Source organism: Sarcophilus harrisii, chromosome 1 (assembly GCF_902635505.1).
Source record: "Sarcophilus harrisii chromosome 1, mSarHar1.11, whole genome shotgun sequence".
Lineage (NCBI taxonomy): Eukaryota > Metazoa > Chordata > Mammalia > Dasyuromorphia > Dasyuridae > Sarcophilus > Sarcophilus harrisii.
Genome location: NC_045426.1, coordinates 338,914,528 through 338,968,214, shown reverse-complemented (window position 1 = coordinate 338,968,214; position 53,687 = coordinate 338,914,528). Strand labels below are relative to the sequence as shown.

The 53,687-nt window shown below is 35.2% G+C and overlaps 1 protein-coding gene across 6 annotated transcripts; it reads left to right on the top strand.

Moving 5' to 3' along the window:
* The first annotated feature begins 7,293 nt into the window (after positions 1-7,293).
* LUC7L (LUC7 like) lies at positions 7,294-53,170 on the top strand. 6 transcript variants are annotated; one of them, XM_031945687.1, is made up of 11 exons: positions 7,477-7,683; positions 9,153-9,223; positions 10,228-10,322; positions 21,854-21,952; positions 35,435-35,545; positions 39,803-39,946; positions 45,904-46,080; positions 47,499-47,587; positions 49,166-49,195; positions 50,432-50,596; positions 51,167-53,170. In XM_031945687.1, exons 4-11 carry the CDS (start codon positions 21,857-21,859, stop codon positions 51,303-51,305), a joined length of 951 nt encoding a protein of 316 aa, XP_031801547.1. In that variant the 5' UTR covers positions 7,477-7,683; positions 9,153-9,223; positions 10,228-10,322; positions 21,854-21,856; the 3' UTR covers positions 51,306-53,170. The 6 variants fall into 6 exon arrangements, with proteins under 6 accessions (XP_031801543.1, XP_031801544.1, XP_031801547.1 ...); XM_031945688.1 differs by having other exon boundaries at positions 50,432-50,634; positions 51,167-51,411; XM_031945683.1 differs by lacking the exon at positions 9,153-9,223 and having other exon boundaries at positions 7,294-7,683.
* The last annotated feature ends 517 nt before the right edge of the window (positions 53,171-53,687 follow it).

The window sequence follows — 53,687 nt, the reverse complement described above, 5'->3', positions numbered from 1 at the left end:
TATATTTAACTTATTAAAATAAATTAAGCACTTATTTTATACCAGGTACTGAACTATGTAAATATTGGAGATACAAAGAAAGGCAAACATTCCCAGCTTTTAAGGAACCTAATGGGGAGACAACATGCAAATGAATGATGTGTTTAAGATAGTTTTCCTAGTTCTAAATGATGTATTTGGGGTTCACCAAATGATGAGATTGATGTAAGCACCAAATGTTGGAGATTGGTTATGTGAAGAATTCACAATGGCCATTTTCTTTGGCAAAAGGTAGGTTTATTTAGAAGAGATTACAAAAAAAAAAAATAATAATAATAAAGTACAATAGACACCAGGAGTGATAAATATGGAACAAAGTGGGAGAGCATCATTAGCAAAGAAAAGGGTTTTAACAATTAACAATGGAAAGAATAAGTTTCCTAGTGAAATTCACAATTAACCAGGAGAAAGGGAATACTCTGTGGGGTGGGAACATGCTTTTAACTGGCAGACTAAATTCATAGAAGGATTTAGCACCCTAAAAAAGTAAGTTAGGTATAAGAAGAGGACACCATGAAGCATGGGGGATAGGTGAGGATGGTTGAGGAGAAACCATGAGTTGGAGTACCCTGGTGGGCTATAACCCCAAAAGGGATTCAGTAAAGATAGTATGGCCATGGACAGATTTATAGGGGAAATTTAACCCTAAGGGTTTGAGATAACTTGAACTTTTGATTGGACATAGCAAGATGGTGTTACCCATGACCTTCACAGAGGGTGAGACCATAAGGCTGAGCTGATCCCCATCAGTGCCCTTCCCTACTTGCCTCAGGAAACAATTCCATCCATACTTTAATCTTTCTCTGCTAACCCCACCTTTTACTTGGACCTCCTCAATAATTACATACAAACAAGATAGAGGCCAGATAAATTAGAGATAATCTTGGAGAGAAAACACTAAGATTGAACACCATCATCAAATAATATTTTTGTTTGGTTTTGCTGAGGCAATTGGGATTAAGTCACTTGCCCAAGGTCACCCAACTAGGAAGTGTTAAAGCTATACTTGTCTGATTTTAGATTTGAACTCAGGACCTCCTGACTAGTAATTTATCCACTATGCCATCTAGCTGCCCCCATCAAAGATTTTTAGAAGAGAGGTTGATTTTAGCTGAGACTTGAACGAAGCCAGGGAAACCTGGTGAGAGAGATTATGAGGAGGGTCATTTTAGGCATGAGGGGACATAATGAAAGGGTACAAAGTAGGGCATATCTTGTGGGAGGGGAGCAAAACTCCAATGTCATTGGATCTCAGAGTAAGTGGAGGGGGAATGTGTAAAAAGGCTGGAGAGAAATAGAATAGGGAGGTTAGGAAGGGCTTTAAAAACCAAACAGAAGATTTTATATTTAATTCTGGTGGTAATAAGAAGTCATTGGTTTCCTTCAGGATCAGCTCAAATACTATCTTTTATAGGAGGCTATCCTCTTGAATATTGTTTTGTTTTTGTGTACTTGAGGTCTATTTGCATACTCTTTCTTAAAATGTAAGCTCCATGAGAGAGATTTTGTTTTTTCTTTTATCCAGCACCTGACACAAAGTCTAGAACCTGGTAAGAACTTAAAAAAAATTGTTGATCAACTGATTGACCTTTGGCAAATCAATTAATCCTCCTTAATTTTCAATAATCTGAGTTTCTTACTTGATCTTTGTTTAAACTGTTGATCACCAAAGTTACTAGGGATCTCTTAATTAACAAACCTTGGATCTTTCTCAATCTTCATTCTTCTAAACTTCCCTTGAGAGCATCCAGGTGGTACAGTGACTAGAATGAAGGATTTGGATTTAGGAGTTCCTGAGACCAAAATACTTGCTAACTGCATAAACCAAGGCAATTCTTTTCGTCTTTATGTGCCTCAGTGTCATTGTTTGTAAAATGAAAATAATATCAGCTACTTTCCAGGTTGGTGTGAGGACCAAGAAAGGAAGGAAAAAACAAGCATTTATTAAGTGCCTACTTACTGTCTGCCAGGTACTATGCTAATCGCATTACAATTTCAATCTCATTTGATCCTCACAATAGCCCTGTGAGGTAGTGCTATTATCCTTCCTTTTACAACTTGGGAAACAGCCTCCATCAGTGCTCACACAAAGCTAGAATGTGAAGCTGGATTTGAACTTCCTACCTCTAGTAGACCCAGCACTCTTGCACCGTGGTGCCGCCTGGTGGGCATATCTGTAAAGTGCTCTGCAAATCTTAAAGCAATCTAAAGAAATGCTGGCTATTTTCATGGCCTCTGCAGCTTCCATGGAGGAAGCCTTCTCTAGTGGCTGTCTCACTGCTCCCTTTTAGGCTCTCTTGCTTAATCCTTCTACAGACTGAGCCTGATAACCATGGGTGTCCTCAAAGTTGAAAGTTGGATCCTCTTCTCTTCTTCCTTGTGAATATTGATCTCATCAGAACTTAAGGATTAAATGATTTTTTCTTTCTTTCTTTTTTTTTTTTTTTTAAATAATTATAGCTTTTTATTGACAGAACCCATTCCTGGGTAATTTTTTACATTATCCCTTGCACTCACTTCTGTTCCGACTTTTTCCCTCCCTCCCTCCACCCTCTCCCCCAGATGGCAAGCAGTCCTATACATGTTAAAGAGGTTACAGTAGATCTTAGATACAATATATGTGTGCGGAACCAAACAGTTCTCTTGTTGCTCAGGGAGAATTGGATTCAGAAGGTAGAAATAACCCGGGAAGAAAAACAAAAATGCAAGCAGTTTACATTCATTTCCCAGCATTCTTTCTTTGGGTGTAGCTGCTTCTGTCCATAATTGATCAATTGAAACTGAGTTAGATCTTCTCTTTGTCAAAGAAATCCACTTCCATCAGAATATATCCTCATACAGTGTCGTTGTTGAGGTATATAATGATTTCCTGGTTCTGCTCTAAATGAATATTTCTATTAAGATGATTCTTCCATCTATTCAGCCAGCTCCAGCCCCTTTCTGAACCTTTAGCTTTACTCTGTCCAACTGCCTATTAGGCGCCTCAAACTGGATAACTCCATAAACATCTTAAACTCAACATTATAGAAAACAACTTTGTATTGTCCTCCAAACTCTTCCCCTTCCAAACTTCTCTGTTGCTGTTGGGGTACCACCATCCTCCCACTTACTTAGGCTGCCTAGGTGCCATCCATGACTCTTCATTCCATTCAGTTGCCAAGAACTATAATTCTGCCTTCATAACATCTTTCATATATGTCAATCAGTCTATAAACATTTAAGTGCCTACTACGTCCTAAGTGCTGGGGATACAAAAAGAGGTAAAAAAAACCCTGTTCCTTTCTTCAAGGAGTTCAATGGAGGAGACAGCAAGCAAATATGTTTAGATATGCTATTATACAGGCATGAGAGATTTTTTGCTTTTTCTTTCTATATACCACCTAGCTCAAAACCTAGAACCTAGTAAGAAATTAAAAACCATTTATTAATTTATTGAGCCTTCGAAACTTCAGATCAAGATAGTTATAATAGCATTCTAGTTGATTTCTCTAACTCTGGTTTATACATAGCAGTCAAAATGATCTTCTTAAACCCCAGGTCTTACCATGTCTTCCCTGTACTCAATAGGGGATGGACATTGCTATGGGCTCATAGAGACCAGGTTTAAGGTCTTTTTCTGTGGGAACAATAGGATGTGACTTGTCTGTTGAAACTCCTCCCTCCCACACAAATGCCTTGTAGATCAAAACACTGAATATAAGACAAGTTTCATTAACCCTGACCAAAAATGCAAAGCATTCTTAAAGTCCATAAATGATCAAAGACTATTGGGAGCCAGTGATATGGAGCGGTCAGTATGTTATGCTTGAGAGTTATGAAAACCTGAATTCAAACCTTCTCTCCATTATTTACCATCTTCATGACTTTGCCCCAGGCACTTAACCTTAGTCTCTCATCTGTAGAAGAGAGAGGAAGTTCTCTTCTAGTTCTATGATGTCATGAGTCTCCTCTGTTGGTCTCCACCTTCCTGAGAAACTGGATTTATAGTCCTACTCTTGAGGAAGTAGTCCTACAAAAGTAAACACTTGCCCACTTATATATCAGAAAGTTCTGACAGGCAAAGAAAGCCCTGTTTGTTCCTCTAAGTCATGGTTTCCTGCTAGGTTGATCTTTGATCAACAACCATTCTCTTAATTGTGACCTTCATTAAGTTGGCTCATTTATGCCTGAAATTTATCAGAAAAAAATTTGTTTCTTATACTTTGGTTTTGTTTTCTTTACTACCTTATAATCTTTTCAGGTCAGGGACTGGTATTCCATTCAAAATGCCTAGTAGTGTTGGCCATATAGGAAAACCCTCAATAAATCTTTGCTTATGATTCCCATGTTTCTAGCCTTCATCTATTTACCTAGTTGCAGGCAGTTAGAAGATACAGTGGATAAAGCACTGGGCTTGGTAGAAAGACATGAGCCCAATTCTGGCCTGAGACACTTGCCAATTATCTGACTCTGGGCAAGTCATCTTGTCTCTGTCTGCCTCAATTTTCTCATCTGCAAATGGAGATCATAATAGCATAATATTTTCCAGAGTTGTTGTGAAGATCAATTAACATACCAATTGCAAAGCACTTTTTTTCTCTTTTATTTTTATTTAATAGCCTTTTATTTACAGGATATATGCATGGGTAACTTTACAGCATTAACAATTGCCAAACCTCTTGTTCCAATTTTTCACCTCTTAACCCCCCACCCCCTCCCCTAGATGGCAGGATGACCAGTAGATGTTAAATATATTAAAATATAAATTAGATACACAATAAGTATACATGACCAAAACGTTATTTTGCTGTACAAAAAGAATCAGACTCTGAAATATTGTATAATTAGCTTGTGAAGGAAATCAAAAATGCAGGTAGCACTTTTTTTCTCAACTGGACTAATACAGTAGCTTCCTAATTCTTTCATTTATTCTCTATATTTTCCATTTTAACCTCCATATGTTATGCCACAGTTCTCTTTAACTGTCTTGGCTCAGTTTCCCTGAACTAGTTTCCCTTGTCTCAGTTTTTTAAACTGTCCTGTCTCGATCCCTTAAGCTGTAAAAACCCACTCTGGTCCATTAAGACTGAGGACTATTTGCTCTAAGGTTGTAAATTGTTAATGCAAGATAAACAAGAGAGTAGACCTCTTTCTGTCCTCAAGAATTTACAATATCCCTCTAAAATATTCCAAGATAACTCACTGATATCTTTACCTTTGTGTATTCAGACATCCTGTCTCTGGGTTTTTAGGATTTATGGTCTCCCCCATCCTGACAGAAATTTTCCTTCTTACCCCTTCTTTGTTTCTAAAAGGTATTTAAGAAGTTGGGTTTCTCCCATTCATTGCTGGAGGCTGGCTACTGGCTACTGAACGCTGGATTCCTTGAGATGACAGTCTCTTCCAGTCCTGGGACCAACATGGTTTCCTTGGTCATCTTTATCTCTGTCTGACTGGATAATTTGAGACGAGAGTCCTGTCCAGTCAATTATACTCTCCAATTAATAAAATATTAAAAAGTTCTCTAATCTCTCTCCTGCCTCAGTTTTTCTAGCATTACACATACTGCTGCTAAACTGATATTCCTAAATTGTTGGTCTAACTATGTCAGTCTTCTGTTGACTCACCTTCTATAGGAAGAATTTTTCCATTTAACCTCAATTTCAGTGCCTTTCCCTATGATCATCTCCAACTTATCCCCTCAATATCTTTGTTGTAGGTTGTATCTTCTATTAGCCTATAAACTCCATGAGAATAAGGACTGGTTTTTTGTTTTCTCTTTATTATCTCAGAGCACAGTGCTGGGCACAGATTGGCATTTAATAAATGCTGGTTGACTGACTGCTAAGGAAACTCAGAGGCACCTCTAAAATAAAATACTAATGTCTCTTATCACGATCTCTCTTTTTAGACTTCCTATTTTCCAGAGTTAAGGTCCAGCAAGAAAGCTGTGTTCTGAGCTTGGCAAAACAACAGTCCAGTCCTTATCCTGAATGAACTTCGCTGCAACTAAGGCACAGAACTGATGGTCCCTTAGCTTGGGGCAAGCATCATCAGGTCCAGAAATAAAAGCCCTGCTACAAATGGGACTTTTTGCCACTAGACAAATTTGTTTCACTGTTGCTGTTGTGTCTCACCACTGTTGCTACTGCTTGATTCTTTATCTAGCCACAAATATATAAAACAAGGTAAAGCCTTACTTCCTCTGGTCTAGAAGAGGAGGCTCCCAATATGTGTCTAATTTCTCTCCCCCAAATGGAATAAAGAAAATTTTTTGCTTTTAACCCATGTGGCCTCTTTGGTATTTTTGGAGTAAACAGTAGTTGCAAAACCTCTAAGACTCTTTGCTCATTTGTTACCAGAGCTGACTCTCTATTTGATATTGAGAGAAATGATTATTAAATAACCAATTGTTAATATTGCAGAGATACAGGATTTTTTTCCCTTCCCACTTCCTCATTCTTACTAGATCAAATCAACCTCTAAAGAATAGGGCTGATACTGAGACAGAGACTGAGATTAGACTTGCTCCTCCACCCAATTCAGACCTCACCTAACTGGGGAAATTCATTGTGTTCTACTCAGACTTTGCAGATGAGTGGGTATAGATCCTTAGTCTAGATGGTGACAAAATTGGTATGAAAATAGCACCTACTTCACAGGGTTGTTATAGGGCTGAAATAAAGTAACAGCTGTAAAAGCACCAAGCAGAGTACCTGGCACACAAAGTAGGTGCTAAATAAATGCTATTTTCTATTTTGCCCCTGGCAAACTTCTGTTGGTCTTTTTTTTTTTTTTTTTTTTTTTTTTCTTTTTTCATTTTTTATTTCTTTTTTTTTTTTTTTTTTTTTAATTAAAACAATCTCCTTCATGCACTCTCTCTACAGCAGCCAAAGTACCCTACTTGTAAGGAAGTTTCCCTAACAACACATCTCTTCTACTAGGCTATTTGTCCTCGCTGTCTGCAGCACTCATTCTCCTTAGCCCCCAGCAAGATTAAGCTCAAGAGCTCTTTTCTTTCCTGATTACTTCCAGTTGTTACTTATCAGTTTGTGCAGTTTTGGAAAAGTGTTAACTCCTCTAGGACTAGTAGTAACTAGTTACAAATTTGTTACTAGTAGTAACTAGTTACAAATTTGTCTTTATAACCACAATATGCAGTGGAACTGATGGGCACATAGTAGGCCCTCAAAATTGAACTGATTCTTTTATTTTTTTTTTTAATCCTTTTAGGTAGCGTGCAATACCATGACAGGTAAACTGGCCCCCACAAGATATCAGAGTTTGAATTTGCGTCAAAGAAATTGAATATTCTCTCCTAACCATCATTAGGTGAAAACTAGAGCGTGAATCTATTAATCCCATCTCAACCGGACTACAACACCCAGAAGCCTTTGTTTCTCACGGCACACGCACTTCCTCCCAACATCCTTCGCGGCAGGGAAGGAGAGAGTAGGAGAGAAGGAGAGCTCTCGAGGCCGACACGACCCGTCTAGAACTCGCAGGAGCCGAAGGCCGCCACTCCCGCTGGCGCCGTGAGAGGAACCTCCGGCTAGGTCTCCAGCGGCTCTTTCTCTCCCTCTCCCCACCCGCCTCAGCCAGCTATGTCGGCCCAGGCGCAGATGCGGGCCCTGCTGGATCAGCTTATGGGCACGGCCCGGGACGGTGAGTAGGGAGCGGCCGAGAAGCCTGCGGCTGGGAATGGCGGGCGGTGATGGCGGGGAGCGGAGGTGGGGGTGGGGGGGGGGGAGGAGGTGGTGAGGCCTGGCCGGCTCGGTCGGCCCGAAGCTGGGGGGGGGGGAGGGGAGAGGGCGGGGGGAGAGGGGGTAAGGAGGAGGAGGGGGAAGTTGGCCTGCTCGGCCCTGCGCGTGCGCCCCAGGTGACCCGGGCTCCCTCTCTTGTCTCCCCCGCCCGCCCCGGCGAGGCGCCCGGGCCTTTTGTGCCGCAGCCTCTGGCCTCCCTGCGTCGGCCGGCCTTTCCCGGAGGCCCAGACCTCGGGCCCCTTTGTCTCCGCCCGGATCCTGCCTCCTGGAGGCCGATGCCTCGGGTGTTCGGGCAGGTTCCTGACCGCATTCTCTCCCCATCTCCCGGCACGCATGCATCCGCACTCCCTCCTCAGCCTGTGAGGCCCAGCTTGGGTCTTTTTGTGGCTCCTTCCCTTTCTTTCCACTCAGACCGAGAGGCCGCGGGGCGCTGGCTCCCTCCACGCACATCCTTCCACTGGAGGCTCTGGCGGTTCTTTTTGCCCTCCTGAAATTTGAATCTTTCTTCGTGGCTTCTGGCCCCTCCTTCCCCCCTAAGCGAAACTTAGAGGGTGTCAGTTGCCGGCTCTGATTTGTAACTGATTTGTATCTATATTTGGTGGTTTACAAACCCCCTCACCCCCCACCCCCAATGCTAACTAGCAGATATAGTCCGCTTTTGATCGTCTTTTCTTTGCCCCAGGGCCGACTTTTACTTCCTCCTCTCCTGCACCCATACCCTTGCTTGTTGGCTTAGAAACAGCCACCCTAGGAAAAAATTAAGGAATTAGCGAAGTGCCTGAGTTTCTTGATCACAGACAGTATGATTTCCAGGCCATGTGGCAGTGTTTTCCTGGGCTTCCTCTGGAAAGAAGTTCTATCAGAGAGGGAACCTAATATACTTATAATATATCTAAGTGCCATTTTTATTTTATTTCATTACGAGGAATTGTAAGGTCGGCTTTTCTAATATGGGGGTTTGTGCAAAGTGACTTTATCACCACCTTAAGCCTTCACATGAGAAACCCAGTGTTTAGTCTAAACTCCTTACAGACATAGGTAGGTTTGTACTATAGCTAGGAAAGAGAAATTTTAATTGTCTCAGAAGAAAAGCTGTTGCATCCTTTGCAAAACAGACAAACAAACAAACAAAAAAAAAAACAACAAAATTATATTCCAGTTGTGGTTTGTGTTTTCTTTTCTACGGAAATAATGAAGTTGTAAATTCACACTGGCACATTTTCAGGGCTGTGCAGATTCTTTGCACTTTATTTCATAGATGAATAAGTGCTTTTTAGCTTTCTTTGTATATTGAGTTGCTTTTGAATTGCTTCCCATATTTTTATTTCATACAAACTGAACAATTGTGGCCCCTCTATTTTATTTATAAAGGTTCAGTGTATCTTTGCCTGCCTACATCAATCTGCAAGGGAGTTGCAGAAAAGCCTCATGTTCATCGAGCCGTGAGTCACAACCAATTTTTAAAGCTGTTATAACAAAAAAGTGTTTGCTTTTTTCACAAGTAACTTTAAAAGTGTAGTTTAGAAAGAAAACATTTTCAATAAAAAAAGACACTACATTAATCCTGGATGCTTGCAAATCCTAAAATATAGTCCTACTTTAGTATTACACAGATCTGTGTCATATACACAGATTAGCTTTAAAATTGTCACATTCCATTGCCACTTTGCCTTTACTTTTATGTATCATTCCCCTGACTTCCTTACTGCAGGTGTGGGCAAGAAAACTTTTCCTTTAAAACTTTTCAACAGCGGGCATAAAATTCTGCAGCTGAGGTCTTGAAGAATGCAGATGGGTACAGTATGTGTTGGAGCTCGCAGTGTGTATTGACTAACCTAGTTTCTTTCTGCCTTTCTCATATTGTCTTGTTAAAAGTGACTCCCAAATGCCAAAATATTTGTAAGGGTGGGAAAAAGGGAATTAGGGAGATACCCAGATTAAAGGGTTCTACAATGAAGTTTGGATACTTTTCCTGGACTCTGGACAAAAAACACTGCCTACTCAGTTGTCCACATCAAGAAAATAGATGAATAAGTACCTGTTGCTGGTGGAAATTAGGAGGTGTAAGTGTCATATTTTTGATTCATGGCCCACTGAGAAACATGGGTTTTGGTATCACCATCCCTAGCTGCTCTCCTTGAGGAGGGTCCAGGTAAACTTGATATTTGTTAAACTATTTAATTGTGGTCATTTGACTATTTTACATAATGGGCAGGTCAGACCTCTTTTGGTAAGATCCCATATTCTGTTGTGATGTACTTAAGAAGCCCATAAATACATCAGGAGTCCAATTTCCAATTATGTTTCTAGACCCTGTTTTTCAGTGAATTTGATGGGGAGTACACAAAATTGATAGTCCGAAAATCCAGGTGAATTGTTGCAGCAGATACCCATGCATGGTTAATATGATAATACTGTCTTATTTAAAAACAAACATGAATTTCAGGAGACGAAACCAGACAGAGGGTGAAGTTTACAGATGATCGTGTCTGCAAGAGTCATCTCCTGGATTGCTGTCCTCATGACATTCTGGCTGGAACGGTACGTGATATATCATAGTATGTTAAAGTCTTAAAGAATTGCTTTCTTAGGAGAAGCTGTGCAGCTGAGGCTTAATTTTAATTAGCCTAGTAGAAATTTTTTGGTGCCTTTGAAATTATATATATAAAAACCTTAAGAAAGATGTCTTTTGAGTATAATAGGACTATTTGTATATCTTACTATTACAAATTTAATAGATTTCAGAAAGCTAGTCATATTGAGTACTAAGACAATATTGTTATTTCCTGAAATAATCATATGATTTGTATATTAACTGCAACTATTTTAGGCAAGCAGATTGATCTGTTTTGTATACACTCTGTGACCCTTAGCACTCATCAATGTTGAATAATTTAGGTTGATGACTTTTTTTTCTTTTTCTTTTTTCTTTCTTTTCCTTTTTGAGCCAATAGGTGTTACAGCTTACCTTTTTTTTTTTTTATCATGTAACTATTTTAGAAAAGTATTCTGTTAAAGTCAAAATGGATTTTTCTTCAATTTTACACTTTATTTTTGTTTCATTTATTTATTTTTGGAGACAGTCCAGGTTAAGTAACTTGCCCAGGGTCACACAACTAATAAGTGTCTGAGATGGGATTTGAAGTTAGGTTCTCCTGACACCAGTCTTTGTACCACCAAGCTGCTTCCCATTTTATTTTGCTTTTAATTTTTCCCATTAAAGTCTGACTCTTGTGTCTCCTGTGAAGTTGACTCAAGTTTCTTGAAGTTTGTTAATGAGGGGCATCTGGTAGGCCATAACAATAAATCTAGGATTTGGAGAGGTCTGTAAGCTGAGGACTAACCAGCCTACTTGGCTAATGGAAGAGATTTCTTGTCATTAGCTTAATTAGCAAGTTATTTAATTTTTTTCAGCCACAGAAACTCATGAAAACTTTTAGAGGGGTATATTATAAGCCATGTATTTGATAAATAGTATCAGAGCAGAAGTATTTTGGGAGTCGGTTCATACTGGCTCTTGAGAGCTAATTGTTAACTTTTCTGTATGAGTATAAATTGGCAACTTTGGCAAATCAGAGCTTGATTGATTGGTTTGTTATTGTCTAGAGTTGAAAGTGATGGTGAAAATGTTATATAGATTAATGTATTCTGCTTACATTGTTTTTTGAAAGCTGGTTGTAAACATTAACATAATCCCAGGAAATATGTTTGAGATACTGAAAAACGATTTAAAATGGAAATAAAAACGATTTAAAATGGAAATAAAAACGGCATAACTGTCACTTTTGTTTAATAATTTCTAAGGATTAAAAAGACTAAGATTAAAAAGGCACAATTTTGCTGGTAGGAATGAAGGTCTTGCCATGACATGCAAGTGAATTGTATTTATATGAGGGAGGGCTGGGCAAGAGCCCTTGGGTCCAATGGCCAGATATAGATCAAGATAACGAGATAGCCCTGGATGCAATGGGTCACCTTGGCCTTTTTAAGCTAAAATCTTCAACAAGTCTGTTTGATTAGGGAAGGGTCAGAGAGGAAGACTAAAGAACAACAAAGCACTTAAATAATTGCTTGCTGGACCCTGACAGTGAGGAAGCCCAGATGATGATCTTTGAGTACTTCTCCTGGGGAGGTGAGGAGAGGTGGGTTTCAAAAGGTGGGCTAATCTATCAATCAGGGTAAGATCTTCTAGTGAACTTCTTCCTAGGTGCCTACTTCCTCTTCTAGGGGGAGGGGTTATCAGTCATCAAAAGAAACTAACCACAAAGTATTTTGCCCCTCTTGACTTCCTCAAACAAAAAGAAATGAATGTTTGTTGATTGATTAAATTAAAAAACAAATAGGCATGAAAGGACAATGGAAATGGGACAATTGCTTAAATGCAGAGAACATAAAAGGGCATACTTATACTAATAAGTCTGCAAAAGAAAATTGAAGCCAAAATGTATTAGCCTCAAAAGATAGTTTATACTTTATTTTGTTTGGCCATGAGAATCCATTGAAGGATCTGAGTAATAGTACATTGGGACAGTCAAGACTTTGATATAAAGACTAAATTGCATGCATGTAGAGAGCAAACTATGGAGACTATCAATCAAAGGCATAACATTTTACTTTTTTATTTTCTTACTCATTTTTTCCCTTTTAGTTGTTTTTTCTTGCACATGATGGCATATATGAAAATTAAAGGATTGCACATATTTAACCTATATTACCTATATCAGATTGCATGTCTTGGGGAGGGGAAAAGTGTAGGTGTGGGAACAGGGGGGATGGGGGATGGAGAATGGGAATGCTGGAATTTAGAACACAAAGTTTTACAAAATTTAATGTTGAAAACTTTTTACATGTGTTTAAAAATATACTAATTAAAAAAACTGGATTGGAGAAGACAAAAACAGAAAAATCTCTTTGGATGTTATTGAATTAAAGTGAGGGGTAATAAGCAACTAAATTTTAGGGAGAGAGAGAGAGAGATATTGGGGAAAGAAGGTAAGTGACATGATCAGGAACATAGAAGGCAGTAAGTAGGCAGTCCTGGAACTCTAGGTTTTCCTAACCTCAGTCCACCCTTATGTTAATTCTCTATGGAACTGATCATTAAACTGTAGCCCAAGAATTTAATCTAGGGAGGGATGCCGCCTCCTATTAACTAGAGGATTGATTGGGTTTATTTCACATATACATTATTGTAGGGATAGACAAGAAAGTGTAAATTTCTTGAGGGCTGGAGGTTTTTAAATTTTTTAATATCCCTATTAACACAAGGCCTTGCATAGAGTTCTGCAAGTACTAGTGAATTACAGAAATTTCATGGTTTCCTTAGATTTGGTGTTTCTTCTACTAATAGTTTTGAAGACTGGATAGCATACATTCACTAAAGGGCTTATTTTGGCATTGAGCATGAACCTAGATTTATGAAGGCTTTGCAGTATAGTTGAAATGTTTGCAAATCTGATATAGCTAGAAATGCTTCTGACTCATACAATACCAACTATTATTTTATTATAAACTATCTCTTTTATTTTCTCATGGGTCCAATACTTCACCACTAGAAGAGAAAAGGTTTAATTCTACATAGTACTTAACATAGCATCATTAGAAATGGGTACTGTTAATGGATGAATTATATGTCTTTCATCTGAGGACCATCTCATTGGGTTATTATTCCCTGCTATCAAAGTAGAAAATACTTAGCTAAATTCAGAAACATTTATAACCAGGTTAGCTGCAGGGTGATGAATTTTTAAGCCAGAGTTAATTCCTGAAGACCATCTACTAAATTATAGAATAGTTGCAATTCTGAATTGATGGAGAATAACAAAGCTATAAAGGTGCTTAAAAGTATTAAAGGATGATGTGCATGTTCTCAGAGAGGATTTTTTCTGATGAATTATTACTTCGTCTTTCATTACTTGGAGAGCCGGGAGAAAAGCACTGTTAGTTTCATCTTTGGTATTACAAAAGTTGGTAATTTGATTAACATAGCTTGTAGCTACAGTTTGAAATAGGGTATTTGATAATGCTACAGCTCTTTATATATCAGTCTTTTTTTTACTCAGTAATGATCATAATTTTCACCATTCATAAATATTCTGATAGGAAAGCAGTAGTGGGAACGATCCAGGATTCTATCCTAGAATTGTGCATGGAAGAAGCTGAAAAGGAACCATTTTAATCTTTTTTTTTTTTTTTTAGTAATTTTTGAAATCTCATTCTTTCTGAGCACTGTGACATTTTTCAGATTTAGAATACATGTTTATTGTGAGGTTAATTTTAAGTTCCCATTTGTAGTAATACTTTATTAAGTACTACATAGTAATTATATTAAGTACTACATAGTAATTAAACATCTTTTGGTTATCTTCAAATAGTTTTGGTGTTGAGGTAAGTATAGGCCACTTAGAAAAATATAAGAAAAAGTTCATAGTAAGGTAATAAGCTAAAATCATTTAGGAAAAAGTGCACTACTTTTTGGGTCCTAGCCCTCCAAGTATAGTTTAAGATAAGGTGTTCTAAACTTTTATCTTTATTTTTAATGTTTTGATAACCATTTTAACATGTCTAATACTAAGTAATTTGTACATTTAAAAACATTATTCTGAGAAGTGGTTCATAGGCTTTATCAGACTACCAGAGAAGTCTATGACATAAAAATGTTAATATAAGTTCCTTTTTATAATAATTTAAGTCTTTTTTATAGTTCTAGCGTTCTTCAATGCTTAGGGTGTCTACTATAGGTTTCTAGTTTTTCCTGACTTCTTTAATACTCTTTACTTTTGTTAGTGTGTCTCTAACTAGGGAATAAAACCTTGGAAAGAATTTCCTAATGCACAGTGATTATGGGGTGGAATAGTGGAGAGTTCTCTTCTTAGGGTTTATATTTTAAGGAAATGAAATTGGCTATGAAGTTGAGAAGTGAAGAACCAAGTTTTGAATGGAATTTAATAGAGGTAAATTACTGAAAGAATCAGTACACTTGTTTTTGGTAATTTCAGACTAGACACAAGGTGGTGAGCAAAACTGCTTTGAGAACTTGATTATAATTCCTTTTGCCCTTTGGGAGAGAAAAAAAACTCCTGGTTTTCTGGTCATGATCTGCCACTTGCTAGTTGAATTATCTTGGCTAAGATAGCCTCACTAGAAATATTTTCTTAACAATAAAATAGGGTTAATCTTCTTTAAGGTGTGGATGTGAGGAAAACACTTTAGAAACAGAAACTGCTATTAGGATTGTAATTCTGTGACAAAAGTAGTGATCCAGGTTAGAATGCTCTTAGTTATAGTAATATTAGATTGGCTAATTTTATCTAATTTACTCAACTAATAACAATGGATAATATTGCAAAAGGGCAAAAGTAAAAGTATCTTCTAACAATTACTATTGGTGTCATTGAAGTAGTTTTCAAATGCCCCCTTTGGGGGCAAAAGAAACAAGGTGATGACAGTGGTCCATTGAGTAAGTTTTATTCTGTCAAGAGTTTCTTGGAATAGTTGATTTTTGAGTTTCCTGGTGTGGAATTTGTACAGTTGCTGATATTTTGAAATTTTTAACTTCCTAACTTGAACTCATATTCCTTGTAAGTGTTCATTACTTATTCTTTGCAAACAACAATGCTTGATATTCCTGTTTAAAAAGCAATATTCACTTCTGACTTAGTGTTATAACTAAATGGCTTCTCACTTATATGTACTTTATTTCAGAGTGAAAACTATACATTAAAGGGAAATTTGTCAGCCTAGGAAATCAGACTTGGCTGCAACTTAATGGAATTCCCAGTATTATTGTTCTCACATTTAAATTTCCTCTAATATACAATAGTTTTGTTTCACTGTTCTTTGTGATAAGAATTTGGTATATATGTGCAGGAGTAATTTTAATTTAAATGTTAGAATTGTTGAGGCACTAGGTCATGGGACATTGTGGGAGAACTTGCCTTTTGTGATATTGTTAGTAAAATTTGGAATATATCTTAAATAGTTTTAGTTTTCCCCGTAATAGTGTCCTATAAAAGCTCACATTTTCATAACTTTGTAGTTTTCAAAGCACTTTTCTCACTACAACCATTGAGGGGGAGTGGGGTCCTTGGTGTCCTGTGTTTAACCCCATTTTATATTTATGTGACATCTTAAAGATTTCTGTGTTTCTACCATCTTTGTTATTTTCTGTAAGGAAGTACTTCCTTTTTTATTTGTCCTAAAACTACCTACTTCAGAGTTTCCCTTCCTAGATAGATTTCATTATATTAAATCTAGGTTTAAGATATCTAACAATTATTGATTACTAATGTTTGTAAAGCAGTATCCAGTTTTGCATATTCTTCCATGAACATATACTTTGATTTTTTATAAACTTTATAAAGTAGTCGTGGGTTTATTAAATCCCATCTAAAGCTGGAATTCTTAACCTGGTATCCATACCTTCTAGGGGGAGGTTCATGAATGAAATGATACTATATTTTGATAAAGAACATTTAGTGTTTCAATATAATTGCTTTCCTTTGCAGTCTTTTATTCATTAAAACATTCTGAGAAGAGGTTCATAAACTTCATCAGACTGCCAAAGGAGTCTGACAAAAAAAGCTCGGAAGACTTGCCTGACTGAAGGAATAAGAGAGGACACGTAGCTGAATGAATTTGAGTTTGTAAAAGTTCTCAGTAACACTCTTAGTTAAGATATGGTCCAAAAATACTAGGATAGTATGAAAATTGCCTCTTTTATAATAAATAGCAATAAACTATATAGCATATTATATGAATGTAGAATGTTGTTGTTCGGAGAGAAAGCTTTAAATTGATGTATAGTCTTCATTTCATGCTTTAAGTAGTACTAAGTAGAGGAAATTACTTGAAGGCTTACTTTATATCAGCATTGTGAAAATGTATCCTACTAAAGGGGACAACCCCCAAACTTGTATGTTCTACTCCTTGAATTATTCTTAGGGGATGGTGGAAAAGACTTTAAAGCAGGAGTTCTTATCTTGGAGTCTGTAGAAGGGGGTAGGGGATCATGAACTTGCCTGGTGAAAAAATTACATTTTATTTTCACTGTTTTCTGACTGAAATTTGGTATTTCCATAACTTATGAAGGTATATTATATGAGATAGTGAGGAGTGGAATCAGTTGGGTCAGTGACACAATTAAGAACTGCTCAGGTGATTTGGATCCCAGGAGCAGATAATATCAAGTCTCTGAATTTTAGAGTCATAGGTAATGGAACTAAGTTACTAAAACTGTGTTTAGTCAAGGTTCTAATCCCTGAGAACTAATGAGATAGCAAAACAGAACTTTAGTGTTATAGAAAGTGGAGTACAATATAAAGCAATGTATTAATTAAGGCAGGGACTTGGGCACAAGGGAATGAAATGAGAATTCAATTATCAAGGCCAAATGAAGTGCAGTATAGGGAATTTGGTCATTATAGCTTATTTAAGGGCCCAGTTGTTAGAACTTTGGTAGAGCATGACCTAGTAGCAAGGTTGGGGGGTATATTGAATCTGGAAAGTCATTTTGTTCTCTGTTCTCTTACTGCTGTGTTGTGTGATTAGATAAAGGATTTAACCTGGGATGAATTTTCCTCTGAAAAATGAGGCAGTTGGATTCAGTGATCTCTTAGGCCCTCTCAGTGCTAACAGTAAGCATGAAAAAAGCCAGATTTATAAAATGATTTTTGAACTTGAATGTGCTTTGGGCCATCTATCTTACTTGGCCTTCACTTTGTTTCTTTTCAGTCTAAACTCTAGAGTTAACTTGTTGAGTACATGATCCTGCTTTGATGTCTCAAACCCCTTCTCTCCTTCTCTTTGTCAAGTCATGTCTTACCCAACTCTAACTCTGGAAAACTCCCACCATCAGCTGCTCACATACTGTGAAATGGAACTGGAAGAAATCGTGCTGGGGCCGTTAAATATATATGTTCTTGACTGGGCCCTCAATGTAGCTGATTAATCACAGTGGCTCTTCAGATTTCTCTCCTCAGGTTTCCCATCCCACTCTCCCTCCTTTTCTCTCAGTTAAGGATTTCAACTAATACATTCCTGAAAAATATAGGCCATTTACAGCTAGCTCCCTGTTTTTCTCTTCTGTACAACTAATGATTCTTTTTTAAAACTTTTATTAAAAGCTTTTTATTTTCAAAATATATGCATGGGTAATTTTTCAACAGTGACTCCTGCATAGCTTTGTGTTCCAAATTTTTCTTTCCTTCTCCCCACCCTGTCTCCTAGATGGCAAGCAATCCAATGTTATACATGTTAAAAATATATGTTAAATCCAGTATATGTAAACATATTTATAGTTATCTTGCTGCATAAGAAAAATCAGATCAAAAAGGAAAGAAAATGAGTAAGAAAACAAAATGCAAGTGAACAACAAAGAGTGAGAATGATTCCTTACATAATCTTTTGTTCTTTTGTCTTTGAAGAGGTGGTCCTTCCCCCACCAAGGTCACCTCTTGGATGTGTGTCCTTGATTCTACCCCTTCCCCATCTCTTCTGGGAAATTGCCCCCATAATTATGTATAATTACCCTTATCTTCTTCCTTATCCTTTGTTTCCTTTCCTGTTGCTTATAGCTCACCTCAGTCCTTAAAAACTCTTCACTAGACCCTACCATTCCATCAAGCTATTTTTCTCTCTTTTCCTCTTAGACATTGAGATTCCTAGAAAAAGCACCTGACCTACAATGTAGCGTTGGATGTCATTCACATGACACAGCTCCAATACCCATATTTCAGTCAACATCCTTTTTGATCTGCCTGTAGGACATTCAGCTTCAGATACTTACTAGCTGTTTTACCATAGACAAATCACTTAATCTTGATATGCTTCAGTTTCCTCATCTGTAAAATAGGTAATAATAGTAACTTCCTTACAGGTTTGTTGAAAGGATAAAATGAAATGATGTTTCTAAGTGCTCCACAAACCTTAAAGTACTTTAAAGTACTTTGTAAAAGTTATTGACCACACTGTCGATCCTGGGTATATTATCCTTATGGTCTCATGCTGCCCTATGCTGCTGATTCTCCTACTTCTCTGGCTGCTCTTTTTCAGTCTTTGTTGTCCATCTGTCTTGACAATTGGTTTACTTAAAGGCTTTTTCTTGAGCTCTTTATAATTTTCTCTGTGATCTTGTCAGTGCCCATGGGTCAAATTATCTTCTCTGTGGGTGATTCTTAGACACATATATCTAGAACCAGTCTCTCTTCTGTTTCAAAAAAAAAAAAAAAAGTATTACGTCACCTAAGGGACAATTCATAGTGGATGTCTTATAGGCATCTCAAATTCACCATGTCCAAAATAGAACTCATTTTTATCCCCAAACCATATCTCTTGTTGATTTTCTGCTATCCTTGGAGTTGCTTGACTCTTTACTTTCTAATTCAGTTGCTAATTTTCCCTTCACATTTCTCATCACTTTTCCCACAGCCACCACAGTGGTAGCCCCTTGAACTATTGCTTCCTAGTTGGCCTTTCTATCTAAAATTCCCACCTAGTTGCCAGAGTTATTTTCCTGAAGCTGAGGTCACCCTTTGTAATTCTGCTCAAACTCTAGTGACTTTCTAATTTAGAATCAAATATAAACTGTCTTTGGCATTTAAAATCCTTTAAATCTGGCATCAAAACTGTGTCTCCAGCTATTACTTCTCTTTATACCTTCTGTGGTTCAGTCAAATTAGCCCCCTTATACCTTTCTCTACGGGCTCTTCCCTGTGATTGAAAAACTTTTTTTTTTTTTTTTAAGGTTCCTTTTTTTTCCTTCAAAGCACCATCTTCACAAAAGTCTTTGCCTGATCTACTTTCCTCTCTCTACAAGCTGCTAGAGCCTTTCTCTTAAATTATTTATATCTGGATATGTTGCCATTATGGATAGAATATAAGTTTTAACCAAAGACGGTTTTGTATTTGCCCATAATTAATTGATTGATCTCACACTTTCTCCTTTTTGACAATAGAACACAGAAGAATCCATATAGGGCTTGATAGCATTGAGATTTTTGTGGAATGGAAGAATGGAAAAAAAGACAGTCCTTAGCAGGTTAATTTAAAAACCTGGAAATTTTTAACTGCTTGATTTCCAAGCTGGTTGAAACATTATTCTTTCCCGCCTCTACTTCCCTCTCACTTGCTCTTTATTTTCCTGTTAAATATATAGATAACTCCCAAGATTCTGCAGAAATCAAAATTATCTGCTAATCATGAAAAAACTGAAACTTACCTACAGTAAATAATAGTGGTTCCAAAAAAGAGAAAGAAACACCAGATCTTCCTTTCATTACAAAGAAGGAATTATGAATGTACAGAGATGTCATTGACTTGTCAATCAGTTTTGCTTAAATGTTGTCTTTTTCTTTTTCTTTCTTTTTTTTTTTTAATCACCCCCCCTTGGAGAGGGAACTAGATCATTATCAGGAGATAAATTTGGCTTTTTTGGGGGGAGGAGGGGAGACTTGATATTTCTTTTTTAATGGCAAAAGAAGAGAGAGGAAAAGCCTCTTAAAATAGTGTCGCTAAAGGCAAATACCATAGAGACTGTGTACTGTGTAAACAGTGCTGTTTTATATATTTTAAAGTTCATAATTTACATACCTTCTTTCATTTTTAACTTCACAATAACCTTTATAAAAGTTGGTTTTACTGGTATTATCTCCATTCCATACGAGAGAAAACTAAAGGTTAGAAAGTCTTAAGTGATCCATGGTTGAACAGAGTTGGGATTTAAACCAACTTAACTGGATAGGGTAGCACTTGATCTACTTAACACCTCTTTAACTGGAATTGAATATCAGCTCTATCACTTTCTATCTATGTGTCTTTTGGCAAATTGGAATAGATGACTGCTGAGATCTTCATTCACGATTATTAGAAGAGATAAGATAGTTTCTCCAATTAGTCCTTCAAACAGTAGTAGCAAGAACTCTGAAGTTCAAAGACTAGACGTATAGGTAGAATTAAATAGAAATAAGAAGTTGGCTTTTTTGATATGTTTTCTGTTTGTCAAGGTCATTTCAGTTGTCTGTTTCCCCAAAAGTCTAGAGACCAGAGACTGAATGCTCAAACTTGGATGACTGATTTGGGGAAATATCAGGATTACAGGACAGGAATTTTGACCACAGCAGTTCCAGCTATTTCCTCATAAGTTTGATAGCTTGCACATGTCAGGAATAATTCACAAAGTACTCAATGGTTTCCTAGATCCAGAGCTTTGGAGATCCAAGTTCATATAACTGTCTGTACCTCTTTTAGATACATAAAAACTCCATATGAATCTAAATAAATCTCCATATCTGTTTTACTTCTACGTTTGCCTGATTACCTCCTCTTCCCTCTTTCTGTCTAAGTTCTTCATTTAGTGTATCATCAGTAGTAATGGTTGCAATTAGGAGGCTTTAGGATTAACTTTAAATATTGTCTGTTTTATAGACATGTTCAGTTTGGCCTCATAGAACATGTAAGGCAGATTTAGAGAAAGAAGAGAAAACTTCCTAATAACAAGACGTGTCTGAAAATGGAATGGGCTGTGTTAATCTATTATGAGCTCTTTAGGGAGAGGCTAGATGATCACTTGTCAGGGATGTTATAAATTGATTGTTGCCTTGGTTTATAGTTGAAGTGGATCTTCTGAGGGCTTTGCTAATGTTGGAATCCTTTGGTTATTCATTGCTTTTAATCAACTACTTCCTAATACGAATTTTTTGAGATTTATGGGTCAAATGCACTAACCATTTGGCGGATAACAGAATGAATTTGACATGACGGATGGCAGTATAAAATTGGCAAAGGTAAGCTAATTATAGTATGGTGGTATCTTTTCCTTGTCATAATTCCTTAATAACGGGAGACTAATAGCAATTTGGCCCTCCTTAGCTGTTAATGTAATATTTGTAAAACTTCATAAAGTTTGGAATATTGAGAAAAAGCTTTTTCTCAATTTTCTAAAGTTGGCTTGGGAATTTGAAAGCCTTGATGAATCACATGAATAATGAAACATGCCATTTTGTTTTAGTTGCTTTTTGTAACAGGTAAAATTTCATGCATTGATATATGTTGCCTTTTTTTTTCTCTCTACACAGCGCATGGATTTAGGAGAATGTACAAAAATTCATGACTTGGCCCTTCGAGCAGATTATGAGATAGCAAGTAAAGAGAGAGAACTGTTTTTTGAACTGGACGTAAGTCTTATTTTGTATAAATTAATCCAATCCCATTGTGAGTACTTAAATTCCGAGCTTGACATTTTTTTTTTTATAGCCTGTTGCTGAAGTTGCTCTCCTGACGTATTCTTCCCACATACATTCAGACATGCTGGAATGTAATGGACTGGAAATATTGGGATTTCAATAGATGGTATGGGAACTGGATGTTATGGAGAAAAAAATCGTTAAGTTTTATGTAGTTCAGAATTTGTTTATAATTACATTTTTACTATGTGTCTGCACATAGATTCATGCCATTTTCCATTCCTCCTTTTCGTCACATACATGAACAATAACTGGTAAAGAAACTGGCATTGGAAAATGACTAGGACAGGGAGAAAAGTCAAATTTATAAAACCGTAAGAGAAGAACTGAGCTAATGTGAGAACTTAATAAAAGATTAAATTGGATAGGGATCCAAAAAGAGATTTAAATAGCAATTTAGAGAGCTGTAAGTTCATGTGTTATCAAAATTTGAGGAAAAATGAAGTTTTAAGAGAAAACTAGAATCATATATTATCTTATTTGAAGACTTTAAAGGAAGTAGTGATTTGGAGAATTAGGAAGAGAAGATTGGAACTTTTTTTGATTGTCAAATTTACAGTTAAATTGTACTTAATTTTTATATAATATATGCTCAGTCATTTGATTTTGTATATAGTACATACGTACATATATATACATACACACATGTATTAGGAATATATAAATTATATAACAGATTTTTAATCTAATAACCAGACTAAAATATTAACACACTTTAGAAGACTGATTTATTTAGTTTTTAAATTTTCTTGTGATTTCTGAAAAGGAGAGTAAAGCTAGAAAAAAATTTTTCCCCCTAAAACCTGACAGAAGTTGAAATAATAGTCACAAGGTGCTTTTATTTAGATGATTCTAACAAAAGGCAATTTGAAAATATATCTCTTAAAATTATAAATCAATTTATAAATGAAGAATTTATTTTTTTAAAAATTCTTAGATTTGTATATTTAGAATTGGAAGGATGTTGTACTTTTATTTCATACTTCATGGAATCATAGTTCTAGAGTGGAATAGACTCAGACACCATCTAGTCTACCCCCTAAAATCCCTTTTTAGTTTACAGACGACAAATTAAGACCCAGAAAAATTGAGACATGTCATCAAATAATACCATAAGAAACTTGGCAATGAAATATTTTTATCCCTATGAAACTTAATACTTTTTATATAAGTACATGTGCACTATGAGAAGTGAAGACTCGTGCAGTACATACATACTTGTGTACTGCAGGACATAAGCATTAGTGTGCTTTCTTTATTTTGAAACTCTTTAGTCCATCTTTCCCATCTCCAAGGATTATGTATTGGAGAAGTTGACTCCTCACTCTTTTATATCTGATCATCCCAAATTTATTTGAATTTCTACCTTCACATCTTCTCTCTTACATCTTTCCTCTTGGTTCACATAGCCATCATCCTGGTTTTCAGTCCTTATCACCTCTCCCCTGAGCTGTTCTACTGACTTCCTATATTCCACATGGCTGAGAAACTAATTTTCCTAAAGCAAAGGTTTGAATGTCTTTCAAAAAAATACTTTTTAGGATCTCATAAAAATTGACATATTTAAAACCCTTATCAACTGACACCAACCACCTTAGCTTTTTAGGTTTATTATTATTTAGGCTTATTCTCCTTTTTAGGTTTATTACTATTTAGGCTTATTGTCCTCACTTTCTTTTGCTATTCCTTAGACAAGATATTTAATCTCTCTTGTCTATACCTTTTAATAGCTATTGTTCATGCTTGGAATGTATTCCATGCTGACCCGAGTTGTAGAATTCTTGTTTACTTCACAACTCAGCTTAAGTGCCATCTCTTACAAGATCACTTTTCAAATGTACTCTCCCTAAATTACCTTATTTTTTTTTTTATTCTGACTATATTTGCATTTTTTTTCTCCCATTACAGAATGTAAGTTGCTTTAGTTGAAGGAATTATTTTCTTTCTCTGGGTCTAAAAGAGTTCCTCTCACACAGATATTTAATAAATGCTTGTTGATTGATTTCATGATGGGGCATGCAAGGAATACTGGTGACCAGGGCACTGTCACTGCCCTGCTTCACTAGTGGTGAGTGCCTGGTAGAATACCAGAACTGCTATCTCTCTGCAGGTAGTCACTTATTCATTGGATTATGATAAAGTGAAATGAGTCCTTTATTCATTCTGAGGATCTTGCTTGGATTGCAGTGTTAGAAATCTTAGAAGAAAGTGATGATTGCATTTTAGAATTTGTGATTAAGAAGGAAAGAAAAGCTACACAAATTACAACATTCACCCTAGAATTTTAGAGAGAAGATAAAAGGTTTCGGAGAAAATAGATGGAGTCCTTTTACTTAATTTTATTATAATACTTTTATTTTCAAAATACATGCAAATATAATTTTAAGCATTCACTCTTGCAAAATCTTGTCTTCCAAATTTTTCTCCTTCCCTATACAAGTAATCCAGTATAGGTTAAATGTATAATTTCTTCTAAACAAATTTCTGAATTTATCATGCTGCACAAGAAAAATCAGATCAAAAAGGGAAAAAAAATGAGAATAACACAAACAACAACAAAAAAATGAAAATATTATTTTGTGATCCACATTGAGTCTCTGACAGTTCCCTTTCTTAATGCAGATGACTCTATCACAATTGTATTAGAATTGGCCAGTGTCACCTCATTGCTGAAAAAAGCCAAATCCATGAGTTGATCATAATAACATGGTCTTCTTGTTGCTATGTACAATGTTTTCTTGGTTCTCCTCACTTCACTTAGCTTCAGTTTATGTAAGTCTCTCCAGGCCTTTCTGAAATCAGCCTGCTGATTGTTTCTTAATATTCCATAACACACTTACCCTAAGTTATTTAGCCATTCTCCAACTGATGGCCTTCACTCTGTGCATGATAAGTACAGAATATAGAAGTAAGGACACACAATGGTATATGAATACAAAAGCAATAAAAGTGTGCAAGTGACCCCACTGTTAATGAATTCTAGTCTGGTGAGAAAAGCTAAAGACAATAAAAAGTTTGAGGGAAAAAAAAAAACAGGAAAACCACAGAGAGGATGGAACCCTGACTTAGATCAGGTGTGTTACAATGGTAGAGGTGATTGATAAGAATGTAAGGTTACTCACCTCTTTTTGCTACTTTTGTTTTCTCTGCCAATAGGGATGATTTTTAGATTACAAAGGATAGGACAGAAATAGCCAGTAGATAATTCTGAAGTTATTAGAGAGCCAAGCTCAAGTTGAAGTGTTGAAGACCATCTGGTCCATATGAACTATGTACAGTCTAGCTTACTGAAAGAATTGGTCATCAAAGATGAGAGAAGTGTTGTAGTAATGGAAAAAGGAAAATATCTCAATTTCTGTGATTAATGAATATTATCTAGAAAAGGAAGTGGCAGTTAGAACCAGAATAGCTTTCATTAAGAGCAAATCATAATCTTTTTTTTTTTTAATAACTTACTAGAATGATATGAAAATGGGAAATTTCAATTTTAACAAAACATAATGCTATTTGTGAAAAAGAGAAGTGGGCTAGGTAAGACATGAAGAAAGATAATAGATTAGGTAATAGTATAAGTAGGGTTCAGATCTGATTGACCAAGCATCCTTCATGGGTTTGATGTTGCCTGGGAAGATCTGTAGCAACCTGTGTTTAAATTCTATGCTGATTTTTATCAGTGATTCTGATATCACCTGTTAATCAAATTTATAGGTCATGTAACACTGGAAGTGATAATGTACTGCATGAGTTCTGATTAAAAAAGATTTTGACAAGCTATTAGATTCAGTAAGATGAAATATAATAGGAATTTATATAGTCTTAGGCTTTAAGTCTTAAATTAACTTCATTAAATACAGATTTTTAGAAAAAGTTAACAATAATACTTGAGGAAATGAAAAAAATTATTTTACTATTCTTGAGTAACTAGTAATAAGTATGTTTTTAAAGATTCAAATATTTCAATTGTATAAACTACAAGTGTTTTTTTCCCTTTTTAAATCAGTAATAAAATTTATCTTAAATTATATTCAATAATTCATATGCGAATCTTTCTGACATTTCACCAGAAGCTCAGAAGTTCTATGTTACATCTTAGAAATGAGGTATTACAGAGTTGTAGATTGCCTTAGTCTTCTGTAAATTTTATCTCCTGGTCAAATGTCTATCTGCATTGTGAGAGGGGAATCACGTAGGATTTTTTACTTGGTTACATAAGAGAGGAGTAAATGCATTTATGTATATATATGAGGATTACCTAGTCAACCATGTTATAAGGAGAAAGGGAATATACTTAATGAAATGCTGGAGTACATTGGCCACTTTAAAACCTTCAGATTAGTCTTGAGAAGCTGGGCCTCTTTCTCTATAAAATGAAGATACTGGATTGCTCTCGTAAGGTATTTTCCAGTTTTAAAGTTTTTTGAATTTATTTTTGTAAGCCTTTTTGTGATCCCATTTAAGGTAGTACAAATGTGGGTGGGATGGGAAAATCCCATCTTTTTAGGTAATCATAGGCCAATGGAAGCCAATTTGCATATAGAAATAAGTATTTCCTTTGAATCCATTGAATGGAAAGTTACTAGCACCATCATTCAATTCTTGTGTGAGGGACAGTTTGGTGCTTCACAAATATAAAATTTTTTTTCAATCTGTTACGGGATCTACATTAACTGCATTTAAAAATATCACTCCTCCCTTACTCAGAGAACCATTCCTGTAACAGAATAAAAAAAGAGGGAGAATCAGCTATCAATTAATGAATATATCATCAAATAGTATTCATAGTCCCTGACGTTGGCTTAGAAGAGAATGAGGTGTGTTTTCTTATCTCTTCAGGACTAATATACAATTGTTTTTGTTGTTTTGTATATTTATATTATGTATGTTTTTTACTTGTTTGGTTTTATTTTAGCCTGTACTTGTTCATATATGTGTCCATCCTCTGTATTCCTTGTTTCAATTGTTTCTTAAGGCATTTTAATATTCCATTACATTTGTGCCCCATGATTTGTTTATTCTCTGAACAATGAGTATCTACATATTCCATTACATTTGTGTCCCACAGTTTGTTTAGCTATTGCCTGAACAATAAGTATCTACTTGGTTTATATTTCTTTTTTTAAAAATTCTGCTAAATGTTTTAATATTTATAGGCCTGTTTGTTTTGGATCTCTTTGTGGTAGTGGGATCTCTGGGTCAGAATGTGTAGACATATTGTTAAATTTTTATTCACAATCACAAAAGCAACACTCAGTCATTGGACCACTTCATAGTAACATTGTACCAGTGTTTCCCCTCGCCACCCAATATTGATTTCCCATCTTTTTGTCATTGCCAAATTACTGGGTGTGACAGTAAAAACCAGAGTTCTGATTTGCAATTCTGTTACTGGTAATAGTTTGAAATTCTTTTGAATTGATTGTTAAAAATCTTTGACCACTTGTGCATTAAATTGGTCCTTTTTTAAAAAAGTTGTTTTGATGACTTTTGTTTTTATGTCACGTGTTTTCTTCATGCAAACTGTTTCAGAAAGGTCAACATAAGAAACTAAAATATTGGATTAACTCAGTCTTCACCTTCTCATTTATTCACAGACTAGCAAAAACAGTCCCCAGATATCCAGGATTAACCTGTTGAATTAGAGATTGTTTACTTCATAATGACTTGACAAGTAAGGTGGACATAATGAGAGCTGCAGGAGACCTTTGAGATTATCGTTTTCTAATTTAACTTCTAACAATTATAGCTGTTGAAAAAGTGCAATGGGCTGCAGGAGGTAGTGGGTTTCCTGTCACTGGAGGTCTTCAAGCAAAGGCTGGATGACCACTTGTCAGGTATGTTGTAGAGTGGATTTTTGTTCAGCTACGGATTGGACAAGTAGTATTGTGAGGTCTGTGATTCTTTGACTTAGTTTTAAATCCCAGCTCTCACTTTATACTATTACCTCCTGTTTTACCTTTACTTAACCTTTTGCATCCTCATTTTCCTCATCAGTAGCATGAACTTAATGAAACCCAAGACCTTCCAGCTCTAAATCTGTAATTCTTATGAATCTTATATTACCTTAATCTGAATATCCTGTCTAACTGAATGTATTTGAAAGGAGACATTTGCTTACTATACAATAAAATTGCAGTGTTCTAACCCACTTGTCTTTAATTAAATTGTACCACTAGTTAAAAAGACTTCTTAAGCTTAGGTTATTCCGCAATCATTCTTCGTTACCATATCAGGTCTTAGACAATTAGTATACATAATTTCTCAGAATACAGAATAGTATCATTTCTTTGGGCCTCATCAGTATATACTTTCAAGACACCCCCCACCTTGTCATCCCATTCCAGATGTGTTGATAATATGGATTATCAAAGATGATTTCAGTATTTTGATTCTGAATTACAGTCTATATTATAAAATTTCATAAATTTTTATTATGTTTTTGTTGTCCTTGTATTTATATGGGTCAGATATTAAGAAGATTTACTGCTCCTGTATTTTCTCAAACATCAGGATAGGTGATAACTTTAAAAAACAAAACAAAAAACTCAGCTAGCTAGGTGACCTAGTGGATAGAGCACCATCCCTAAAGTCAGGAGGACCTGAGTACAAATGTGGCCTCAGACACTTAACACTTCTAAGCTGTGTGACCCTGGGCAAGTCATTTAACCTCAATTGCCTCAGCAAAAATTAAAAATCAAACCCCAAACTCAAAGGATTATGCCATAATTTGGTCTTTGAAAGAGAGGAGAGTCAGTAAAGGAGAATATCTTTTTTTAAAACTTCATGCTGGGGGTCACTCTTAATGATAAAGGAATGAGAAAATTGACATCACAGTTACATTTAATTCCTTTTCTGATTTGGAAAAAAAAGCAATTTTCCCTCTTTTTGAGTCTTTGATTTTTGGGTTATTTTTTTTTTGGGGGGGGGGTTGTTTTTGGCTGCCCAGTTTAATCTTAAAATGATTCGTCTGCATGAAAGGAAAGTCTTAATGTTTCATACTTAACAACTCTGTGTTATTTGATCCCCCCCCCCCCCCCCCCCCCCGGGCTAACTTTTAGGAATTGTACATTCTTCTGCAGAAACAAAATTGCAGCTTCCTCATTCCTTTCCTTTCTTGGGATATAAGTATTTATGTAGTGCTTTTTTTTTCCCCTTCCTGTGTCCTTGAAAAAAATATTCTGGGACATTTAGTTGATAGAAATTTTCACATAGAAACCACAAATGCCTCTACTTCCCATATGACAAATCCTAGACAAGTAAAAAGACACATACTTTCTCTAAAATAAGGAAAATAATAATATTACTTTTGTTTTCATTAGGTGTCAAGCTCACATTTAAAATGGGAAGTATATAATTTTCCATAAATATTCTTGAACATTGACTTCAGTTTTTTGTTTTTTTCTTCCTGGTAACACTTGGTTTTACATTCTTGAGTATTTTAAGCAAATGAAAGCAAGCTTTTGTTACCATATAAAAGTTGTTATTTTTCATAGTTTACATTTTGTTCCCCAATTGTTCATAGTGTGTTCCAGGTAAATAAATATTTGTTGATTGATTTTATTGAAGGATAGTGCTAGTAATGTTAAAACAAAGCTTTGTTATATTGATCTAATTTTCAACTTGATGCTACAGATAATGCATGAATTTGCTTCTGCCTTTTGAGAATTGTTAGAATTATCATGCAATTTATATATTAAGGATTATTTAGGTTTTCTTGCATATTTCCATACAGTTGTCTTGGGAAAAGATCTGACCATATCATTCCAGTATTTAATATACTCCAGGGGTTTCCCTGTTAGTTATTCTTAAATTCCTAATTTTCTTTTAAGATTCAATTCAAAAATTTTATTCTACTTGAAAACCTTTCCTGATCCTGTCTTCTCCTTCCTCCAGTTGCTAGTATTTTTCCCAATAAATTATTTTGAATCTGTTTTCTAAATCTCATCCCCCCACTCTTTCTTCCCCATTTTTCTTACCCTCTCTATCAGACACACACACAAACACACACGCACACACACACACACACACACTCTCTCACACACACACATACACACACAGGTGTGTACATGGATGCTCTTTTCTCAATGTAAACTATTTTGGATTGGGGCTCTTTCACTTTTGTTTCTGTTATTTAGCACAGGACCTGACACACAGTAGAGACTTAATAAATGCTTATTGTCTGATAGTAAGCCCTTAATGAAGGATTCTAATATTTGTCAAGTATAAATAACACTCATTTTAATGATATAGAATATATATCAAATAGAATATGCAATACATTATATAAAATATGTTAAAATGGGAGCAGCTTATTATAAGCCCAGTAAAGTAGTCAATTTGTTAGGGAAAACATATCTGACTATACTGAAATATATTTACATAGGACTATATAGATATCACTTAATATTTTTCATACAAAATGATGTAAATTATTTGTTTTCTCAATATTTTGTTTTTCCAAATACGTGTAAAAAGTTTTCGACATTAGTTTCTTTAAGATTTTGTTGCAAATTTTTTCTCCTCTTTCCCTAAAATAGCAAGCAATTAGATATAAATTAAATGTGTACAATCCTTTTAAACATTTCCATATTTGTCATGTTGTACAAGAAAAATCAGTCCAAAAGGGGAAAAAAACATGAGAAAGAAAAAACAAAGAAACAAAAATGATGAAGTTACCATGTTTCAATCCATTCAGTTTCCATAGTTCTTTCTCTGGATATGGATGGGACTTTTTATCACACATCTGTTGGAATTGTCCTGGATCACTTAATTGCTGAGAAGTTACATAGTTAATCATCACATAACCTTGATGTTTCTTTGTACAATGTTCTCCTGTTTCTGCTTACTTCACTCGGCATCAGTTCATTTAAGACTTTACAGACTTTTCTGAAAATCAGCCTTGTGATGTAAACTTTAAAAATAAAATAACAATGTCCCCCTTGTGTTTAAGGCAAAATGAATGAACAGATATTTCTTAATTCTGTCGTTGCATTTCACCAGTTTTGCTTAAGTAATTATTCAATAAAGCGCATTTGTGTCACCTTAACCATTCTTTGGTTCTCATTCTTTCAGGTTCATGTAATCCAATACCACCCAATCAAATTTTTGGTACCTTTTTATCCAATCTTTAGGATGCTCCCCGTTCGCAATGAGTTCATACTGTATTCCTTCACACATACTAACCTCGATTCCTCATTTTACTTATTTCCCATGATCTGCACTCTACCTTAATCACATATAGCCTTGATTTAGCCATTCCCTCACTAATGCATCACTTCCCTCTTCATGAATTCAGAAATTGCATTTTCCGATTCTAATAAGCACCGTTCTTCATCCACATAATGACCTTCAATCCCACTATCTTGCAGTTTACTTCCAGGCAATCATCTCTGCATTGATTACATTTTCTTCCCTTCTCCATCTTGATCCCTTGGTGAACCAAACTTTCTTGTCTTCTCTAGTCTCTTGCCCCCCTATATTGAACTTTACCAGCCAGACCTCAGCCTCTACCTGGCCATTATCTTCTTTCTTTGTTCATGCTGCTAAATAAAGCTGGAGAAGATTACAAAAAATTGCTGGTTGGATCCACTAACATTGACCTTATATGACTTTACCTGAGCCCTTGCTCCTGCCAGGCAATCCTTTTACAGATTTCTTTTTACTCACTTTTATCATAGCACTTTTTCCAGACCTTTTCATCCCTCATGCCTTTGACTCTCCTCCTCCCTTTCAGCTGACAACTTTATCTCATATTTTACTGAAAAAAAATTTTTTTTGGTTTATTCATCTAGACCTCTGTCTCCCTTCCTCAGCTATCACCCAAATAAATGCCTTCTGCCCTTTTTCTCCTCCTTTACCTTTATGAAGAATTGGCCTGTTTCTTTGCCAGGGCTAATCAATCCCCTTTCTTGAATTAATGGTCACATTCCATCTTTTCTCTAATAGATTGTTTCCTCTGTCATCCTAAATCTTTTTGTCTATGGGCTTCTTACCTACAAACATTTGTATGTTTTCCCCATCCTCAGAAATTCTCATCTTGTGTTTTTCATTTTGTAGCCAAATTTTTTTTTTAAATCACAGCATTTTATTTTCAAAACCTGCGTAATATTCAACATTAACCCTTGCAAAACCTTATGTTCAAATGTTTTTCCTCTCTTTCTCCCTTCCCCTAGATAGCAAATAATCCAATATATGTTAAATATGTGTAAACATTTCTACAATTGTCATGCTGCACAAGAAAGCTCAAAAAGGGGAAAAAATGAGAAAAACGAGCAAGCAACAGCAAAAAAGGTGAAAAAACTGTTGTGATTCACACTCAGTTCCCACAGGCCTCTCTCTAGTGTAGATGGCTTCCTTTATTACAAGACCATTGGAACTGATCTGAATCACCACATTGTTGAAAAGAGCCACGTCTATTAGAATTGATCATCATATAATCATTCTTTTTGTTGTGTACAGTGTTCTCTTGGTTCTATTCATTTTACTCAGCATCAGTTCATACAAGTCTCTTCAGACCTCTCTGAAATCATCCTGCTGGTCATATAGAATAATAATATTCTTTAACATTCATATACCATAATTTATTCAACCATTCCCTAACTTATATACATCCACTCAGTTTTCAATTCCTTGTATGGCTAAATTTTTTAAGGAAATCATGTACAATTAGTATTTTCACTTCTCTCTTCTTTGTTTTGGCAAGGTAATTGGGAGTAAGTGACTTGCCCAGGGTTATGCAGCTAGTAAGTATTAAATGTCTGAGGCTGAATTTGAATTCGTATCCTCCTGACTTAAGAGCCAGTGTCCTATCTAGCTGCGCCATCTTTAACTTTCAGTAGTTTGACTTCTACCTTTATCATTCAACTACAATTGCTCCCTACAAAGTTACCAATTCTCCAATCTAATGGCATTTTCTCAATCTTCTTCCTTCTTAATCTCTGAAATTTTTCTTCACTATTGATCATGCTTCTTGATATTTCTTTATTTAGATTTCTCTGGTACTGTTTTCTCCTGGTTCTACCTATGATTGCTTCTTCCTGGTTCCCTTCACTAGATCTTCATGAAAGTTATATTTGCTAACTGGGTATCCTACAAGGTGCTGTCCTGCATCATAAATCTTTTAGCCCCAAACTTCCAGCATTGCAATTTTCCTTGTTATTGAGGCACCGCTGTCCAGGTTTCAAACCTAGATATCATCAACTCTACATTTGTATTTTACCCCCACCTCCCCCACCTTGTACAGTGTTGCCGAGGCCTGTTGATTTTACTTTTATAGCATCACTTGCATAAGCCTCCTTTGATAATAACACGTTTAACAATCCTTGGTTTAGAAGAAAGTGAAAGGAAGAGGAGGCACCAAGTATCAATAGCCTTTCATAAGATTTTGCGAAAGAAAAGGAAAATATGAGACAATAGCATGGAATTCTAGTAGTTTTTTGAGGACAAGGAGAGAGTTGAGCATTCTTGTGTTCAGGAGGGAAAGAATCAGTAACTGGGTAAAGATTAGAAATTAATGTAGTATCTGAGCTGAGTTTGTGAAAGGGCTACTGTGAATGCTTAAGGAGAGAACAGAAATTTTCATTCAGTTGTAACAGTGGAATACAGACTTAAGAAAGAGTAAAAAGATTGCCTCTCCAGTATGATCACATAACAAATTTGTAGTATTCTTTTGTCTAGCTGTGTTCAGCAGCATATGTGAGTAGGAGTAAAAAGTATATTAGGTGCTGAAGAAATAAGAAAATAAATATGACATGGTGATGATAGTAATATTTCCTAACCAAAGACTCATGACTTGTGTATATGTATTATACTCTGAACTATGTAGTAGTCAAGTCATTTAACTTAACAACAGTATAGTGTATTTAAGTCATTTAAGAGCATATCTGGAAATTAAAAAAATTTTTATTTGGTTTTAGTTTGCAATATATATACATATGCCTAGTTTTTTGATCATCTTGAATTTTTGCTTAAATGGTTAGCAAAATATTCATATTATCTGAGGATATGTAACTTAGCTTTAATAGCAAAGTGAGTTCTAAAAATTTCTAGTTAAAATATACTTAGATTTTGCATGTAGTGTGAGTAAAAGCCACTGAAAAGTTGAAAATTGAAAACTTGATTAAAGCATTTATTAAGTTTTTACCATGTGCAGAGCACTGGGTGGGGGGTCTAACTCAACTGACTAATATTCTTAGTTGGGATCATAAAATTGATATTAACATTAGGATCCCTTACCTTCAGACTTATTTCCTAAAACTATTCTAAAAAATGAGGATCTGTAACTTTAAAGATCTTCTAAATATGTCTGGGTCTGGCCATCTATTAAAAAAACAACCTGTTTGTCCTAGTTCTGACCTTGATAGAAAATGGTTGATTGCCCCCTTTTATAGTTTTATTTGAATATTTAAATTTGTCATCATCCTCCATATTAAACTTTTTTTTAATAGGCTTGAATGTATAATTTATATTTAAAATTCTTTGATTTTAATATTTATAGTAGTGTTGCTGTTAAAGACTTCAAATATCCTTTAGCATATCATCTGGTAGTAATGGTGCATAGTGAAAGGTATACTGAACTTTTAGTCAAAACAATGGAGAGTTAAAATTATTCAATAACTGATTTGGCAGTTCATTTTATATAGGATAGTTGTTTCCACTTTTGTAAAATGAGGTGATATTTTGAGTGGATCATTTCTATGACTCTTCCAGCCCAAAATCTTTGATCATGTGACAGAAGATATGTGCTGATTATTTGTCTGGTTAGTCCATTTGTGTCCATTCCTGTGAAGATATTTTTCCACTGAGATCTGTCATTTAAGCATTTATCTGAAATATCTTTTCATTTTTCCCAGTTATACGATATAAAGTATTTCTCCTTTCACATTTTATTCCTTTTTGATTAAAATTATCCTATTCCTATCAATAAATAATTGGTTTTTTGGATGAAATACCACATCTTATATTACATATATCTTTATGAAACTCCAGCAAAAGTTTTTTGTGATTTTCTCTTTTAATCTTCTGTAGATCTTGGGGAATATTTAATTTTTCCTGAAAATTTTCTAATAAATTTTTTTTCTAAAAAATAAACTACAGCTTCCTTATTTGAATTATTTGTCCCATTATGGTCACAATTTCTTGTATTTTCCGAGCTCACTTTTTTAAAAAAAGATTGAAGAACAGATAAGAAAAATATTTATAAGAAAATAAACTTCTAAAAATGCTTCTTTCAAATATCTAGGTAGAGTTTTTGGGGTTTGTTTTATTTTTTAGGAAATGGAGGAACCATGTGTTGAAGTTTTTCTCTTAACACGACTTCCCAGCTGTAAGAAACTAACATCAGGTTATACTTTTTAAAAAATTCTAAATGTTGCAAGAAAAAATGGGATCATAGTTATCTGTTTATCTTAAATGCAGGCAATGGATCATCTGGAGTCCTTTATTGCAGAATGTGACAGGAGAACTGAACTTGCTAAGAAACGACTTGCTGAAACACAAGAAGAGATCAGTGCTGAGGTTTCTGCAAAGGTATCATCATTTAATGAATTGTAGAATTAAATTCCTACATTTCTATTAATGAAGAGCTTTTGGAATCTTAAATTAAAAAAAAAAATCACTTGTCTAATGAATTGTCTAAAATTCAGTAATTTAGAATGTGTAGCATTCATGAAAACTGACTACCACCTTCTTAATAATGATGAAGGTCCCTCAAGGTACATAACAACTGTCAATTTTTGTTACTCACTGAAATAAGTTGCAGAAGCACCACTTGGGAATCTAATGATCAATTGTGGCTTGTAAAAGATGTAGATTAACCTCAAGATAACTAAATGTGCTCTGTTTTACTATTTAATGTGGGAAAAATGACCCAATTAAGAAGAAAAATCATTACCCTTGAATTCTGTTAGTAGTTTTGTTCTTCTCTTGAGGAGGAAAGAAGCAGGGTTCTCAAAAATTTCAGATTTGAAAGAAGGTGGCAGAATTTGTTGGAAATCTGCAGGGTATTTAATATTGCTTAATAGATAAAATTGAAGGAATACTCTTAAGATTCAGAAATGTTTGAAGATTGTGGGGTTAGGAAAGATAGCCACATGATGCACATTATTACCTTCAAGGGAAAGGCAGAAAAGTGGATGTGAGATTCATCAATTTGGAGATAGTTTTTAATGGGGCTTGCTTTTTTTAATTTTCAATCGATGGTCAGTCAGATACTAGAAATTTACATCAGCGCTGCCCTGCCTCCCCTTTTTGGATATCATAGTGTATATTTTATTTCTTTAGCTTTTTACAGAGTAAGTGCTTAATAAATGTTTCCTGACTTGTTGAAAACTGTTTCTATTTTTGTTTTTGTGTTTTGTGTTTTTGTTTTTGCTGAGGCAATCGGGGTTAATTGACTTGCCCAGGTCAAACAGCTAGGAAGTATGAAGTGTCTGAGATCAGATTTGAACTCAGGTCCTTCTGACTTCAGGGCTGGTGCTCTATCCACTACACCAACTAGCTGCCCCTTCTTTTCTTTTCTTTTCTTTTTTTTTTTAATACATGCAAAGATAGCTCATAGCATTCACCTTTGCAAAACCTTATGCTCCAAGTTTTTCCCCCCTCTTTTTCCCTCCCTAAGACAGCAAGCTGTACAAAATAGGTTTAACATACACAATTCTTCTAAACATATTTCCATATTCTTTATGCTACCCCCAAAAACTCAGATCAAAAGGGGAAAAATAAAATAAAACAAAAGAAAGGAAAGGAAAACAACAAACAACGTGAAAATACTATGATTTAATCCACATTCAGTCTCCATAGTTCTCTCTCTGGATGTGGATAGTACTTCCTCTAAAATCTATTGGGACTTGCCTTAGATCACTTTATTGTTGAAAAGGTTGATCATCACATTTTCTTACAGTGTTCTGGTTCTGCTCACTTCACTCAGCATCAGTTCATGTCTTTACAGACCTTTCTGAAATCAGCATGCTCATCATTTCTTACAGATGTTCTTATGAACAATAATAATCCATTACATTCATATACCATAACTTAGCCATTCCCCAATTGATGGGCATCCACTCAGCTTCCAGTTCCTTGCCACTATAAAAAAGAACTGCTATAAACATTTTTACACATGTGGGTCCTTTGCACTCTTATGATCTTTTTGGTATACAGACCTAGTAGAAAAACTGCAGGATCAGAGGGAATATAGTTTTACATCCCTTTGCATACTTTCCTTTTTTAAAACAAGAGAAAATCGAGACACAAGAAGTGTAAGTGAATTGTCTTAAAAGACAATTACTTATTAAACATTACTTATTAAAGAATCTTTAGTAGAAATTTTTATGCAATTATTCAGTGGCAGTGCCAAGATTCACTTCTCATAGGTATTAAATACACACACACACACACACACACACACACACTTCTAAATATATCCTTCCTTTAACTGGAGAAGAGGTGAGAAAATGTACCTCCCTCCTCTCACTGCAGAGATAGGAGAACCAGGGTGTGGAATATTCATGTTTTGAGAAGCAGCTTTGTTTTTGCTAAATTGTGTGTTTTTCTTTTTCCTTTCTGATCTTTTACACACAAGGAAAAGGAAACCAGACATTCTAATGTAAAACCACCCAACATATCAAATGTTTGATAATATGAGCTGCAATTCCACATCTGTGGTCTTTCCCCACCTCTATAGTGAGGGAAAGATGAAGTATTTTCTCAGTTCTTCTCTGGACCCCATTATATGGAGTTTTGTTTCATGTTAGTCTTTGTATTTTCATTGTTGTATTATGTATATTGTTCTGATCAATTTTCACTGTGCTTAATTTTTACATAGTTTCCTGTGTTTCTCTAAATTATGAATAGTTTATCATTTCTTTTGACTTAGTGGTAGTCATTATTCATAGCTGGTTTGCCGTTGATGGGAACATTGTTTCTAATTCTTTGCATCCACAGAAAGTGTTACAAGAAATATTAAGTGTATGTAAGAGTTTGCTTTGTGTTTTTGATCTTCTTTAAATCATGCCTTATAAATGGGCATGAATCAAAGGGTATGAAGTTTTAATTTTAGCAGAGTTTTTAATTACTTTGCAAAATTACTTAATACATGAATTCACCAGTATGCCTGTCTTTCTGCAGTATCTGAAATTCTTTTTACCATGCCACAGTCATGACTTGAAATTTTACTGATCAAAAAGTATTTGAAGAGTTATACCAAGTTATTGCTTGGAGAAATAGCTGTAGTAAAAGAAGTTAATTGAACTTGTAGATCTACTTCTCATTCATATGTTTGTTGGTCATTGACCTTAGTCAAGTCTGTGGTTTTGTCCTAGATAACATTCGGGGAGATCACAATCTCTTGGTAACAACAAATGTCACTTTCAGAATGTAATTTGCAGTAAAGTTGACGTTGCTAGAAGGAATTTCCTATATCTATGAAATGATAGCTGATTGTAAAAATAAAATTTGGATTTTCCATGTTTTTAACTATTTCTCATGCTAATCATAATGATAGGCTGTTTTCTGAGGACCAAAGTAGCAAAATTCATTAACATTTGGGCAAAGGTGACTAAATTTTTGGCTATAGGAATTTTTGAAGAACACTTATTAAATCTTAATTGATTTTGATAGTGTTGAATAGATAAAACATTGGTGAAAATCAGATTCTTTAACTATTCTAATATTTTAATTATGTCCAAAATAAATATGTCCCTAAATGTTTTTGTCTTAGGATGCCCTAGATTCCCCCAAGTAATCTAAGACATGAAATAATTGTGGTGTATGTAAGATCACTGAATTTAGATTTGGGAATTGTGTTCAAATCTTGGATCTCCTACATACTACCTTGTGTGATCCTTGAATACATCCCTTTGAGTTGTAAATATTGTGAACAAATTAACTATCATTTCTGCATTAGAAATATATGTTTTACCTCTTCTTTCTTTGGGGAAAATTATGGTTAATGAAACTGTTTCCTTTTGAACAGAAAAAAAGTGTTTCTTTTCAACTGTAAAGTATCCTGAAATTTTCAGTAGAAGGTTCAAATTTCATTTCTCCTTTTCTTTGCCATTACATCATCATTCTTTTTTAAAGCTAATGTTATATACAAAGTAAAAACTGTTGAAAATAATTATTATGTATAATGATGAAACAAATTAATAAAATACATGCATAGTGCACCATAGAATGTTAGAATTAGAAGGAACATTAGAATTTAGTAATCGATCACCCATCCATTTTAAACCTGAGAAGTCCTTTGTCCATTCTTACATGGTTTTTCAACCCATATTCAATTACCCGGTCATTTGTTCTTTTTTGCTGTACTACCTTTTTCTTTTTTGCTTTGGTGGTTTTTCTATCTTGGGATGGGAAGAGAATTAAATGGTGCTGAGGTGAAATTACAATCTATTATTATGGTATGTTGAAAACCAATGTGCATTTTCATTATATGTTTTAACCCTGGAAAGATTCCTTTTTATGACAGTTGACTAGTGAAAATTGAATAAGTTGAGCTACGATTGAGGTGAGGTTTATTTGTAAAACAGATATTGTGAACACAAACTAAACTGGGAATAGCAGAAAAACTGGAATACACTTTAAAGCTTCAGTAATTGATATTTATTTTAAGAATGAAAAAGTTCCATAATTAGTAATATTCTAGAAGATGTAAATAAACAAGAACAAAACTCTTGGCATTGCTTCTATATGACTACTCCTTGAGTACACATTTCTGAAACACAATAATAGGAATGTGACAAGAGTTTTTCAGACTTGTTTACAATTCTTTTTTTTCTTCTCTAGGCAGAAAAAGTACATGAACTAAATGAAGAAATTGGCAAACTGCTTGCTAAAGCTGAACAGCTTGGAGCAGAAGGAAATGTGGATGAATCCCAGAAGATCCTTATGGAAGTAGAGAAAGTTCGAGCAAAGAAAAAAGAAGCTGAGGTTTGTTAGGAAGTTCTAAAACTCATAAAAGTTTTCAGGGCAGATAATATATCTTTTATGTGAGAAAATGGAAACTCTCAAAGAATTTATCCTTTCCTCAAGGAAATGTGACTAGTAAGAAGCTCAATCTGAGATTAAAACAGAAGTCAACTGATTACTAATTTATACTATTATACCATCCTACCATTGATTTAAAATAGTTATTTGAATAAATAATAGTGATACTTTTTAAGTAGTTTGACATGGTAGTCAAAAACCAAAATTATTAGCATCCTAATTGTCTTCTATTGTTAGATATAGTGTCCAGCATGTCCAGCATGAGGATAACTAGTCTCCCTTTCTTAAATTATATCTAGAATATTGTATGTAGTTCAGGAATGAAGCTTTATTTCAGAAAGGCCATGCTGGGCTGTAATGGGTTCTATGTATTTGACAGGTGTGAGAAAGATGACTATGTTGTAAAAGGTTGCAAGGAAGGAACCTGGAGCTCATTAGCCTAAAGTAAAAAGAGGTTTGGTGGATGGACTGGGAAATATGTTTTCAGATTTTTTTTTTTCATCAAAAGAAGAATTCAGCTTATTCCTTTTATCCATAGAAGGAAGCAATAGGACCATTTAGTAGAGATTATATGGAAACAAGCTTCAGTATATTATAAGGAGTTCTTGATGTGGCAGTTTGACAATTATTTTTGGAAGGTAATGTGTCTTCAAAACAAATTGTGTGAGTGCTTGTTGGAGATATGTCACAAATATTCATCCTTAGATAATTAGATAATCTCTTTAAATTATGTGAGTACATATTTTAGGTATGGGAACTGCCTACATAAAAAGGTTCATGCTCTTCTGGAAAAGAATAATCACAGAAATCTCCGGAAGCATATTCTCAGATTTCTTTCCCCAGCCATCCCAGAGGTTGGGCTGTAGTCTCAGAAGACTGCTAAGCTGCTAAGAACCAAGTCTTTCATATTAGATCATTGCACAGTCTTGTTACAGTGTATACTGTATTCCTGGTTCTTCTTGTTTCACTTGGCTTCAGCTCCTATAAATCTTTCCAGGCCTTTCTACAGTCAGCTTATTTATAGAATAATAGTATTCCATTACTTTCACATACCATAACTTATTCAGTCACTCCCCACTTGGTGGGCATTTACTCATATTCTTTGTCTTTGACTTTTTCTTTGTCATTTAGAAATCTTTTGAAAAATTAAGTTAATTTAGAATTTTATGTTTATAAGGCCTTTTACTGTCATCTTGTTTGAGCTTCACAACTCTGTAAAATTGAGGAATATTATCCCTATTTTATAGATGAGTCAGCTGCTAAAACCCCACTCCTATTTTTATATTTAGCGCTTTTCATAGTACCTTAGTGTTTTTTGTCATTTAGTGATAGTCACTAAAGTTCACAGAAAGCTTTAGGCATTTATAATTGGCTTAGTCTAATGGATGGTAAACCTAGAGTGGTGATATGATTTGCCTAATGTCACACAGTGAATGGTAGATCCAGGTCTTCATCTTGGTCATGTTCCTGGCCACTTTGAACATACTGTGGAAGTTGAAAGCTTTGTATTACTGATTTGTAGTATTGATTTGCTGGAATCCAGTTTAGCAAATCTTTGTGTGTACATGTGTGCATACACACATCAATGCCATCTCTGTCATGCTGAAGCAAATCTCAGGTGTGGGTAATTTTGTTAGTCTTTCCCAGCATTTGAAAAAGATTAGCAAAACCAACTACTGGAATTTCTGGCAATATTTTCATTCTGATTTTTTTTTTTTCTGGCAGAAATGACTTGATGAGGAAAGTGATTGGCAAAAAGTTGTGGTTCATGTAAGCAGCGGCTTTGTACTAATACTTTTGCTGACTAGTTTAGGATACATAGCAATCTGGTAAATAATCAGATATCATTTATCAGGAGATAACAGAGATAGATGTAATTTCATATTTCTGTTCTTGAAAAACCGTGGGAGGAAAACTTAGAGAAGTAAATAGGAATTCTTTAGATTTTATTAAAAAACAAAGTACTATAGGTCTCCAGGGAAGGGAGCGATCACAATCATAGCCATTTGGGTAGCATCAAATTGATTGAATAGTGATAGTCTAATGCTATGATCCCGTGATTATGATTCAAGTGAGAAAGAATTACTGTGAAGTATGATCTTGGCAGTGGGAACAGAAATGAAGATGAGGAAAAATGCAAGATTAGAGCTTGGATAATTATTGACTTAGCCTTTTCCATTAACCTTTGTGTGAAAAGATAATGAAGTTGAGCTTAGATGACTGGAAGGATCATGTGATACAGTGAACAGAAATCAGTGGGTCTGTAAGAGTTTGGGAGAAAAAAAGATGTTGAATTTAGTTATGAATATATTGACTTTGGAATGTTGGGAAACATTTTATTATTGTAGTACACATTGCTTTTATACACAATTTTTATACATATTGGTTTATGAATCATGTTAGAAAAATCAGAGCAAAAGGGAAAAAATGGGAGAGATAAAAAAACAGAAAGAAGTGAACATAGCATATGTTGATTAACATTCAGTCTATTAGATCTTTTTCTAGGTGCAGATTAACATTTTCTGTCCAAAATCTATTGCGATTGCTTTAAATCATTGAACCATTGACAACAACCAAGCCTTTCATAGTTAAATCAGTTGCACATTTTTGCTGTGATTATGTACAATGTATTAATGGTTCTACTTGTTTGTTCAGCATCAGTTCATATAAATTTTTCCAGGCCTTTCTAAAATCGGTTTGTTCGTCATTTTTGTTCAGTTATTCCACGATTGATAGGCATCTACTCTTTTTTATAGCTTGCTACCACAAAAAGAGCTGCTACAAACATTTTTGCACATGTGGGTCGTTTTCCCTCCTTATGATTTCCTTGAGATATAGACTCGGTAATGGCACTGCTGTGTCAAAGGGTATGCACAGTTTTATAATCCCTTGGGCATAATTCCAAGTTGTTCTCCAGAATCTTTGGATCATTTTACAACTCCACCAACAAAGCATTATTATCCCAGTTTTCCCACATCCCCTCCAGTGAAATATTGGTGAAACATTAGCATGAAAATATCCAATAGAAAATTGAGAATGTGAAACTAAATCTCTGGAAGGAGAGGTTTTTCTTAGGCACCTTAATCAATGTGGCACTTTAATATTTTTCCAATTATATGTAAAAATAGCTCTCAACATACATTTTTATAAGATTTTCAGTTCCAAATTTTTCCTCCCTCCCTCCGTCCCTCCCTTACATCCTCCTCCCCAAGACAGCAAGTACATGTTATACTTGTACAACAATGTTAAATACATTAACATTGTTCATATTAACATATTCACAACAAAAGGAGAAAATCATAAGAAGGGGAAAAAAGTAAAAAGAATATGCTTTGATTTGCATATTCAGACTCAGAAGTTGTTTCTTTGAATGTGAATGGCATTTTTCATCACAAATCTATTGGAATTGTTTTGCATCCCTATATTGCTGAGAACATTTAGGTCTATCATAGTTGATCATCACATAATCTTGCTATTCTGTATGCAGTGTTCTGGTTCTGCTCATTTTACTGAGCATCAGTTCATATAGGTTTTTGTGAAATCAGACTGCTCATTAATTCTTGTAGAATAATAGATTCCACAACTTGTTCAGCCACTCCCCAAATGATGGGCATCCCCTCAATTTCTAAATCCTTGCACTATTAAAAAAGCTATTAAAAATATTTTTGTATATGTGGATCCTGTACCCTTTTTTATGATCTTTTTTTAGCCCTTTGGGCAGGGTTCCAAATTGCTCTCCTGAATGATTGGATCAATTCACAACTCCACCAACAATGCATCAGTGTCCCAGTTTTTCCTAATCCCCTCTTAAATTTATCATTTTCTTTTTCTGATATCTTAGGCAGTCTGATAGGTATGAAGTAGTTCTCCCTCTCCCTCCCACAGTTGTTTGCATTTTTCTTATCCGTGCATTATTAGAGCATTTTCCCATGTGACTATATTTCTTCATTTGAAAACTTCATGTTTATATTCTTTGATTATTAATTGGAGAATGACATAAATTTGATTCATTTTTCTATGTATCAGTGTGGTATTTTAAGATTTGGGAGTGAATGAAATGCTGAAGAAGAGGGTCCAGGAGAAACTTTCAGGGAAAATGTAGATTTATTAAATAGAAGCATCAGAAATTGTAGGAGAGAGGTACAAGAATTCTTTGCTTGTTACAAGAGTTATTTTATATATATATATATATGAAGAAGGTATACAATAATGCGATAATATTTAGCTCTCAGATTATAGTCAATGGAGGGGAGAGATAGCATATATACATATAACTGTATATAAAACAAATACAAAGTAATTTTTGTTGTTTGTAGAAGACACTTGGAGCTAAAGAGGATGGACAAAGACTTTAGTTGAAGGTCTGCCTATGAAATAAATTGGAATTCTTAAGAAGTGGAGGAGAGGAGGCGGCATGCATTTTAGGCTTGAGGGAACAGTCTCTGTAAAAGCACAGAGATAGGAAATGGTGGAGTATTATATGTGAGCCAATAGGAAGATTAAGTTGGTTGCCTAGGAAGGGACGAGCCAGTTCAGGTTGGAAAGAGAGCACATTGCCGATTCATAGTCTGTGACTAGTTGCTGTACTTTTAGCCAGGGGAAGTGGCGGGAAGACCATCAGATTTGGCAAAATTGCTGGTAGCAGGGTATGGGTAGCAGTGGAAGATGATGGCAAAGTCCTTTGGCAGTTAGGAGTATCTTTGAGCTTGTATGGTTATGGTAGAAGTTAGATGATAGCAATAATGAGTGAGTTGGTAGGTAAGTAAAAAACAAACTACTCCTGAATTTTGTCAAAATGAAAGGAAAGGGATGATAACTTTCAGGGATTAGAAAGATTATTTTTAGTATCGATTTAAACTGAGTATATTTGTTGGTAGAAGGGAAAGAGCAAAGAAGAGAGGGAACCTAGGTCCCAGAGGGACTGCAGGTAAAAGGAGAGAAGTTTTAAAAAGCATATAAGAAAAATTGTAGCAATACAACTCCAGACTGCTGAGGAAAGTCAGAAACTAGCAGGTACCTGACCTAGTTAGTTAGTCTGAGCTCAGGGCAAATTTTTCCTCTTCACTATTTATGGAATACTTTGTAAAATGTACAAATGATACATAAAAATAGTATCATTGTGTGATAGTTTTTAGTAGAGCTGTCATCTATCCTTCATGTTTGAAGGCATTAGCTCTGTGGAAGGCTCCGTCATTCAGTGATACTTTTCTCCTTTATACTTAGGATCTTCCCTGCTACTTTTATTGAAACTTTCTTCCTTAGATACTCAGTGTTGATATTTGAAATCTGGGTAAACTGGTTTGCTTTTCTACTAAGATGATCATCTTCCAGAGAAGACAGGAGATGAGAACTATGTTAGGCTGGTCAAGAGAAGCTAACTGAGCATTTTGGTCTTATCTTTAAAAAGTTTGTGTTGGACTAGGAGGGAACATCCCCTGAGTGAAGAGGAGTGGACAATATTTATAGAGGGTAGAAAAGTTTTGGGCCTAAACTCCTGGGAGTTATTAAAGTTAAAGGGATTGCTCAGTAGCTGGCTCAGGTGAAATTAGATCACCTGACTTAATTATATACCCTGTTGTCATAGCTTGCTTTTGCATCAACTTGCCCCAACATAAACTAGAAGAGTGCATTTGTGTAGAGCTAGAGATATGAAAGGTGAAATGAAGAGATCATATTATAGAAATTATTGTAAAAAGATATTAAACTAGATAGAGGGAAAGCAGGTGAAATCAGAATGGGAGTGATGGCCAGGAAAATGATAATAGGAATGGATATCATGGGACTAGAGGTTAAGAAACTGACAAAGGACAATTTCAGAAGAATGAGAATGAAAGACAAGAGAGATGGGAATTTAAGAGTTTGAAATTTTGAGCCAATTTTTCCCCTCTTTTGCTACTTAGGAAGAATATCGAAATTCCATGCCAGCATCTAGTTTCCAGCAGCAGAAACTTCGAGTTTGTGAGGTATGTTCTGCATACCTGGGTCTCCATGATAATGATCGTCGTCTTGCAGATCACTTCGGGGGCAAATTACACTTGGGATTTATTCAGATTCGTGAGAAACTGGATCAGTTGAGGGTAAGTTCCTTATCTATTTAATATCTGGTCTTTCCTTTCCTTTCAATTTCTGTGGATTTATGTTTGGTTTCATTGGAGCCAAATCAAAAGAATGAGAAACCTTGTCTTACAGATCTCTATAACTGGATGCTTTATATTTTATACTGAAACAATCGGCTTTTAACATTCCAGTTTTTAAAATTAAATCTTTTCATGTTTGAATTTTTAAACTTTGAAAATAAACAGGTAATAACTTTTTAATTGGCATTTTTGTAGTGTTTTATATTTTACCAAAGTACTTTCACATATGCTTGATCTTTGAAGAGCAGCCCTCCAATGTTCCTGTATATTAACTCCATTTTGTAAGGACCAATGTAGTCAGGTCACACAGTAAGTAGAAGAAGAACTAGGACCTTAACTAATGAAGGTCTTTCTGATTGCAAGATCAGTGGGTTTTTATCCCCCATATGACACACTATCCTTTTTTAATTTCTGTTTTTAAAAATTCTAATATAATTTCTTAACTACAGAGTATAGGGACTATTCACTTTGGGTTTTATAGAAGCTTTTCTCTAAATCTGTTAATTCTGGTATATCACAGCACTCTAGATCTTCCTCTTATTTTTGGTTTCTAAGATGCAGACTTTTTTTGGTCAGAGAATGTCTATGAAGAGGTTTTTTTTACCTTGCCTGTTGTCATATTAATATATTGAGACCATGTATTTATGTCCCACTTCAACAAATCACCCAGGGCTGGACTGTGTGTCAGTTTGCTTAGAAAGTAGGACAAGAAGAGAATATTAAAGGATATATTCTTTTTAGTTTTATTTTCTCAGAATAAAATTCCCTGCTTTCTTTTATGCTGACTGGCAGCTTTATATACTCAACAGATCATTGTTCTAGCTCAGAATAGTTCACAATCGCACTGTAAATGGGTTGCTCTTTTTGGTTAAAACTGAGAGTTTTATAGATGTTTTTGCCCTGGGTGCTTGTATTTGGCATGCTTCCTCTTGAACACAGGTCATTGATAAGATTTTGCAGGCAACTCAACACCAGAGATTACAGCAGCACAGTTACAAAGAGAAAAGTATAGAATCTGCTAAGAAGTTGGGTTGACTCACTTTGAAGCAATGTGAGTCAGTTAGCATTAAGTGCCTACCATATGCCAGGTACCTTGCTAAGCACTGAAATATTAAGTAGATAATTGGGAAATTTTTGTGATGAAATCTAGAAGTACTTACTTGTTGGATTGATTGTGTCATCTTAAATTTGTGAAATGTACCTAGAGAAATTGACTTCTCTGACAGTTTCATAGTCTTTTATTTTGCAGAATAAAGACCCTTAAGAAATCCCTTAAATTCTTGTAAAGCCATTCTCTTGGGGTTTTTTGTTTTTAAAATTTTACTGTATTTAAATCTTAAAAGTCTTTCTGCTCTTAGAAAACAGTAGCAGAAAAACAGGAGAAAAGAAATCAAGATCGTTTGAGGAGGAGAGAAGAGCGAGAGCGAGAAGAAAGGCTGGGCAGAAGGTGAGTTTCAGCAGTCACACATGAGGAAAATCAAGTGGCACATAGACTAGTTGTGAAAAATTTGTGGTTTTAACAGCTTTCTTTTTTTTTTGCTGAGGCAGTTGGGGTTAAGTGACTTGCCCGGGGGTCACACAGTTAGTGTGTCTGAGTGTCTGAGGCCAGATTTGAACTCAGGTCCTCCTGACTTCAGGGCTGGTGCTCTATCCACTGCACCACCTAGCTGCCCCAGTTTTAACAGCTTTCCAGACAACAGGAGTGAGATTCTACATATTTAATATAACCAAGATTTAGTAAGTTCCTGCTAGGAGCTAGGGATGAAAACACTCTAAAGCTTATAATCAGATATGCAGGACACAATTTGTCCACATGGACAAATAGATGTTACAGTGACTCGTAGTGAGGATAAAAGCAGTGGAAAGATTTTTTTTTGTGGTGAACAGATGACATGGGATCTAAGATTCATATTTAGAAAGGACCATAAAGGTTGAATTCAGTCCCCTTCATTTTATTGATGAGAACAGGCCAGAGAAAGTGACTTTCCCCAACTCACAGAGCAAATAAACATAGGTGACAGATGGGATTTGATCATTAGGTTTTTTGATCTCAGATTTTGCACCCTTGTTACTAGGGTACAGCAGTGGTAACTGCTGTCTTTCAGATCAGGAAGGACTTTATGGAGGAGCTAGATCTGAAAAAAAAAGTGAAGACTTTTAGCAGATAGAAATGGGGAAGGAAAATGATCCAGTCTTATGGAGTTGCTTGTGAATTTAATGAGGCAGGACAGAACAAGTGAAGGGAACAGTTAACTAGAACATAAAATACTTAAAGGGGGAGTAATGGGATAAAAGAGTTAAAGCTAATATTTTTTTGTAGTCATCAATCCAACAAATCAACAAAAATAGTTTTAGGCTCCTTTTGATTTTTTTTTTTTTTTTTTTAATCTCTTATCTTGCCTCTGCATGTTTTATCCCTAGAGAAAGAGGAGATAAAAATAGAAAATGTTTGTAAAGTGAGCATGTAATTAGTGTGGTATTGTTAAAGGTACACTTAGTAGAGTTGGATTTTAGGGATTCATTACTTTTTTTAAACTTTTTAATATTTCTCCTCCATTACATGTAAAAATAATTTTTAAAAAATGTTGAGTTCTAAATTCCCTTTCTCATTTATAAATAAGACACAAGCTGTTGATAGAATTTATACATATGCAGTTATGCAAAACATTTCCAAGTTAGCTGTATTAATAACTATTTTCAAACATAGTTATTACCTTAATATAATTTTCTTTGTGGAGCTACTTAGTGTATAGTTCTTCTATAAGCTGTGGCATGTATTGTAACATGTATGTCAAAAGTCCTGGCTCTTGTATTTCTAGGTATGTAACTGGATAAGTCAAACTCTTTAATAAAGACTCAGACTCTGTTTCATTCTCTGTAAACTGGGAGTAATGACACCTGCTTCAGATGGTAATTGTGGGGAAAGCACTTCATATGTCCAGAGGCTCCATATAAATATGATTTGTTCATTTATTTAGTTCAATATGATGGTTGTGGAAAATGAAATGTTTGCCTCTTTTTCTAGGTCTGGATCAAGAACTAGAGATCGAAGAAGGTAGGTGTATTGTATATATATGGTGAGATTTTTTCCTTATTGTGAAGTGGAGATAGTGGTAACTTCATAGGGGAACCAGGAAGAACAAGAACAGAGATCAAGGTAATAAGTGAGAGGACGGGCTTTTTATTTCAGGAATTCTACTTTCTACTGCACATAATAAGAGTGAAAACTACACACAAATAGGTTTTTCCTTAGTTTTTTAATTTTAAATTTTAGCCAGTCTCAGTCTTCAGGAATGTTTTATGGGATGTGTAGAATACTACAAATGAAATATTAAATAATTATGAAAAAAGGAACATCAGATAAGTAAAAAAGGACAGAAGACAGGATGAATTAGTCAATATCCAAGGACATTTGACAATGACATAGAATATGTCAAATATAAAGGAGATTTAAGAAATCAAAGATTCTGAGCACTATAATCACTTCTATAATATCTTCATTGTTCAGTTTTGTCCTATTTTTTTGATTCTTTGTGGGTTGTTCTTGGCAAAGATGCTGGAGTGGTTTACCATTCCCTTTTCCAGCTCATTTTACAGATGAGGAAAATGAGGCAAACAGTTAAATGACATACTCAGAGTCACACAGCTAGTAAGTTTCTGAGGCCAGATTTGAACTCCGATCTTTTGAATCCAGGCCCTCTGTTCTATGTGCCTATTTATTTTTCAAGCTCTGCAGTAGGAGGAAAACCATTATTTTCATAAGAAACTATTTCCTGTAGCTGTGTAGGAACACTTTTTGATATCTTATTTCTTGCCTTCTCATTGAGTGGGGGGAAGGGTTGTAGAGAGAGAATTTTAGAACTGGAAAAAGATTAAATGAAAGCTTTTTGATATTTTTCTTAGCTTTGATTGTTCCATTAGATACCATTTGTCAACAAGACCTTTATATAGGAGTTATAAAATTGCTAAAAAGCTCTGGAACTGGTAATGTGCTTAAGACAGTTTGATTTTTATATGGAACAATCAAGGGTGCAGTGAGGGAAAATACTAAATTAAGAGACTGAGAAGAGTTGAGTTCAAATATAGCTGTGCCATTTATCAGCTGTATGCCTTTAGGTAAGTCACTAAATCTTTTCGTTTCTGTTTGTTTATTTTCCGTGAGGGAAATATCTGCTTTTCTTTGGGTTATGAAGTTCAAATGAAATTTATATAAAACACATGCTTTGTAAATATTTATGGTATTATGCATTCTTTTAAGAATTTTTAGCTTTTTGGTTTTTGCCACCACTAGGTCACGATCTCGGGACAGGCGGCGTAGGCGGTCAAGGTCAGGCTCTCGTGAGAGACGAAAGTCCCGGTCACGATCTCGGGACAGACATAGGCGACACCGTAGCCGCTCACGTAGCCATAGCAGGGGGCATCGCCGAGGTTCCAGAGACAGAAGTTCGAAACACAAGTAACTACTCTGACTCCTTCACGTAGCAGCAACCAGGAGTGAGCTCCTTCTCTTTGTGTTACCAGGGTCATTGGGTCCTAAAAGTTTTTAGCCAAGCCGTGGGTTGGTGTGAGGTTACCAGAAATACTCAGTATGCAAAAGACCTGTAGTAATTCTTTGCCAGTTACCATGGAAATGTTTAGCAATTCATAGGAGAGGATAGAAGTTGGAACTCAGAATGGAGTTTGAAAAATGAGAAGATAGGCAGTGTTCATGGAACAGTCATTATGCGATTGCTGGGAGTTATATCTCTTGTGAGTGTTGCCTGACTTCGAGCAGATCTTTACCCTGGCAGTAAGTAGAGTGAGTGTGTGTCATAGGCTTAGACTTTTGAATAGAGGCCAATATGGTCAAACATGAATTCACAGTTGAACATTAATATTCTGACATCAAATTAATGGGAAAATTATGCCCGACTTGTCACAACAAAGGACTTAATCTCTATGATTTACTAATAGGCAGGGGTGGGAAATTATCTTCCCATCAAAAATTTTCAGTATACACTGATTGATTTTTATTTCTATTTCCTAGATCTAGAGATCAATCTTCAAGAGAGAAGTCCCAGGATAAAGAGAGGAAGGAAAAGAGCTTTGCTGAAAAAAGGCATGAGGGTACAAATGGCCATGCTGGTTCAAATAGATCAGAAGAAAGAGAAGCTGGCGAGATCTGAACTCACTCTGTGTTGCACTGTAAATAGTCTGATAAAAACATTCTACACACAGCCTAAATTTTCCATTTATATTTGCCGAATACAGCTCATCTTTTGTAGTTTTAAATTTTTATTGTTTTGAAGATAGCTGTGAGTTTATAGAGATACAGAGTTACATACTGTTTACTGGAATTTTGTTTAGTAAGAATTTTTAAAAACCTGATCTGATGGATTGTCTTCAGTATAGGCCAGTGACACCCATGTAACTTGTTGGTTGCCTCATCCTAATTAACGCAGCAGTTAGCCCCGTGGTCAGAAATGTAATCAGTTTCTTCTCTCCCCTCTCCCCACCTTACTTCCCTTTCTCTCCTCCCCTTTTTATCCCCCAGTTTATAACATTTAGAAAACATTCACCTCGACCTTTCAGAGGCTTGAATTATAAGATTAGTTACCTTACTAACTTATTAGTTACATTACTACCACTGGTGCTGAATTTGCTATTTCTGTTAGGTTTATACACAGAAGAATCAAGAATTTAAATGATTTGGCCTCTTCATTTTGAGTTTCTATTATTTGATGCTTCAAATCCAGATTATTATCTATGCCCCTTATTGTACACATTTGCTTCAGAAAGATAATTGGAGCACCTTGAATACTTTACAGATGGGGTGCCCTAAATTACTTAAATTATTTCATCTTAAAAACTGGAATCAAATTGACTATAAATTTGGTTCTTTTCTTCATTCTCTATTCTTTGTATCCTTCTTGGTTAAAACCTGAATTCAACCTATAAAGGTTTTACATATGCTGAATTGATTTTTGTATAGTACAGGTTGACACCTTTTTAAAAAATCCTACAATCGGAGCACAGATTTTGTGGGATTGTGTCATTACCTGAACTCTACAATGTAGTCTCTTTGTTTACCATTTATATTTCAGACAATGACAAATCAATATGTAATCAAATCATATATTCAGAAATTCTCATCTGTAGGGGCACTATAAAAAAAAAAAAGTTGGTGCTGTGAACACCTTGGCTTATAGGATTAGCATAGTTTTTTTTCTTTTTCTCTTTAAAATACTGTGTGATTTCACATAAGTAACCTCTTCATCTGAATTGTTTTCTTCCATTTCTTGAGGCGGCCAAGAGACTGCAGTCTCTTAAACTTTATCCCACAGGTTAATTTGTTTTAATCCCATACAGCAAGTATTTGTATGACCAAATGAATATTTTCAAATTGGTGAACATGTTATTTGTAGATATTGAAGAAATCTCCTTTTTTTTTTTTTTTTTTTTTTTAGTTTTAAGTGTTGAGAATTTTGAGGAGCTGAGCTTCTGATAAACTTTTTTTTTTTCCTTTTAACATAGGCTCTCCCACCTTCAGTTTCTGTGGAGATACAGAAGCTGTTTTTGGTCTGTTTGGTCTTATTGATGCATGTTTAGCTATTGCGGGAATCTAGTTCTGTTTTTTCCAACAACTATTACATTTTAATTATGGGTTATTTGTAGTCTTTACTATGTTCAGGGTTCTCCTTTTTCATGTACTCCCAATACTTCCTCCATGGACCTTCCCCTTCTACTCCCAACCCCCAAGGAGAGGACAGGTCTATGGCCATGGTGAGTTTCTCTTTCTTGAACAAAATGGACCTAATGTCCCAAAGCATCTGATAATTGATTCCACATTAAAAAGGCAGTGGTAGAATGGAACCCACATTACATCGATTTGTTGTCTGTGCAACATTTTGCAAATATCATGACAACTGGGAGTTGTTTCTTTTGTGGCACCTTTGCTTATGAGGAGTTTTGGTCTAAGTATACAAATGTAAGTAAAATATGCTGTTCTCTTGCCAGTCTTAACTCACATTAAAGATTTATGTTTATGTCACTTGGTGTAGAACTTGGGTAATTTCTTATTTAGCTTTTTATTTTAACCAGGAAACCTTTGTTTTTATTTTTGCAAATGTATAGCTGAATCTTGTTAAGCCTTGAATTCCAAGAGAACTGTAATTGGGTGACATTTACTGCATACTCAGAAGAGCACACCATCTTTAACTGCCAGTAAGATTGCTTCTTTAGGTCTTTTCTCAGTGCTCAGTGATTCAATGGGGAATTATACGGTTTAGAAAGTTATAATAGAACAAGAAAGATAGGAGATTTGTTAAATCCTCATATGTTGTAGTCAATGGTTGGTCCCTGACTTTTCCACATTTTCCTAATAGCAAGACTACTCATTCTTCACAGGATTATTTCCCCAAGAGATCTTTAAATTCCAAGACCTTCATTTCCAAGACAAAACACTAATATCCAGAGAAAGAATATTAATTTGTCCATGGTCACATTAAAAAGAGCTAGAATTTTAATTTGTATATTCTGATTTTAAATTAGTTTGCTTTCTTCTTTGT

Excerpts from the sequence above, each read along its gene's own strand:
- LUC7L (XM_031945683.1), top strand. The coding sequence starts at position 7,623 with ATGTCGGCCCAGGCGCAGATGCGGGCCCTGCTGGATCAGCTTATGGGC. Across the intron at positions 46,081-47,498 it reads AGAAACTGGATCAGTTGAGG|AAAACAGTAGCAGAAAAACA; the intron begins GTAAGTTCCTTA and ends TTCTGCTCTTAG. Across the intron at positions 47,588-49,165 it reads GAAGAAAGGCTGGGCAGAAG|GTCTGGATCAAGAACTAGAG; the intron begins GTGAGTTTCAGC and ends CTCTTTTTCTAG.